Source organism: Triticum dicoccoides, chromosome 4B, assembly GCF_002162155.2.
Source record: "Triticum dicoccoides isolate Atlit2015 ecotype Zavitan chromosome 4B, WEW_v2.0, whole genome shotgun sequence".
Lineage (NCBI taxonomy): Eukaryota > Viridiplantae > Streptophyta > Magnoliopsida > Poales > Poaceae > Triticum > Triticum dicoccoides.
Genome location: NC_041387.1, coordinates 350,850,942 through 350,923,030, shown reverse-complemented (window position 1 = coordinate 350,923,030; position 72,089 = coordinate 350,850,942). Strand labels below are relative to the sequence as shown.

At 46.1% G+C, this 72,089-nt stretch overlaps 2 protein-coding genes across 3 annotated transcripts; one reads left to right on the top strand and one right to left on the bottom strand.

The window, feature by feature from the left end:
* Nucleotides 1-12,486: 12,486 nt before the first annotated feature.
* On the bottom strand, nucleotides 12,487-37,067 carry LOC119296135 (cell cycle checkpoint control protein RAD9B-like). Its single transcript, XM_037574527.1, has 10 exons — nucleotides 36,935-37,067; nucleotides 36,580-36,832; nucleotides 36,135-36,386; nucleotides 35,940-36,055; nucleotides 35,530-35,594; nucleotides 35,222-35,451; nucleotides 34,760-34,907; nucleotides 33,742-33,782; nucleotides 33,497-33,649; nucleotides 12,487-12,792 (listed from the first exon to the last, which is right to left on the bottom strand). Exons 1-9 carry the CDS (start codon nucleotides 37,037-37,039, stop codon nucleotides 33,525-33,527), a joined length of 1,335 nt encoding a protein of 444 aa, XP_037430424.1. The 5' UTR covers nucleotides 37,040-37,067; the 3' UTR covers nucleotides 12,487-12,792; nucleotides 33,497-33,524.
* Nucleotides 37,068-37,217: 150 nt separating this feature from the next.
* On the top strand, nucleotides 37,218-38,843 carry LOC119296134 (40S ribosomal protein S21-like). 2 transcript variants are annotated; one of them, XM_037574525.1, is made up of 4 exons: nucleotides 37,218-37,333; nucleotides 37,753-37,839; nucleotides 37,921-38,053; nucleotides 38,563-38,843. In XM_037574525.1, the coding sequence occupies exons 2-4, from the start codon at nucleotides 37,790-37,792 to the stop codon at nucleotides 38,626-38,628; spliced, it is 249 nt and encodes an 82-aa protein (XP_037430422.1). In that variant the 5' UTR covers nucleotides 37,218-37,333; nucleotides 37,753-37,789; the 3' UTR covers nucleotides 38,629-38,843. The 2 variants fall into 2 exon arrangements, with proteins under 2 accessions (XP_037430422.1, XP_037430423.1); XM_037574526.1 differs by having other exon boundaries at nucleotides 37,221-37,353.
* Nucleotides 38,844-72,089: the final 33,246 nt, after the last annotated feature.

Genomic DNA, 72,089 nt, shown 5'->3' with positions numbered 1-72,089 from the left:
GTGGGCCCATAACCCACAGTTCCACAGGATCGAAACCTGACTCTCCTGTACACCCCCGGTTTCCAAAGTTATTCCTCGAGCTTGACTTCTTATGTGACTCACGGGCCACCTGCCAAGTGATCTATTCGGGTATCAGACACAAAACTTATTCCCATTGCTCTAGACCCCTTTTACACTTTGTTTCAGGCATCGAACGATTGCCTACCCGCTTGAAACTTCTCATGGCACCTTCTTACTTTGCTCTCGATATCTTCTTAAGTTTCAATTCGAGAGATACTTATGCTTCTTCCCCTGAGCTAACCGTCTGATGCTCAATTTTGTTAGAATCCGTCCTTATAGAGTTTCCCCCCTCTTATCCTTTCGTAAGTACGGTAAAGATCCCGAAGGAAGAATGACAACTTCATCATGATGCATTGATGCATAGGAATGGAGACATCAACGCTATGGATTGACCTCTTCGAGAAGAGTAACCAAGACCAAGAGGACACGTTAGAATTTCGTAACCAGACCTTTCCCCCTTACTCCACCTCTTAAAATCTCGGGACGAGATTTCTTGTAGTGGAGGAGAATTGTGACGCCCGGATAATCAAGCTACAGTAACCTCTGCTAATGACGCCATGTCACCTCCGTTACTGTCGCTAATCTCGCGTTAGTTCAAAATGATTCGAATTCAAACTTGAATTTTTGGCAAACAAACAAAGTTTTCAAACTTTAAAACAAAAATGTTTGGACCGTGTCAAATATTGCATAGATAATTATGGTGAAGTAAACACATTTTTAGAAAATGCATAAATATTTTAAATTGAATAAAACAGAAAGGAAAATAAATAAAAAGAAACAAAACAAAACAAAACAAAAATAACAGACCCCCCCCGCTGGGCCAAGTGGCCTAGCTGGCCTCCGCCGCCCGAACGGGCCGGCCCAACCGCCCCACACCCCCACTCCCTATACCCCCTGGGGGCACCGAACCCTAGCCCCACGACCACCACTCCCCCACTCCCTCTCGTTAGCCCCCACCTCTCGATCCCATCTGGATCGGGAGGGGTTCGAACCCGGCGCCCTATCGCCGCTGCTCGGAGCTCCTCCGCCCCGTCCTCATCTCCTCTCCGTCTCCCCTCGCTCCGGCGAGTCGTGGAGCCATCGCCTCCGCCCAGCGACTCCTCCCTCCGTCCTTCGGCGACCGGCCCCGCCCCGAGTGGATCTGGATCGGGGCAACCGACGCCCCGACCCGTCGCGCGCCATCGCCCCACCACTCCCGACGCCGACGTCCCGGAGCGCTCCATCGCCGGCATGCCTCCTCCTACGTCGACGTCGTCCCCGTCCTCCTCCACAACGGACCTCCCCGACCTCCGTCGAGCTCGCTGCCCTGTCCCTACAAACCCCGGTGAGGACCCCGGTCCTCCTCTCTCCCTCGCCCCGCGACCATTGCCGCGCCCACCGTTGCTCTGCTCCGGCCGCGACCACGCCTCGCGCGCTCCGGCCCCGCGCTCACCGCGGTCGGGCCGCACCCTGGCCATGCATCGCGCCGTCCGGCTATGATGTTCGCCCCGCGGTCACCGTGCCACTGCCACCCGCGCTGTCCTCGCGGCCACCACGGCCTCGGCCACTCCCGCTTGACCCGTGGCCGCGTCGACCTCCCCCGCGCCCTCTTCCCCTGGCCACATCCACTCCGGCGCTGTCCTGCTACTCTCCCGCCGGCATCCCCCTCCGGTGACCGCCCGACCTCGATGGCCTCGTCCCGCCCTGCGGGCGAGCGCTCGCTCGGGTGCGCACGCACCCGCTAACGCCCGAACCCGATAGGCCCCTATGGCCCTATGACATGTGGGGTCCGCCCCAGAACATAATTAAGAATAAAAATAAAATTAATTAATTAATTAATTAAATTAATTAATTTGATTAATTAAATTAAACAACTAATTAAACTAATTACACATTAGTTACCTAATTAACCTGATATGTTAATTAGTTAATTAAGTAGTCAATGACAGTGGGGCCCATCCCTAATTGATACTAATTAGGTTAATTAAAATGTTTAATTAAAATGTGTCACTGACCAGTGGGACCCACTAGTCAGGTTGACCAGTCAACTCTGTTGACTGCTGACGTCAGCATGACATCGTGCTGATGTCATTATTCCATTTTCGAATTAATTTAAATAATTAATTAAATTCCAGAAATTAATAAAATCTTTAGAAAATCATAACTTTTAATCCATAACTCGGATTAAATTATTTTCAACATGAAAGTTGCTCAAAATGACGAGACGATTTCGGATACGCAACCCGTTCGTCCGCCACACCCCCCTAACCTATCGAACTCGCAACTTTCCTCCTCTGGTTCATTTGTCCGAAAACGTGAAACACCGGGAATACTTTCCCGGATGTTTCCCCCCTTCACCGGTATTACCTCATACCACGTTAGGGCACGCCTAGCATCACGCTTTGCTTTGTCATGCATCGTTATGCATCTGTTTGCATTGTATTCATTGTTTCTTCCCCCTCTTCTTCCGCTAGACACCGAGACCGACGCCGCTGCTACCTGGTACGACTACGGAGTTGACGACCCCTCCTTCTTGCCAGAGCAACCAGGCAAGCCCCCCCCCCTTGATCACCAGATATCGCCTATTCTTCTCTATACTGCTTGCATTAGAGTAGTGTAGCATGTTACTGTTCGGTTATTCCTATTCTGTTGCATAGCCTGTCATTATTGCTACAGTCATTGATACCCTACCCGCAATCCTAAATACTTAGTATAGGATGCTAGTTTATCATCATTGGCCATACATCCTTGTCAGTCTGCCTTACTGTACTATTGGGCCGTGATCACTCGGGAGGTGATCACGGGTATATACTATACATACATACATACTGTACAGATGGTGACTAAAGTCAGGTCAGCTCGATGAGTACCCGCAAGTGATTCTGATGAGGGGGCTGAAAGGACAGGTGGCTCCATCCCGATAGAGGTGGGCCTGGGTTCCCGACGGCCCCCGACTATTACTTTGTGGCGGAGCGACAGGGCAGGTTGAGACCACCTAGGAGACAGGTGGGCCTGGCCCTGTTCGGCGTTCGCGGATACTTAACATGCTTAACGAGATCTTGGTATTTGATCTGAGTCTGGCCATTTGGTCTATACGCACTAACCATCTACGCGGGAGTAGTTATGGGTATCCCGGCGTCGTGGTATCTGCCGAAGCCTTCTTGACGTCAGCAACTGAGTGGCGCACGCCGGGTTGGACTGCGTTAACGCAACTTCCTTTGTAATGGAGGTTGCTAGGTCTGCTCACCGGCCGCGTACGCAACATGCAGGTGTGCTAAGGGCGATGGGCCCAGACCCCTGTGCGCTTAGGTTTAGACCGGCGTGCTAACCTCTCTGTTGTGCCTAGGTGGGGCTGCGACGTGTTGATCTTCCGAGGCCGGGCATGACCCAGGAAAGTGTGTCCGGCCAAATGGGATCAAGCATGTTGGGTTATGTGGTGCACCCCTGCAGGGAAGTTAATCTATTCGAATAGCCGTGATCTTCGGTAACAGGACGACTTGGAGTTGTACCTTGACCTTATGACAACTAGAACCGGATACTTAATAAAACACACCCTTCCAAGTTCCACAGACAACCCGGTGATCACTTTTCCACAGGGCGACGAGGGGAGGATCGCCGGGTAGGATTATGCTATGCGATGCTACTGGAGATGCTGCTTGGAATTGCTACTTGGAGATGCTACTTGGAGGACTTCAATCTACTCTTTTCTACATGCTGCAAGACGGAGGCTGCCAGAAGCGTAGTCTTCGATAGGACTAGCTATCCCCCTCTTATTTTGGCATTCTGCAGTTCAGTCCACTGATATGGCCTCCTTACACATATACCCATGCATATGTAGTGTAGTTCCTTGCTTGCGAGTACTTTGGATGAGTACTCACGGTTGCTTTCTCCCCCCTTTTCCCCTCTTTCCTTTCTTTCTGGTTGTCGCAACCAGATGCTGGAGTCCAGGAGCCAGACGCCACCGTCGACGACGACCCCTACTACACCGGAGGTGCCTACTACTACGTGCAGCCCGCTGACGACGACCAGGAGTAGTTAGGAGGATCCCAGGCAGGAGGCCTGCGCCTCTTTCGATCTGTATCCCAGTTTGTGCTAGCCTTCTTAAGGCAAACTTGTTTAACTTATGTCTGTACTCAGATGTTGTTGCTTCCGCTGACTCGTCTATGATCGGGCACTTGTATTCGAGCCCTCGAGGCCCCTGGCTTGTATTATGATGCTTGTATGACTTATTTATGTTTTAGAGTTGTGTTGTGATATCTTCCCGTGAGTCCCTGATCTTGATCGTACACATTTGCGTGCATGATTAGTGTACGATTGAATCGGGGGCGTCACAGAGGTAGGACAAAAGATGTCATGCAAGTTGTTTCTATAAGCACGTATGACTATTTATGGAATACATGCCTACATTATATTGATGAACTAGAGCTAGTTTTGTATCGCCATAGGTTATAACTGTTATATGAGGAATATCATCTAATGAATTCACCGATCCAATGCCTACGAATTTCCTACATATTGCTATTGCTAAGTTACTACTGCTACTATTACTGTTTTACTTGCTACAAAATCATTGCTATCACTGTTACCGTTACTATTGCTATCACCATTACTATCAAAACTACCATACTACTTTGTTACTGATCACGTTGTTGCAGATATTTAATCCCCAGGTGCAGTTGAATTGACAACTCGGCTGCTAATACTTGCAAATATTCTTTGGCTCCCTTTGTGTCGAATCTATAAATTTGGGTTGAATACTCTACCCTCGAAAATTGTTGTGATCCCCTATACTTATGGGTTATCAAGACCTTTTTCTGGCGCCATTGCCGGGGAGCATAGCTATATTTTTTGAGTCATTTGGGACTATTATCTATTTATCACTATGAAGAATCTGAAGGATACCAAGACTAAGATATTTCCCTCTAAGACGAGGAGAGATAAGGAACTGTCATCTAGCTCTGCACTTGATTCACCTTCTATTTTGACTAAACTTGCAACACCACCACATGCTATTAATTCTGATATGTCGCAAGTTATTGATGATGCTACTTCTGCTATGGATAATGCTTATGATGATGCTAGTACCTTGCTTGATGATAATGTTCCACTAGGTGAATTTCTTGATGAACAACTTGCTAGAGCTAAAGATATTGAGAATGCTGAAATTGATGAAATCATTGAAACCGATGAAGTACTTGAAACACCTATTAGACCTAGCTCTCCTAGATATGAATTGCCTAAGATACCCGAAGGCTATGTTATGGATGAGGAGACAACTAGAGACTTTCTTGCTTGCAATGATAGGGATGATCTTAAGAAATTACCATGCAAACTGAAAGAAAAAAAATCTTTGAATGCTAGAATGAAATGTGATCCTAAGTTTGCTACTTCACCTATCTTTGTTACTGATAAGGATTATGAATTCTCTATCGACCCAGAGTTAATTACTTTGGTTCAATCTGATCCTTTCCATGTTTATGAAACTGAAACTGTTGTGGCACATCTTACTAAGTTAAATGATATAGCCACCCTATTTGTTCATGATGAGAAATTCGCTACTATTATATTCTCAAGCTACTTCCTTTCTCATTAAAGGGTGATGCTAAGATATGGTACAATACTCTTGCTCCTGGTTGTGTGCGCAGTCCCCATGATATGAATTACTACTTTGAAAAATATTTCCCTGCTCATAAGAAACAAGTTACCTTACCTGAAATATTTAATTTTGTGCAAATTGAAGAAGAGAGTCCCCCACAAGCTTGGGGGAGGCTTCTCCAACTGCTTAATGCTTTGTCTGATCATCCTCTTAAGAAAAATGTAATACTTAATACTCCCTCCGTTCCTTGATATAAGGTGTATAGATTTTTGAGAAAAAGTCCGAAATATAAGGTGTATTGTGTTGCATCACTCGTTTGGATAATTTTTTTAGGGATTTGATTACATTTTCTTATATTAGGCAAGCTCCTCTATTTTCTCATGTTAATTAGTCAGGTGTAATCTCGCCCAAAACTTGTGAAATTATCCCTCAATGTGCGTTCTTTAATAATCGTGCCAAAAACTATACACCCTATATATAGGAACAGAGGAAGTATCTTCTATAATGGACTAACTGATGCTTCTAGGGACTTCCTAGATAGTTGTGTTGGTTGTGTTTTGAGGGAACGAACTATTGAACAAGGTGAGGAATTATTGAATAACATATTGAAAAATTATGATGATTGGACTCTTCCTGAACCACCGCCTAAACCCACTCCAAAGAAGAGAGGTATCTTATATCTCAGTCCTGAAAATATGCAAGAGGCAAAGAAATGTATGAAGGAAAAATGTATTAAAGCCGAAGATGTCAAAAATTTACCTCCTATTGAAGAAATACATGAACTTGACACACCACCACCAAACATGGTAGAGGTAAACTCTTTAATGAAATTTGATGAAAGTGACATCCCTTACAATAAACATCCTAGTCAATGCCTTTATGAGTTTGATAACTACATTAGAAAACAAGATCACTTTAATGCAAATGTTATGAAACAATTGAAATACAATTCTGATATGATTGCTCGCTTGAGTAACTTGTTATTTAGAATTACTAATGATGTTAGAGGTGCAGGAAAACATGCCTCTATAGTTCATACCCAATTATAACAAGTTGCTAAATCTCAAAAAGAAGTGCTTGATGAAATGAACAATAATATGAATGACTTTGCTGTTAGAGTAACAACTAGAGGAGGTAAAATGACTCAGGAACCACTTTATCCTGAGGGACACCCTAAAAGAATTGAACAAGACTCTCAAAGAGTTAACACCGATGCACCTAGTCCTTCTAAAAAGAAAAGGAAAAAGAAAAATGATAGGACTTTGCATACCTCTAGTGAACCTGAAATAGAAAAACCTCCTGAAGCTAATAATGATGTTTCTATTTCTGATGCTGAAACTCAATCTGGTAATGAACATTAATTTAGTGATAATTAAAAAAATAATGATGATGTTCATGAAGACACTCAACTAGACAAAGATAAAGAACCAACTGTTGATCTTGATAACCCACAACCCAAAAATAAAAGATATGATAAAAGAGACTTTATTGCTCGAAAACATGGAAGAGAAAGAGAATGATGGGTTAAAAAACCCATGCCCTTTCCACCTAAATCAACTAAGAAAAAAGATGATGAAGAATTTGAACGCTTTGCTGAAATGATTGGGCCAGTCTTTTTTCGCACTCGCTTGACTGATATTTTAAAGATGGCCCCTTATGCTAAATAAATGAAAGACATCATCACTAATAAAAGGAAAATACCTGAGGTTGAAATCTCCACCATGATTGCTAATTATTCTTTTAAGGATGGAGTACCTAAAAAACTTGAAGATCTGGGAATACCAACTATACCTTGCTCCATCAAAAGAAACTATGTGAAAACTGCTTTGTGTGATTTAGGAGCCGGTGTTAGTGTTATGCCTTTCTCTTTATATAAAAGACTTCGACTTGAATAAACTCACACCTAATGAAATATCTTTGCAAATGGCTAACAAGTCAACAGCCATACCTATCAGTATTTGTGAGGATGTGCCCGTTGTTGTTGCAAATGTTACTATCTTAACTGACTTTGTTATACTTGAGATGCCCGAGGATGATAATATGTCGATTATCCTTGGTAGACCCTCTTTTGAATATTGAGGGGCTGTTATTGATTGCAATAAAAGTAAGATCACTTTTCATATAAATGGTAATGAGCATACAATGCACTTTCCGAAGAAACAATTCCAAGTGAATGGTAGTAATGTTATTGAAAAATCTCCGACACTCATTATTGGAAGATTTCAACTACCTTTATCTGCCGCCAAAAAGAAATATGATATACTTATTGTTGGGGACATGCATATTCTCGTTGAGGTAACCTAGTGTTTTACGAAAGTTCTTCGGTTTCATGGAAATCAAAGGTGGTTGTTAATAAGACTTGCCTTATTAATGGATCATTTTTTAGAGGTATGAAGTTGATGAATTTAGTAGGCACTACCTTATGTCCTTATATATTGTTCTCTGTTTTTCTTAGTTAAATAAAAAAAATGTCATGTTTATCCTGTTTTCTGGATTTCCCGTGCAATAAAAAATGACCCAAAAAACCCTCAAAATACCCTAAAAATTTAATACGATTTTTTTCCTGAATATTTCTGAATTTTTAGTGCAAATAACATCAGAGGGGGTGCACCAGGTAGGCACAACCCACCTGGGCACGCGCCACTCATGTTAACCCTTCCCGAATTTGCTGTGTGAAACACAAATGCATGAACCATTGATTGAATGAATATTTCGTTGGTCGGTTCCACATCAAAGTTTTTACTCCAGTTTTTGGCTGATTTACCATTGAATCCTATAGTACTCCACAGATTATTATGGAACAGTGGAAGGGTCATTTAAGGGCCAGAGGAAGTATCATCTAACGGCCTCTTTGGTTTCTAGGATCTAAAAATGCAGGAAAACACACACAGAAATAGAATATAATACATGCGCAAACCAGAGAATGGATTAGGTCAAAGTCAAACCACAGAAAAATGTATAGTTAGAATCTTATGATGCCATCAAGGATCTTAGTATCGTTCTTCATGCATATGAATTTTGATAAGAGCTCCAAATGTATGCTGGAATTCCTGCGTTTTTCTTTTGAAATTGAGACTAAAGGAATTTTTTCTCCATTTTTTCTTTACCCCAAACCTTTCAACCAAATGCATGAACAATAGTACCACAGGAAGACTTTCTGTTCCTACGTTTTCCCTCCATTTTTCCTCAGAACCAAAGAGGCCCTTACTACTGAATTTTATTGGATCGCCTACAACCTATACATGAAACAAATCATGAGGATTGAAATCCTCAAAAAATCTTTTGAATCTAAAATGCCCAAATCTACGCATTTTGTATGTTTGCCATCTTTATTCTTTTTTTTTCATTTAGCGACTTTCGAGAAGGGAGTTAGGGTCTCTTTGATTCAAATGATTTTTAGAGGATTCTAATATTGACAAATTATTCCTATGTGAGTTCTGGGCTGTGTGAATGGGTGATCTCTAGAACCTCAAACCATATGAACTTTTCCTAGGAGTAAATTAACACTATATGTCATAGAAAAATAATCATCCACTCCAACCTCTTTGGAAAGAACCCTACGCCTTCATGTTCACAATCAAACATCGTTTCAATCTCATAGCATTCAAGATGTGATGCGACCGTCGACAGAAAAACGACGGCACGAATAAATTCCCCAATCTTTCACGATACGGTGTCACCTGAAACGACGTGACGCTCACGATCTTGTAGATGCAATCACCAAAAAACAACACGCACACCCGATAAAAGAAGTACGTGGACGATCTTCAAAAGATCAGCAGCAAATTAGAAGTTGATGCCTCCAATCTCCTTGCCGGAACACACAAAGTATTCAACTCATCAACTAGTATTATGTGGTCAAGGAAAGATACCCCGACTTGACTCTGTCCATGAAAAACCAAAAACCAATCTAAAACCAACCTCCCCCCGTTACATGAAGAACGACCTCCTTATATTACGTGCACGCAGGCACGGGATGAAGGGATAAGCCCGACTCGCTCCTAAGTTTAAAACCGACTTGGACTCCAACATGCACTCACGTAACAAACAAGTACTTTGACCAAATAATAAGAAGGAAAAACAAAACAAAAGACTCTTCTTTATTTAACTAAACAAGACTTAACTAATTTAAATATCCGGTAAGCTGATCACAAACATCCAAAACTAGTTCTTCTCTTCTGTGCTCACTAGTTGTGCCTTTGCATGCTCGCGTAAATGTATTTGCATGCATGGCGTTTCGGCTGTAGCTCGATGTTGACGCCCTCTGATGCAACACGGTGAACAATGTCCAAGAGAAATACGGTTGACATCTTGCCATTGTGTAGAAATTTATCCCTCAATTCAACTCCCAGACTGTTGTTGCGACACACAACAATAGCTTTTTTCTCATTGCTGCTTGCAGGAATTACATACCTTTCAATACTTCTTTGGTTCGCCATATGGGGTCACATCAAGATGTCATTATACTCTAATCCTTCTGCCTTGATAATCTTGAGACGGTTTTAGTTGGTATGTGTATAGGTGCTCTTGTTTTGCCATGAAATACATGCACATTTGCCTCCAAATTGGACCGAACACGGAGACCAGCACAACAAAGTGCGCCACAAGTATTTTGATGTTCACCTCTGCCCACGAGTGACCCTAAGTTAGAAAGAGATTGCAAGTTTAGCCCCATTTATGTGATTTTTGAAGGATTTGAATCCTAAGTTCTTTTTTCCCTACGGTGTCTTTAGAAATAGACTTCAAATCTTTAGACATGTTTAAAGAAAAAACTTTTGACATGTACTTTATTTTGAAGAGAAAATTGCATCCACTCAATTTTCTCGCTATAGTTACTTTATGTTTTACACAGATGTGTTGAAAATCTTCATGCAACTTCGCATCGGACACCAACTGAACAAGCGACGATTCTAGCAGCCGGGAGGCAAATGTAAAGTTAACTGGAACCTTGTGTGCAAGTCCAAGATCTATGGGGGGCTGGGTGTGTTAGACCTGGAAAAGTTTGCTTCGGCTCTGCGTCTTCGTTGGCAAAAACTTGGGCTGGGATGGGTACGCCATGTACTGAAAGTGATAAAGATCTTTTCGTAGCGGCCACAAGGGTGTGCATTGGTGATGGTAAGACAACAAAATTCTGAGAATCCTCTTGGGTAGATGGTCTTAGGCCCAGAGACATAGCACCTAAGATTTTTGAGATATCAAAAAGGAAGGCATGTATGGTTAGTAAGGGGCTGGACAATCACTCTTGGATTCACCAGATTAACACCCAGCAAGGGCTCACCTTGACATATATCGAGCAGTTTGCTGAACTTTGGGAGATGATCGCTGGTGTTACTCTCAGAAATGATAGGTAGGACACTATATCATGGAAATTCACTAAAAATGGGGAGTACTCGGCGTCAACAACATATTTGGCATAATTTGCAGGCCTAACATACAGCACCAACAATGCCACGATTTGGAAGATGTGGGCCCCTCCAAACTGCAAATTCTTTGCCTGGTTAGTCCTTCAAAATTGTGTTTGGACAGCAGATCGACTGACGCGAAGGGGATAGCCTAACTGTGGCCTTTGCCCCCTCTGCAAACAAGTGCAAGAGTCTGCAGCCCACTTGTTTTTTCAGTGTCGATTCTCAGGTAGAGTCTGGAATGAGATCACCGTCTGGCTTGGCATTCACCACTACACACCACTTACTTGGCGGAGTGAGGATTCGGTTAGAGCTTGCTGGATCAAGGCTGTGGGCGCGGGAGACCAACACAGGAAGGCCCTTGCTTCGGTTATGATGCTGGTTTCATGGGAAATTTGGAAGGAACGAAATGCAAGAATTTTTCGCAACATGGCCGCTCCAACAACGATCGTCGTCAGCAGAATCAAGGAGGAAGCCCGCCTCTGGGCGCTTGCTGGAGCCAAGCATTTGAGCCTACTTATGTCGCGAACCTTCTTCTTAATTAATGAAAATGGTAAATCTTTTGCCTTGTTTCAAAAAAAAAAAGACGATTCTAGCAGCTGCACGAGTGGCGATGCCAGCACCAAAAAGCTATGGGTTCAAGTGCACTAATTTCTCCAGAATGTCCTAATTTATATTACACAAATATGAATAGAACTAGGGATGCAGGTTGACCTAGGAATCTTCGTCAATTTTCTTCTCATCTAACGTACGCTGGGTTGCGGTCACAAGCTTAGGTCCAGGGAAAGCCAGCGCAGTGACAAAGATCTGGAGTATACAGCAGCTGGCCAGTTCACTTAAAATTCGGTTGCTATTGACACACAAGTTCTTGCAGCATAGCGGCTCATAGATATCGAAGTGAGCTGTAAGGAGAAAAAACTGGGGAATTAGATGGATGAAAAGAAGGTACATACAAGGTACTCCAACGATACCAAGTGAGCTGGCAGGATGCAGCATACTCGGAAGAAGCAAAACCCCTAATAGTAAAAGGAAGCAGTTTCCATGGCGGATCTCAGTTTCGATTACCGTCTCCCAAGGCCAGGTAGTAAAAGTAAAAGTAAAAGCAAAAGCACCATGCCGTGCATCTTTGTTTTTAAACACAAAGGCTGCAGACATGGTAGTATTAGTAAACAAACCATAAGGCCATGCAAAGGTAACATCGTGCTCCCTCCGTTCCAAAATAGATGAAAGTCGAGTCATCTATTTTGGAACGGAGGGAGTAGTAGTAATCATGAAAAAGTACTGATGAAATTAAGACACGTGACTCATGAAATCACAAAAAGGAAGACATAATTTATGCAATGTAGGAGATCCACTCCAACAAATACATACACATATAGTTGCAGAAATACTAGTGACCCAGCACGACTCAACCAATAAAGTTAAATGAAAATTATCACAAGCAATTCCTCAAAAGGAATACTAGAAAAGTTAACTGTCACTAAATCGAGTCACCCAAAAAATACATGGAAATCATTTGGGAGCCGGTATCTTCAAAAAGATCCAGGATCTCAAATGGAAGACACCACAAGTTCTAAATTCTGAAGGTGTGATTGTCCTTACATACCTTGTGTGAATGAACATCAAAGAATTTTTGAAGAAAAAAAACATCTCCCATATCTAGCACACATTTTCTTTTTTGCTACAATAATTGTTTTCGCGCATCCTACTCCTGCCAGGAAACTCCATGAAGAAACATTCACATGATCTGTACACCTAAGCAAAAAAAGAGAAGTCATTCCTTTAATGCATTATTTTTTACAACTGCAGAGATGATATTTAAACAGACAGATGACTAACCAGCATTTATTAGGAAACATAAAACTTCAGGAAGCAAAAAACAATTTCAGGTCTATTCTGCAGTAGCTTGGCCAAAACTTCGCCATAAAAGGGTGGCATATTTTTGCTACACATCAGTCCATCCGTTCGATCATTTTCAGAAGTCATTTAGATTGTAACTTTACACAAGCATCCTATTAGCTAAAGCGTAAAGCCTACCTCCAGCAGGGCCCTACATGGATCCTATTTATGAAGTATAACTCAATTTCCCCGATGAATCAAGGTTAACTGCAGTGCAAAGGTGTGGACATAGTTCCTTTAGCCACCAATTTCATGAAAATGTCAGATAACACCAACGATAAATCAGTTAAATGAAAGACTATTCAGACGCCTAACAATGGGATTATGGGCCATAAGGCAGGACCAAAGTTATGCATTTGTTCAATCTAAAATTTCTCATCCTGAAAAGCAACATCTTGACCACCCCTGAAAGGAAGACAGCCATAGAAACAGGAGAATCTCAGAATGCTAAAGAACCTAGATGGAACAAAGTTCTTGTGAGCATGAAATAAACTCTATCTCAGTAGGGAAAACATAAAAAAAATGGCGCAATTAACTAGGACGAGAACATACATGGACTCACAAGTAGCTCTATAATTACCGTAACACATCCTCTGGCAGATCACATGATCAGGAATACTTGACAAATGTTGGAATGCAAATATAAGTATAACGATATAAGCAACAATAGTGGATTTTACTTTGAAGATGCACCCAGCAAACCACCAACAAAAACAACAAAAACAACAAAGCCTTTAGTCTCGAACTGAAACCTAACTGCTGCACATGTTCGAGACTACACTCATGGCTCTAGCACAACTAGAGATGAAACCCATAACATCTCGAAACCAACTCATGGCTCTAGCACATGGATAGCTAATTTCCACGTATCCCTATCAATGGCTAGTTCTTCGGTGATATTCGAGTCCTTTAGATCTCTCTTCACGACCAGCACCATGAGATATCTCTATATCCCTTGTGACCTCATCCATCACCAAAGCAAAAAAGATAAGGGCTCAAAGTGATACGGGCATGACACCACCAATTGTTGATGCTACTGAAACTGGGCCAGTTAAGAAATCAAGCGATGGAAAAGTTGCGGAAAAGAATGTCGTGCATGCAGTCAGATTTCATCGAGAAAACGATGGTTGCGTCCGTCAACTGTGTGGACTAGGAATCAATTTTGTAATTGGTAAACCAGAATCAAATTATGTGGTGCGTGCATTGGGTTCAAGAGATGTGACTGGCATGGTAATGCCCGTACGTATTGAATCTAGAGTTGAACGACCAAAATTGGTCCAAAGAAAAACAAGAAGCGGAAGAGGATCTGCATGTAGTAAGGCAAGAGATTTGGTCTGCTTCAATTTCACGCGACAGTTAAAATTTTACCAGCTAATAGATGTACGCCAAAGGAAGAAACAAGAGATAAAGAAAGATCACGTACGTGACAAGGTCTTGCCAAATTTTAGGATGCCTCCTACACATGTTTCGTAGGAGTCCATTGTTTCCAAATCAGTTAATATATTATTCCTTTGAAATATGTTGGTACAACTATAACCGTGGATGTGTTTGGTCGGTTTAAGTTGTTTTTCTTTTTCTAGTTCAATCCTTAGCCATGTATAGTTGCAAGAGTCGGCTATATACAAGCCAAGGGCATTGCCCATGTACGGCAGTTTTGAGTTTTATTTGGAATTATGAACAAGACAGTAAAACGTCCAGGTTTAGAACGACCATATCTTGTGTATCATCTGTATTTTCCCATCGTGAAGATTTGCTAGCGACGGAGGGTTGACCATCACATTGACGCCTACGCGCTGATCCAAGGGGATCATTATTTTTATTCGTGTATTTTCGTACGCGGGTGAAATTATTCTTGAAGGTTGCGAGGAGGAACAAGGGGACAAACTGTTGATCAAGCATCACCGTGAAAGATCGGACCGCAACTACAGGTCGGATCTCATCACGAGGTTCAGTCTATATCACAAAGCTAACCCTTGGTGCAGTCCTATTTTAATCGGGAATGTCACCATCACTTGTTCGAACACTTGTCACAACATTATCGTACATGTCCTTGATGAGGGTAATGTACTTTGTTAGGACCTTGGATCCCACCACATGACATTACATGATATCTTCTTGTAGGCTTTCTCCAAGTCAACAAACATCATATGCATGTCCTTTTTTTGCTCCTTATATCTCTCCATAAATTGTCGTACCACGAAAATTGCTTCCATGGTCGACCTCCCAGGCATGAAACCAAACTGATTTTTGGTCATACTTGTCATTCTTCTTAAGCAATGCTCAATGTCTCTCTCCCATAGCTTCATTGTATGGCACATCAGCTTAATTCCACGGTAATTAGTAGAACTTTGAACACACCCTTTGTTCTTGAAGATTGGTACTAATATACTTCGCCTCCATTCTTCCGACATCTTATTTTCCCAAAAAATGAGGTTGAAAAGCTTAGTTAGCCATACTATCGATGTGTTTCTGAGGCCTCCACACCTCAATGGGGATACAATCAAGGCCCATCGTCTTGCTTCCTTTCATCCTTTTTAAAGCCTCCCTGACATTAGAATAATGGATTCGCTGCACAAAACACCTGTTGATATCATCAAAGGAGTGATCCAGTTCAATGGTAGAGCTCTCATTCTCTCCATTGAATATCTTGTCAAAGTACTCCCACCATCTATGCTTAATCTCCTTGTCCTTCAACACGAGCTAATCTGCTCTGTCTTTGATGCATTTGACTTGGTCGACATCCCTCATCTTCCTCTCTCGGATCTTGGCCATCTTATAGATGTCCCTTTCGCCTTCCTTCGTATCTAAACACTGGTAGAGGTCTTCATTGTTAGAATAAATTCGAGGCATACCGTTGATCATCTGAGGACCAAGCAATCACACGAGCACGACACCGAGATTTGTTAACGAGGTTCACCGATATGGCTACATCCCCGGGGCCTGGCTATGGACGCTCCTCCCATGACACCGCTACAATACCGCACCCGGTCGCCCTGGACGCCGGCACATGCCGTCGGCTTCCCCTGCATTCCTCTGCTATTATGTTGGCATATCCCCGGCTATATATGAGAGGCCAAGGATACAAGTGTCCTACTTGGACACGACTCCATATCCTATCTAAACATAATACAACTCCAAGTCCAACTGTAACCTACCTTGTACACAATATTCGACACAATTCTAACAAACTCCACCTTGGCGAATATTCTTCACCACCTTGGATTCATCCATGCATCAAACTTCCATGTACATTGGACTTGAGCTTATCCCATGAGTACCACTGCTACTCCAAAGACTCCATATGACTCCACCTGCAACTTGTAGTCCCTTCTTTTCTTGACCACAGTCAACGCTCGAGCAAAACTAAGTTCCTTGTTACTCTAGTTTGAAAGAAAAAGGCTTTTCGCCCCGCTTTATATATATATATATATATATAAAGCACGATCTCAACAATCCAGTACAGACGCACGCCACCACAACACACACACCCAAGGCATGATACATAGGCGCTGAGCGCAGCAACACGACCCCTAGCACTATCACCGTGAAGAGATGAAGCCGCATACGACGAACCGTGGGCTCCAAGGCTTCAGGAAGGATACGACACCGGAGCGCCGCCACCGCCCAATCCAAGGATCAGAGTTTCCCCCGGAGCTGCACGACGGGCAATGAGAGCCGCGACGACGCCTTCAAGAAGGGAACGAGCTTCGCCGCCGCCGGTCCGTCCGCAGATAGAACAGGTTTTCACCCCGACCAAACTCACCGCCACCGAACGTCACACCCCGGCGACCATGCCGCCCACACGGCCATGGCTACCGGCAGCACCAAGCAACAACCTCCGCCCGAGAGAACCGCGCAACCACCACCAAGACCGCCGCCCCAGCATCCAAGACCTTGACACCACCTCATCCAAGACATGCCGCTAGCCCAACCAAAGAGACGAGCGGAAAGGTCCCACCTTTCGCACCCCTGGGTGACCCCCAGCGTCGAGACCAATAGGCCGGCCACCTGGCCTCCATCGACCCGTCCTGCAGCATTGGGCGGGAGGTGAGCTCGGTCCTGCAACACCGTGCGCGAGACGAGGTCAGTCCTACTGCACCGTGCGCGAGACGAGCTTAGTCCTGCGGCACTGTGCGCAAGACGAGCTCAGACCTGCGCACCGGGCGCGAGACGAGCGATGGACCGCAGCTGGGAGAAGGCCAGCCCTTCGCCGAACGTAGCGACCGGACAACAAGGAGGGGGGCCAAAGGTCGATAAAAGCCGCCTACGGACGAACCGACGCCAGGACGTGCCAGCCGTCGCCGAAGCCGACTTGCCAAGCCACCGTGGAGCCATACACGGCCAGAGCAGCGGCCACCACGGCCACACTGCCCAACCCACGCCGCCTAGCGAGCTCCCGGCGTCGGAGCCGCCGGGCACGCACCCGTGCATCTCGCCGCCCCCAAGCACCAACCCCCGAGAATCACCACAGCAGGCCAAGTGGCACCGACAGCCACCGTGGAGGCCAGATCTGGCGCCCCACCCGCTGGATCGACGCAGATGGGTAGAGGTGCCAGAGACGACGGGGGAGGGATCCACCGCCGCCCGATCCGCCAGTCCCAGCCACGCCTCACGACCCAGAGCCGCCCGGCCGCGCTGCTCCCAGCCCAGATCCACCACCGCCGCATCCCGCCCTGCACGAGCCACCACCAACCACACCGCCCGAAGCGCAGCCACCGTGCCAGCGCAGTCTCGAACGCCAGCCCGTCGCCGCGCCGCGGCGCCCGGCGCCCGCGACGCGCCCTTGCCGGAGAGACCGGCCCGCGCCACTCCCTTGCCCGCGGAGGAACGAGAAGCCCCGCCGTCGCCGGCTCCGGTCGGGCTTCCCGGCCGAGCCCCTGGCGGCGGCGCGGGAGAAGGGAGGAGGTTGGCTGGCGGTGGAGCTTGAGGTGCCCTCCCGGTCGCCTCGCGGGTGGCGGCGCGGGAGGGGATAAGGTGGAGCGGGCGTCGTGCGTTGATTTTTGTTTTTTAGGCTGCGTGTCTTACTCTAGTTTGTGCTCCCAACTTCCAGAGTATCCGTCCAACGCCATCACACGCTGATCACTGACCTGCGTGAAAGTGAACAACTCACATATTGGGTGTCACACACAAGAGTTACCTAAACTCAACATCACCGCTCCTTTCTTAACCATCTGTCTGAAACTTGAAGGAATTTCACCATTGCTTGTAGTCATCCCGAGTCAAATTCGCCGTTGTCTCATCACATGTATGACCACCAGAGCCCTAGCCCGCTCCATGCCCCGTTGAAAGGATCGATATAGTTGACTAGAGGGGGGGGGGGGTGAATAGGCAACTGACATTTAGCTTTTCTTTACCAATTTCAGCTTTGCATCAAAGTAGGTTGTCTAGATATGCAACTAGGTGAACAACCTATATGATGCGATAACAACAAGCACACAAGCAAGCAAGAGATGCAACACAATATAAGCTTGCACAAGTAAAGGTGAGAGATAACCAAAAGGGGAACCGATGGAGACAAGGATGTGTTACCGAAGTTCCTTCCTTTTGAGGGGAAGTACGTCTCCTTAGAGCGGTGTGGAGGCACAATGCTCCCCAAGAAGCCACTAGGGCCACCGTATTCTCCTCACGCTCACACACAATGCGAGATGTCGTGATTCCACTATTGGTGCCCTTGGAGGCGGCGACCGAACCTTTACAAACAAGGTTGGGGCAATCTCCACAACTTAATTGGAGGCTCCCAACGACACCATGAAGCTTCACCACAATGGACTATGGCTCCGCGGTGACCTCAACCGTCTAGGGTGCTCAAACACCCAAGAGTAACAAGATCCGCAAGGGATTAGTGGGGGGAATCAAATTTCTCTTGGTGGAAGTGTAGATCAGGGTCTTCCCAACCAATCCCGAGCAAATCAACAAGTTTGATTGGCTAGGGAGAGAGATCGGGCAAAAATGAAGCTTGGAGCAACAATGGAGCTTTGGGGGAAGAGGTAGGTCAACTTTGGAGAAAAAGACCTCCTTTTATAGAGGGGGGAACAATCCAACCGTTACCCCCCAAAACAGCCCCGCAGAAGGCGGTACTACCGCAGGGGCAACGGTACTACAGCTGGGCCCAGCGGTACTACAACTCCCCCTCGCGGTACTGCCGTGCAATCTAGGAGGGCTAGAACATGAGCAGGAATCAGACCCAGTGCGGTACTACCGCGGTGGTAGGGCGGTACTACCGCTCACGGGGCGGTACTACCGCTTCTACTCTGCTTAGTGCCGCACAATCCGACACGAGAGACGACCCCCTCGAGTCGAGGCGGTAGGAGCCCGGTACCGCAGCGGTACTACGACTGAGGACCCCCAAGCGGTACTACCGCTGCTGAGTGGTACTGCCGCCTGTGGCTCTTAAGCGGTACTACCGCTGGGCACGGCGGTACGACCGCTGAGACCAAAACATACTCATAGGAAAGAAAAGGAGGCTCCATCGAAGCGGGAAGGCTCAGTGGGTGCGAAGAGGATGTGTACGTGTTGATTCCACCCTAGCCTTACCAAAGCGGACCCCCTCTTGATAGTACGGTGACTCCTACGAAACAAGTCCACCAAAACAGAAACAAAAGAGCTACACCGTCTTTGATTAAAACTCCGAGGGGAAGGAATCGTCTCGTGCCAAAGGATGAATCTCTGAAATGCTCAAAGCACACGATTAGTCCCCAAGCGTGTTGTCATCAGTCACCAAAACTACATAGAGAGAGATATGCCTTAACAATCTCCCCCTTTTAGGTGGATTGATGGCAACCAAGGATTTGCACGAAGATAGGACATGAATGTAAAGATAAACTTAGAACTACAAAATATAGACGGGCTCCCCCTGAATGTGTGCACCTAATTAGTGGTGCCTTTGAAATGTAAGGCACACACATTAGGATCAACACTCCCCCTATATTTTATAGTCCAACAACCTAAGCAACAAGTAAAGAAACATAGCTTAAATGCAAAAGGATACGTGTGAGCAAGGTATATAACCGGATAAGCATGCAACTCACAAATTACCAAAGTACTTACATAGATAATAATGGATAAGGTAGCATACTTGATGGACATAGATAATAATGGATAAGGTAGCATATGTCTCACACCATATGAACGGGAACCAGGTCTCACAAGCACAAAACAAAACAAAGCAAACGACGAGAGAAAAGATTGCGAGATCAACAAGACACAACAAACTACAAACACACACTCGCAACTCGGCAACGACATAAATCCCTAGACTCTCTCCCCCTTTGGCATCGAGACACCAAAAAGGCAAAGAGCGTTGCTACGGCTCCATGTGATAGCAAACTAAGGATCTCGAGCATCATTGGTAGAAAACTGCCCGGTGTCTGAATCGGTCCACGGGCAGTGCTGCTGAACCCACTCCTCCTCATCAATGATCCTTCCCTTAGATCCGCTAGAAACTGTTGCACCCAAGTGACGCATGAGCTCCTTGTGACGGCTCCGGGCCTTCCTCTCAGAGACATGAGACATGTACTGGCCATGAGACTCCATGCAGAAGAGTTTCTTCATCTTGCGCTTAATCTTCTTTGCCCAAGAGGGCTCCACTCCGAAGGGCTCATAGTCCTCATCATCATCGGCCTCAGCCTCGCCCTCGGTCTCCATGTCAGCAGCTTTAGATGGACAACCAGACCTAGGAGCCGGGGTGCCCCAATTCTCCTTCCTCAGACGCTTAATCTCATGAGAAACCAACTCTCCAGTTTCCAGCACAACCCTAGGATAGACATGAGCCCAGGCCTTCTCAATAAGCAACATGATAAACAGACCATAGATCGGGCACTTGCGCTCAGAGACGGCAGAGAGAAGTTCGGACCACATGACATGGAAAATGTCCAGGGACTTGCCAGTGTTTGCTTCCTTCTCATGCTGGCGGAAGAGAAGCATGTCGACAAGAAAGGAGTGGACCATATCCAGGTTCCCAATACGAGGGAAGAGAGACTCGGAAGACGCGATGAAGGATGTCCAAAAAGGCAGGCAACTCATAGGTCTCCTTCTCAGTCACGGGGTGAATCTTCACAGTACAGTAGGGCCAGCGAGCTTGCTTGTGAGTAGAGGTTGCATTTCGGTGAGGGCGGAAGCCGACTGGGGTCTCAAGCCTGTGATCTTCCACCCCAAGTAACTCCATGAAGGCCTTCCACTTGATAGAAAGCAGCTTGCCATTTGTCATCCAAGTCAGAGTCCTTTCCTCATCAGTTCCAAGATGGACAGTGGCAAAGAACTGAGCCACCAAATCTGCATCAAAGTCCTTGTTGAACTGCATGATTCTGAGAATGTTCAGCTGAGAGCACATCTGAAGGGCTTCGCCAAAGTACTCAAGGTCCTTTTCCATAGCATCTGTGTCGATGGAACGCATATCAACAAAGAGATTTTTTTAGCCTTGATCACATCAAAGTAGATGGCAAACTGAAAGCGGTTCTAGAACGGGCGGTTGACCAAAGTGGGTTCTTGGTCTTCCGCATAGGGGTTGCGGCGACGCCTTTCCTAGAATTCCTTGGCAGTCATCTCTGTCACAGTCTTGCCCCTCGGCTTCGGCTTGTTGGCAGTCGACTTCTTGTGTTGAGACGGAGGTTGAGCACTTGAGGAAGCACCCTCTGTCTCAGAGGTGCGGTAGCGCTTTGACGTTGAACGTCTGGGGTTGACACGGCGGACTTGCTGCTCAGGATGTTCATCACCTGAAACCAAACACACGAGCAAAAGAAACAACACGAAATAAAGAGCATAAGCCTCCAAACAAAACAATATGGATCAAAAAATGGTAGGAAAATGATAGAATTGGGCATCCAATGGTAGTATCGCGAACCAAAAGCGGCAGTACCGCTTGAGCGGTAGTACCACGCCAGTTGAGCGGTAGTACTGCTCTAGACGGGGAATGGCGGTTCCCTACTGCCGTGGGCAGATCCGGCACTACCGGGATGCCAAATTCAAAAATAATCCTACCAAACATCAATCCAAAAGGTCTAGATGCCATCTCCATCCTACTCAAGCCTCGACTTAGCCAAAAATCAAGAAAAGCAATGCCTATTACCCCTAGCGACTAGATGTGAAATCTAGGCAAAGAGAGAACGGGAACGGGGGCAATACCAGCATCCATGGTAGGAGGACGCGGTGGGGATCGACTCCACCGGAGGAACTGGAGAGGGATGACACGAAGACGGCGGCCTGTCGACGCTCTCCTACGGCGAGACGTCGCTGGAGAGACGAAGAACACGAGCGGGTGGAGCGAATGTGTATGGGGGAGAAAGGCAACTCCCCCTGCCCCAACATTACCCCCCATCGCCCGCCCCGTAGCGGTAGTGCCGCTGGGGTGGGCGATAGTACCGCTTGATGATCATCAGTGGCAGTACCGCTCAGCCGCAAAAGGACTGGCCCAAAAGGCTTAGCTCAAGAAAAGAAGTCGACTAGAAACAAGAGCAAACACACAAGCAAAACAAACCAAAAAGAAGACGAGAAACACACTCCTCTCCAAGAAAGGGCGGTAGCCGAGGCCACCTATGTTTGAGTTCGGAGGTATGGCGCCACGAAGATTTTAACCTTGGGCCCATGACCAAAACTCATCTTTGAAGCACAAGTACCATCAAAAATGGCTAATGCGACAGAGTTTGATCAGTTTATGCATAATGGGGGGAGGAAAAGTTCATTGAGAGAACAACACTCCCCCTATGTCCATGCCTACACCTAGACAAGAAAGCATGATGAGTATGGTGGGGCGTGCAAGGGTTCAAACCACATTGCTCGAATCAATGATATTTAGCTCATGCCTTAACTCGCGAAATCTTGTTTCGTGAAAATATCTGCATGGTTATCATGAGTGTTGACATACTTGAGCTTGATCTCCCTTTGCCTAATGTGATCCAGGATGAAGTGATGCCGAATCTCAATATGCTTCGTCTTGAAGTGTTGCACCGGGTTGAGAGAGATCTTGATGGCACTTTCATTGTCACACCAAAGAGGCACTTCGTCACAAGTGACACCGTAATCCTTCAAAGTTTGCCTCATCCATAAGAGTTGAGCACAACAACTACCGGCAGCCACATACTCCGCTTCGGTGGACGAGAGAGATACACAACTTTGCTTCTTAGAAGACCAACTCACTAAAGAGCAACCAAGCAATTGGCACCCTCCGGAGGTGGACTTCCTATCCACTTTGTCTCCCGCCCAATCTGAATTTGTATAGCCCAAAAGATCAAAGTTGGCTCCTCTTGGGTACCATAAGCCAAAGTTTGGAGTATGAGCCAAATATCGAAAGATTCGCTTGACCGCCACAAAATGGCTTTCCTTAGGTGCGGCTTGAAACCGTGCACAAATTCCCACACTCAACATGATATCCGGTCTAGATGCACAAAGGTAAAGCAAGGATCCAATCATGCAGCGATATACCTTTTGATCCACCGCTTTACCATTGGGATCAATGTCAAGTTGGCATTTGACGGGCATTGAAGTGGAGGCCGGCTTGACATCACTTAGCTTGAATCTCTTGAGCATGTCTTGAGTGTATTTGGCTTGGTTGATGAAGATTCCTTCTCTTCTTTGCTTGATTTCGAACCCGAGAAAGAACTTCAACTCTCCCATCATAGATATCTTGAACTTCGAGGTCATGAGAGCGGCAAATTCTTCATTGAAAGCTTTGTTAGGGGAACCAAAAATAATATCATCAACATATAATTGGCATACAAACAACTCCCCTTTGACCTTCTTAGTAAAAAGAGTGGGGTCGATTTTCCCGATTTCGAACCCATGATCTTGTAACAACTCCATAAGATGCTCATACCACGCAAGTTGGGCTTGTTTAAGGCCATAGAGTGCTTTGTGGAGTTGATACACATGATCGGGAAAATAGGGATCCTCGAACCCCGGGGGTTGTTTGACATACACTAACTCATTAATGGGACCATTAAGAAAAGCACTCTTCACATCCATTTGTTGCAGCTTGAAATTATGATGAGAAGCATAAGCAATCAACAAACGAATAGATTCAAGGCGAGCAACGGGAGCAAAGGTTTCACCGTAGTCGATACCCTCGACTTGGGAGTAGCCTTGTGCCACCAAACGAGCCTTGTTGCGAATCCCATGAGCATCTTGCTTGTTCTTGAATATCCACTTGGTTCCAATGACATTATGATTCTCAGTCGGCCTTGGCACTAACTTCCATACTTGATCGTGTCGAAGTTGTTGAGTTCTTCATGCATGGCATTGTGCCAATCCGGATCCTCGAGCGCCTCATAAACCTTTTGGGGTTCGACACAAGAAACAAACGCGTGATGTTCACAATAGTTTGCTAATTGTCTATGAGTGCTTACCCCCTTTCTTAGGCTTCCAACCACATTTTCCATGAGATGACCTTTGGTAGTGAGCTTGGAAGCGATCTTCGCGGCACGACGCTCTAGTTCCTCCTCGGAAGTGAAAGGAGGTGGGGTAACTTGATCATCTTAAGCGCCGTCTTGAGCTTGTTCTTGATCTTGAGCTTGCTCTTGATCTTGAACTTGCTCGAAAGGGAGAACTTGACCTTGGGCATCACTTGGTGGTTCATTCCCATCTTGAGGTTGATCTTGCCCTTGATCTTGTTCAAGAGGTTGAGGGCCTTCACTTTGTTCTTCGGAAGTGTGTGGGTCTTGGGTTGGTGATGGCTCCACCTGAGTGGAGCATTGTCCTTCTCCTTCGGCCACAAGGGGTTCCTCAATGGGTAGGATATGACCAACACCCATTCTTCTTATGGGAGGAATTTCATCACCTACATCACAAGTACCACTTTGCTCCACTTGGGAGCCGTTATTCTCGTCAAACTCCACGTTACACGTCTCCTCAATGAGTCCGGTGGACTTGTTAAGGACACGGTAAACACAATACAACTCCAAGTCCAACTGCAACCTACCTTGTACACAATATTCGACACAATTCTAACACTCATACGCCTAACCCCTTGCTTCACCCACAACTCGCTTTGCGGTCTTCTTTGCCACCTTGTACTTCCATATGTTGTCTGCACTCCTATCCAGGTGTAGACGTCTGAAACAGTCTTTCTTCTCCTTAATAGCCTTCTAGACATCATCATTCCACCACCAAGTATCTTTAGCTTCGCTTCTACTTTCCATGGTCACTCCAAACTCCTCTGAAGCCACCTTATGAATGCAAGTCGTCATCTTCATCCACATATTATCTGCATCACCTCCTTCCCAAGGGCCCTCTTTGGACACAGATCCAAAAGCGGAATTCAGCCACCATAAGCTTATGTTGAGGGACAACAGTCTCTCTAGGTATCACCTTACAACTAGGCAAGCACGCTTGTCTTCTCTTCTCAAGTGGACGAAATCAATCTGACTACAGTGTTGACCACTACTAAAAGTCACTAGATGTGATTCTCTTTTTTTAAAGAGGGTGCTAGCTACAATCATGTCGTAGGCTAGATCGAAGCTTAAGACATCTTCTTGATTCATGATGCCATAGCCAAAGCCTCCTTGCACCCCTTCAAAACCTATGCTAGATGTACCCACGTGGCCATTGAGGTCTCCTCCTATGAAGAGCTTCTCGCCAATAGGTACACTCCTAACCATGTCCTCCAGGCCTTCCCAGAACCGCCTCTTGGTGTTCTTCTTGTGGCCTGCTTGTGGGGCATACAAACTAATAACATTAAGAACTAAGTCCCCAACTACCAGCTTGTCTAGGATAATCCGGTCTGCATGCCTCTTGACGTCTATCACTTCATATTTGAGGCTCTTGTCGATCAAGACCTTCTCCAATTATGATGAGGAACAGTAGATGAGGAACATGAAATATAATCATATGTCAAATCTGTTTGGCTACTTCTAGATACTTCTGTTGTGCTCTAGTATTTCTTTTTTTTTCTTTATCCTACCTACTGTTTTCTAGAGTCTTCTAGTTGTGAGTAGCTATGAGTAGAATGGTGAACCTTAAATAATGTTTCTACAGTATTCCAGCTATAAGTAGAAGTATGTGAAGGCTTCCCAAAGCCCTATAAATAGAGGTCCTCACCTTTACTTTGTACCCAGGCTATGTATCCCTACCTATAATAGAACTTGTTGTTCTTATCTAAGATCTTGGAGTAGATCTTGTGCCCTAGGAGTTCTGGATTGAACTCTTGCTGCCCTATCAGCCTACATTCGCCTCTAGAGCGATATCTAGCGCAGCACGTTGAAGCTGTTCCTTCAACACCTGTGTTGTACACATTGTAGCAGCAAGGTGGAGTTGCTCCTCCACAACCTTTGTGCTGCTTCAGGTGGTATCAGAGCCTCGTTGACCCATAATCGTTCTTGCTGTCCTCTTCGAGAGCAAGTTGCAGCAAGCAATGGAGCAATTGGAGAAGAGGGTGGATGCTGCTGAACAACAAATCAAAGAGCTGCGTGAAGATCTAAATAGAAGATTTGACCAGCTGGTTGAGATGATGGCCCTGTTTGGATCATGGGGTTAGAGCTAGTTTGGGTTAGTTGGGGGCTCAAATAAGCCAAAAGTATCCAAACAGGGAGGGTTAGAGTGGGTTAGTTCCATCTAACCCAACTATCCCGGTGGAGAGGTGCTTATTTGGGTTAGAGTGGGTTAGAAAATAACTCTAACTCTAACTGTGGTTAGAGTGGGTTAGAAAATAACTCTAACTCTAACTGTGTTAAAGTATCCAAACAGGGCTGATAAGAACGGGTGTCCCCCCTGCTACCAATGAAGGAGATTCATCTAAAGAAGAGGAAGATGTTCATCAAGGAAGAAGGAGAGGTAATCTTGGAGCAAGACCGCCACGACAACATGTTGTTCAACGTGCTTCAAGAAGGCCAATTTATGTTGAGGCTTTTGAAGGTGAAGAATATGATGATGCCCTTGAAGAACCAAATCTCTACGCATATCGGAGAGCACCCAACCCTACATATGCAAGAGATACATACAAGGTGAAAGCTAAGATCCCAAGTTTTAATGGAAATGTTGACATTGAAGGGTGCCTGGATTGGTTATATGAAGTGGAGACTTTCTTTGAGGTCATGGAGGTTCTGGAAGATCGTAGAGTTCCTTTGGTCGCATACAAGCTGAAAGGAGGAGCCGGTGCATGGTGGCATCGCGTTCAAGAGGAGCGCAGGCTGAGAGGAGAACCTCGTGTTAGAACTTGGCGACAAATGAAAGGCCTCTTGAAAGGGAGATTTTTGCCCGCTGATTATGACCAGATCCTATTTATCCAATTCAAAATTGTGCTCAAGGAAATAGGATTGTTTCAGATTACACGGAGGAGTTTCTAAGGCTACAAGTGAGGTGCAACCTTGCTGAAACTGAAGAGCAACAAGTTGCAAGGTACATCAATGGTCTCAATGATGCTATTCAAGATCGATTGATGATGCAACAAATCTGGTCCGTTGATCAAGCACAAGCTCTAGCCTTAAAGGCCGAGAGGTTTGTGAGGATGAGAAAGACAACTAGGCTCCATATCCTCCATATCCTCATACCGAAGGCTCATCTAGGAGCCAACCTAATAGAGTGGAAGAAAAGACCACTCCACCAAAGACAAAACAACCCATCCCGAAGCAAACTAGAGGCAAGGATAAGGCAAATGAAGGCCCAAAGTGCTATAAATGTGGTAAAGAGGGACACATATCCAGCGGTTGCCCACTAAGGAAATTTGTTAACACGACTATCCATGATGGTGAAAGCGATGATGAAGAATATGAATCTGAAGATGTAGACGGACAAGAGGTTTGTCAAGAAGAAGGTGAAGAGGTGGTATGTGTGATCCAGCGTGTCCTATGTTCCACACCACAACTCGATGACACACAACGGAAGAAAATATTTGAGAGCAAATGCACGGTGAATGGCAAGGTATGCAAACTAGTGATTGATAGTTGCCGCTGCGAGAATCTTATCTCCCAGAAGTTGGTGGACCATTTAAAGCTTGAAACCCATGATCATCCAAATCCCTACACTATTGGATGGATCAAGAAAGGAGTGAATATGAGGATCACCAAACAATGCAACCTGCCACTTTCTTTGGGTAAGCATTATCGCTCAAATGTGTTGTGTGATGTGGTTGACATGGATGCCAGCCATGTTCTTCTTGGGAGGCCTTGTCAATTTGATGTGGATACTACACACAAGGGCAAGGAAAATTCTTACTCTTTCATTTGGAACAAGAGAAGGATCATTATCTTACCAAACAAAACCAAAGGTAATACCTCTAAGGAGGAGGGGAAAACTATGTTAACTATCTCCCATACCTCTCATGAGTTTATGGAAGACTTGAAGGAGGCAGATTTGTGTGCAGCACTTGTTGTAAAGGGAGAAGAGCACCTGACTGTTGAAATTCCAGCAAAGGTACATGGTTTATTGGCAGAATTTCAGAACATACTTGGGGAGCCACATGGCTTGCCATCGATGAGAGGAATTCAACATAGAATTGACTTAATTCCGGGAGCAAGTCTTCCTAATCTTCCACACTCTCGAATGAGCCCAAAGGAGCATGATATATTGAAGGAGAAAGTGGAGGAATTGTTGCAAAAGGGGCACATTTGAGAAAGTATTAGCCCATGTGTTGTACCAGCCCTACTCGCGCCAAAGAAAGATGGATCTTGGCGCATGTGTACGAACAGTAGAGCCGTTAACAAGATCACCGTAAGGTATAGATTCCCTATTCCCCGTCTGGATGATATGTTGGATCAGCTTAGTGGAGCAAGAGTGTTCACAAAGCTAGATTTAAGAAGTGGATATCATCAAATCCGTATAAGACCCGGGGATGAATGGAAGACCGCCTTCAAGACAAAGGAAGGGTTGTTTGAATGGCTAGTCATGCCATTTGGACTCTCAAATGCACCAAGTACCTTTATGCACTTAATGAATCAAGTCCTTAGACCCTTCTTATCCCACTTTGTTGTGGTCTATTTCGATGACATCTTGATCTATAACAAGGATGAGGATGAACACTTTGATCACATTCGGAAGGTGCTAGAAGTACTAAGGAAAAATGAGCTCTACGTCAACCTGAAGATATGTGTTTTCCTGCAAACACAACTTCTTTTCCTAGGATTCGTCATAACATGTGACGGCATTCGTGTTGATGATTCTAAGGTTGAAGCAATCCGAGAATGGCCAACTCCTAAGATCATTTCTGAGGTAAGAAGCTTTCATGGCCTTGCAACTTTCTACAGGCGATTTGTTAAGAACTTCAGCACTATCATGGCACCAATTACCGAGTGTTTGAAGAAAGGAAAGTTCCAATGGGCAGAAGCAGCTGAAGCTAGCTTCAATGAGATTAACCAAAAGCTATCACAAGCTCCTGTCTTGGTACTACCTGATTTCAACAAGACTTTTGAGTTGGAGTGTGATGCAAGTGGAGTAGGCATTGGAGTTGTCCTATCTCAAGAAAGGAAGCCTATTGCTTTCTTTAGTGAGAAGTTAAGTGAAGCTAGACAGAAATGGAGTACCCATCAGCAAGAATTATACGCCGTTTTCAGAGCGTTGAAAACTTGGGAAGTCTATTTGCTGCCTAAAGAGTTCATTGTTTATAGGGACCATCAATCCTTGAAGCATTTTAGAAATCAAAGGCATGTTGACCGCATGCTAGCAAGATGGGCAGCATGTCTGGAGAGATTTAACTATCTCATCGTGCATAAATCTGGAATAACTAACAGAGTGGCCGATGCTTTGAGTCGTCATGCATGCCTCTTGACTTCTTTTGAAGCTGAACTTCCGGGCATGGATCAAATAAAGGAGTTGTATGAGGGTGACGAAGACTTTGGCCATGTTTGGGTAAAGCACACAAGGGGCCAACCATTAGGTGATGACTATTTGATGCAAGATGGATATCTCTTCAAAAATGATCGTTTGTGCATTCCAAGAAGTTCTCTACGTGACAAGCTGGTTAGAGAGCTCCATTCAAGTGATCTTAGTGGCCATGTTGGACGCGACAAGACTATCGCTAACCTGGAAGCTCGCTACTTTTGGCCACAACTAAAGAGAGATGCTGGAAAGTTCGTTCAACGGTGCCCCATATGTCAGACCTGCAAAGGCCAAGTCCAGAACACAGGGTTATACATGCCTTTGCATGTTCCTGTCGCTCCATGGGAAGACATTTCTATGGACTTCGTCTTGGGCTTGCCAAGAACAAGACGAGGAAGTGATGCTGTATTTGTGGTCGTGGATAGATTCTCTAAGATGGCTCATTTCATCCCATGCCGCAAAACAACGGATGCTCATCATGTGGCAAACCTATTCTTTCGAGAAGTGGTCAGACTTCATGGAGTACCAAGGTCCATCGTCTCAGACCGTGATAGCAAGTTTCTTGCTGCATTTTAGCTCACTTTGTGGAAGCAATTCAACACTGAATTGAAATTTTCTAGCAGTGCTCATCCACAAACAGATGGACAAACGGAAGTGGTGAACAAGTTTTTGGGTAATCCGATCTGTTGCATTTGTGAAGAAAGAAAGGGACAATGGGATTTGGCTTTATCTCTTGCAGAATTCTCCTACAATAACTCCAAGCATAGATCCACAGGAAGGAGCCCCTTTTCCATTGTCTACACTAAAGTTCCATCACATGTGGTGGACCTGGTGAAGCTACCAGCAAGGGGAACTCAAAATCAGCATTGTCCTTTGCTGATAATTACACCGAGTTATTTGAAGAGATTCGTGGTGCTTTGGAAGCACAAAATCAGAAATATAAACAACTTGCTGGTTGCAAAAGGAGGCTAAAATCATTCCAAACCGGTGATAAGGTGATGGTCTACCTTCGAAAAGAGAGGCTGCCTTTAGGTGTTAAAGGGAAACTTAGGCAGCGAAGGTATGGGCCCTTCTCTATCGTGAGAAGATAAATGATAATGCTTATGTGATTGATCTTCCAAGCGATATGGGTATCTCCAACACTTTCAATGTTGCGGACTTGACTCTCTACCATCCAGAAGAAGCGCTCTATGAAGATAACTCGAGGGCGAGTTCCAAACAAACAGGGGAGAATGATGAGAAACAGTAGATGAGGAACATAAAAATATAATCATATATCAAATCTGTTTGGCTACTTCTAAATACTTCTGTTGTGGTCTAGTATTTCTTTTTTTTTCTTTATCCTACCTACTGTTTTCTAGAGTCTTCTAGTTGTGAGTAGCCATGAGTAGAATGGTGAACCTTAAATAATGTTTCTAGAGTATTCCAACTATAAGTAGAAGTATGTGAAGGCTTCCCAAAGCCCTATAAATAGAGGTCCTCACCTTTACTTTGTACCCAGGCTATGTATCCCTACCTATAATAGAACTTGTTGTTCTTATCTAAGATCTTGGAGTAGATCTTGTGCCCTAGGAGTTCTGGAGTGAACTCTTGCTGCCCTATCAGCCTACATTCGCCTCTAGAGCGATATCTAGCGCAGCACGTTGAAGTTGTTCCTTCAACACTTGTGCTGTACACATTGTAGCAGCAAGGTGGAGTTGCTCCTCCACAACCTTTGTGCTGCTTCAAATTATGTTTGCAATTGTTCCCATGTACCACAACATGAAGCTTGTATCCTCCACCTCTTTCACCTTCTGTCCCCTCCATTTGGTTTCTTGGACGCAAAGGATATCAACAACTCTCCTCACCATGAGCTCCCGTAGCTTACCTGCCAGGGACCCTACCATCCAGCTACCTAAGCGGATCCTACTAGGCTTGGCTAGCTTCCTTACCCTTTGTACTTATCGAGTCAAATGTGAAGACCGTTGCTCATTTTTCACTACACCCGGGCATCGATGTAGCGCGCCACTAAGGATGCAACAACCCAATCCTTGCTTGTCATCGTATCCAAATCAAGATACGACACGCCACCAAGGGGGTGACGGCCCAGCCCTTGCCCATTGGACACCACACTCGGGTTCCGATATGGCGCGTCGTTAAGAGGGTTACTCCCCAACATGATACAAAATGCAAAATTTCAAAGATATCAATTTTTAGAATCTGATTTTACTTCCGTAGTTAAGAAGGAATACGATAACACAGACATGCTCAATAAGCACACAAGATGATGAGCATGATCGCAAAAGAAACGCAAATACTAATATGCAAGGTTTTTGAGTCGCCGACTAATCGCCAAGTCGTTCGGAGCGAGGTTGGCTTGCGCAGACTTGGCTAGAGGAGCGAGTCCCGCGGCTGGTAGGCTAGTCGACGATTAGTCCACGACTAGTCAGACGACTAGGACCTCAAAGTAGGGCGGCTTGCTTCAGCAAGGCCAAGGGAGGGAAGACCGGGAAGGTGAGGAGGCCTGATTCCAAGGCGAGGGAGGAGGAGACGAAGCTGGAGAGTGCGCCGCCTATACGAGGAGAAGCACGGAAGAGATGAAGGAGAAAGGCACATGGAAGAGCAGATGCACGGTCCAGATTAGAGCATATGGACGGTTTGGATTTTATTTGGAAGCTAGGGTTACATAATGGGCCTATTGGGCCAGCTCTCTAGCACGAAACAGAGGAGCAAGACGCGTGCTCCCATCCCAGATCAGAATCGCCGCCTCCATTGCTCCTACAGGCTGCTGCTGCCTTCTCCGAGCTGAAGTATCCTCCAAGCAGCTGCCTACCCCCTCCTCCGCCTGCAACAGCACCTCTTCCCCCTCCTCCTCCTCCTCTTAACACCTGGGGCGACTTGGGGCGATTAATCACAACGAGTCGCAGACTAATCGCAGCGAGCCACTAGTCGGAGGCATGGCGACTCGACTTGGCTAGGCGACTCAAAAACCTTGCTAATATGACTCGATACCCTTCTATTCTCTTGGTCCTCACCCTGGAGGCTTCTCCCGATGCTGCTATGTAGCTTCCAATATCATAGAATGGTACATGTCGGCGCGGCCTTGATCTCCATACTGACGCCAGCTTCACTATCCCCTGGTTAAACCCATGTCAGCTTCTCCCTCACCTGACGGTACCATCAATTCAATGCTGAGTCTCGACCATCTTACTCTTGACCCAGCTCTACCCTCTCTCATCCTATAGAAGGATTTGGGACTAGGGAATTCCATGGCCTCATCCTTCAATGCTGCCTCTCGCCACCTCACACATGGCAGCAATTAATACTTCTTTAGTGTTAGTAACAAGTCGAAGCAACTATCTATTCGAGACCTTTTAATTTGCACAAAATGGTTCGTTCTCTCTCTTCCTAGTAACAAGCTAAGTAATAGCTTGTGAAGATGCTCTTGGTGTGCAACTAAACCTAAATTTGCAAGGGAAATTGCAAACCTTCTAGTTAAGGTTGGATGGATAATTTGGATTCTGCAAACTCATGCTTTTATAGTAGTAAAGAGGTATAGATACAGAAAATAAAAACAGAGACCATGTTGCTCATATTGATGCAAATACAAGTTCTTTCTCTTGCAAATAAATAAATAATAGAGAAGGCCACATATGCAAAGAACAAGTCACATTAATGTTCTCTCCATTATGCAACAACGAAATAGCCACACCTGAATACAAACTAGGTGCTGGGTAAACAATGTTCTTGTATTGTTAGCTTCAGGCCTACACGAACTAAGAGCAATCAAAAGGCACTTCGACTAATTTCTAGCTCATCCACTATGCAGTTGGCTGGAATGTACCTGCAATATTCAGAATCAGCATCGGTCCTTAGTCCATGTAGTGAGGTGTTGTTTGGACAAAAAGCTCCTCATCTTCTTCATCATCATCGTCTTCGTCGGCACCTACCCAGTTGCTTGGGTGATGCTGCGAACGAGGGTTATCAACCACAACTTCTGTACCAAACAAAAAGCCAGTCAGCTGAAAATTCAGTGCCAACACAAACGTATGCATTTGATTTCTATGGGTGTTTGCTGAGATAGTTAACCAGGAGGCTCTTCCAAGTGATCCATTTGCACAGGCTGCTCTCTGTAGTATAAACTAGTTAAGGAAACAAGTTACCAGAAGTAGGATAGCAGAAATAACTCACGACTCAGATCTTACAACTCCCCAGTTATGACTCACAACAAATGAAAAATCTGCATTACCATCAAATATGTTGACATGATTTGCCAGTTACTTCTAGGAATTAATAAATGGTCGGTATATGATTCTTTTAGTGGAGTTGATATATGAACTAATTGCAGTAACCAGATGTATTTCTTTTTGGACTCGACATCTTATATCAGAAGTCACCATCTCTCAAATTGGAACACTATTTATCAGCGTATCTCCTACAAATAGAGTATATTACTATGGCTGTAATTTCACTCCTAACACAAGTTCAAATTACCTAAAAACATGTTATGGTTTGAACTAGCAGAAATGGAGTAGATACCCCAAAACTCTGAGGAAGATAGGTTAGTGAAGCGAGGGTTTGTCTGTGTAGTTCTACAACATGTGGTGAAAGATTCCATGTTGAGGGATGCTGGTATAGTGGTACTTCCTCCGTCCCAAAATATAGTGTGTATTATAATTTTTTCCGAGTCAAAACTTGTAGACTTTGACCAAGTTTAGAGGAAAAATATCAACATCTAAAACGCCAAATCAATATCATTAGATTCATCATAAAATATATGTTCACATGGACTAGTTGGTATTGTAGATATGGATAATTTTCTAAATAAACTTGGTCAAAAGTTTGTGAACATTGACTTACGCAAAAACCAATGTGCACTATATTATGGGACGGAGGGTGTATTACAATCCCAACTAAAGCATATCTCAACTATACTAGCTCAAATACCTAGAAAGGACAGGGAAATGACTTCTGTTATTGTGCCTGATTAGCTAATTTGATAGCTGCAAGGAGATATGCCAGATATATAGCTGGAAGTCCTGATTTTTGCGGTACCAAATTATATCACTCAAATAAATAATAATAAGTAAAGCGACTCAATAGATACACATAGTTTGCGTTATCTGTCACTCGTAGCTTGCAGGGAGCATTGGTAGTGGGAAGCACTGATGTGTCATTCAGTACGTTAGCTCTTCCATTTCTCTCCTTTTGGGCACGATTTTCTGCGTTAGCTTCAAAGCTTTTGGGAGTAACACCTGTTTAAGAAAGTTTGCTTATTTTAGATAGCTTTGATGATAGATGAACAGGACAGTGCTAGGATTAAAAGATCAAAGGAACTTTCTAGCACCAGCAGGTTTGTTTACACCCAGGCATGTGAAAGTCCATGCACTGTGATCTGACATTGACCTCACAAAAGTGGTCAACTGGTCATGATGTTTCATACAGGCGCTTTGGCCGCGTCTCATCTCAATCAGATCACAATAATGGTGCATAGTTCAGTGTAGAAATGCATGCCTGGAGTGTGACCATATCGATGGCTAACAAGACCTTTTGCCAAAATGATACACACCTGAAAGCTCTGACCATATTCTTGTATGGTTTGAGACATTTTCTGGAACTGGCGATGGTGCAGCAGCGGCAGCCCTTGGTTCTTCTGCATGATGTGCTGACGTAGGTGGCTGCTGAGGAACACTGCCATCATTTAGTTGTGATACAAGCATAGTGGCTAGAACTAGAGTTACATCGAAATTAGAACTTGATCCATCATCGAATCCAAATCTTGGAGCCAACAGGACAGGTCTGCAATTCAAACGAAGCCTCATGGGTCATGGGGACCAGTCAGAAAACATAACCAAATTCATCAACTAAACTACTTACTCGCCAGCCTTCTGATAGAATAGGAGAATATCAACCTCACATCCTTCACAAAATGTTAAAAATGCCTAGATTGAAAGAACAGAAAATATATCTGTCAGATTTGTGCAGTCACAGGTACCAGACCAGAAGACAGAGCCATCAATTGCCAAACCCTTCTTGTGTTGTTTTAGAAAGCAGAACTGAAGATAGTATTTCCTATTCTGAGCTCGACTACAAGTGAGGACACAAACATACAGTTATTCGCTGAAACCATTTCTACTTTTGCAAAGATCTATTCCTTGACTTGGTTAAAGGCAAATAAGTTCCAATTAATTTCCCATTTCAAAGGAGACATTACCTTATTTCTTTTAAATAAAGTTGACGATCTAAATCTTTTGCCATGAAGAGAGAAGAACAAATTACAGAATCACCTTCAATTCTTTCACCCCAAATGTGACATCTACGGGATCACCAGCATGCTCATACTCCAAGAACTCCTCTGCTGGATCGATCCACAGTTGTGTGTGCAGCCTACAGTCGTAGTCATCTGCAATTCCCAAACCACGTCACAGTTGACAGCCCCATAGAAATGTCACCACCACGCTATTTTTTGCACACCAAATTACCTTTGGTCGGGTCGATGTAGCTTAGGAGCTCGACTGCCTTCCCCCCAGCGCCATCACCGACGCCAGGCAACCGTGCAGCAGGCTCGGTGGCAATAACGGTGAGCTCCTGCAGCGAGGACTGGAAATTGGAGAGCAGGCGCGTGAGGTCCCGTGGCCGTATGGCGAGGCGGCTGGGGAAGCCGTTGCGGTCGAGCGCCAGAGTCTGCACGTCGGACTCCGCGCTGCACGAGATCCGGTGCGTCTTCTTACGCCCTTGACAAGACAAGACGCGGGAAGGCACATGATCAGCTCAGAGCGGCAAAATTTGGGAAAGAGCCGAAACGGCAAAAATTGGCGGGAAAACAGGGAAAATGCGCGGCGATGTTGACAAAAATGCGGAAATTTTGAGCACGTCAATGGCAAAACCCTAGAGGGAGGGAGGGAGGGATGGGCTGGGAACATGTACCGCTGACGCAGTGGATGACGAACTCGAGCTTGGACGCTTGGGAGTTTGGGAGCGAAGCGTTGAGGCGGTCGATCGCGGAGGTGGGCGTGCGGAGCACAGCGAGGACGGACTTGAGGAGGACGCTGCACTGGAGCGGCGTGGAGGACGGCGCGGCGTCGGCGTCGGCGGGGAGGTGGAAGTGGTCGAAGAAGTCGCGCATGAGGGAGACGGACGCGAACGCCGACCGCGAGCTGTTGAGCGTGTGCAGCTCCAGCTGTAAGTCGAAGGCGAAAACATGAGATTAGAAATCGTGAGAAGCGCCCGCCGCGCTCCGGTGAGGAATGGCATGTGTGGGCAGCGAGGGGAGACGGCGCACCTTGTCGGGGTAGGCCTGGAAGACGAGGTCGGAGCCGATGCGGGCGAGGCAGGTGACGCAGCGGGAGAAGGTCCGCAGCGCGCCGCCGCTCATCGACAGCTCCATGGCCTGTCGCGTTTGGGGGTTTCGGGGGTTTGGGGAGAAAGAGGAGGAGCGGGAGGGAAGAAAACAGGACGTGGGCTTTGGAGTATTGGGCTGGGGCCCAGCCCAATAACAGTACGCCACGGCCCTTCTGTCTCGCTGCCGGTGGGTCCACGACAGGACCCTCTAGGGTTTACGAGCCCTCCCTCTGGCCGCTCCTGCTATAAATTCCCGGCCCTCACACACCCTTGCGCCGCCGCCGCACCAGCTTCTCTTCGTCCTCCCGCAGCGCCTCCTCCTTTCTGCCACCTCCTTTCGGTAATCTGTTGCTCGATCTTGTATGTCCACCATCCTGCGTGTTGGTCGATTCGATCCCATCCTACGTCTTGACGTCTTCTTCTTATCACCAAGTATAAAGTATATTGTTGCTAGCGCCGTAGTGCTTGGTCAGGATCTATGACTAGCCTAGTATGCGATGCTTTGCGTAGTTTCGTCCCTGTAACCGCAAGATGGAGCAACTATGCTCCTGGATTCGTGGTTAATCGCGCGTTTGCGACCCAGATCCTGTTACTATTTTCGTAATTAAGTAGCAATCGATTCCTGCCATTTGTTAGGGTTGATAAGAATATTTCTGTTGAATGATGTCGCTAGATTCTTGGACACAAGGTTGTGGCTGGCTAACCATGACCTTCCCTCTTGTGCTTAGTTTGTGCCTCAACTGTTTCTGCCATTTGCAGTCGCTGTTGCTGTGCCACTCCCCCACCAGCCGCCACCATGCAGAACGAGGTGGGTGACATGGTGGACCTCTACATCCCCAGGAAGTGGTATGCACACCCTCTTTAGTCTGATGGTGTGTGTTTTGCACTGGTGGACGCCTGCTAATCATTTTCTTCTGCTTCTTGCAGCTCGGCCACCAACAGGATCATCACGGCCAAGGACCACGCCTCTGTCCAGATCAACATTGGTCACGTTGATGAGAATGGCCTCTATGATGGCCGCTTCACCACCTTTGCTCTCTCTGGGTTTGTCCGTGCTCAGGTAATCATCTTTCTTGTGTATTGATTGAACTATGTGTGTGGTCACAAGTTTACTCTCATCAAATTTCTATTTTCAGTGATCATGTTACTCTAAGCTCAGTCGTATCTTAAAAGGAAATGGAACACTTGTTGGATATTTTCTATTGGTGGTGCATACTTTTGCTTATGTTATAACCTGATAATCTTGACCTGACTCGGTGAACATGTATTTTCATCTCTACTTTGTCTTATCCTTCCACTGAAGTCATTGTTTGAAGACTTGTCTGGCTTTTAGTTCTGAGAGTTCTAGTTATCTCACTCAAATGGGTGCTCAGTATCATCATGTTATCTGATTCAAATCGATGCTCAGTACTATCATGTTATCTACTTTGGTTATTGATAATTTGAATTCAAAGTGTCGATTACACACTTAACTAAAAATTCTTGTAACTGTTTTGATAATTGTTGGGTGCATTCATGTCTTGTATCATATACATTGCTGGGCGCTTACTGCTCGTTATGCTTTGCCAGGGTGATGCTGATGGCTCCCTGGACAGGCTGTGGCAGAAGAGGAAGGCTGAGATCAAGCAGCTCTAGATGTTGCTACTAGTTTTACCTGGAACTTGTTTCCTTCCCATGTCTACCTAGCTCTTGGATGTCTGTGGTTAGTTTCAGTTGCTACTATGGAAGCTAAGACTTGATGTCACTAGGCCTGGTTTCTTGTGAACATGTTTTGAGTTTAATCTGTGTTGAATGCTTGATATGTGTACCTTATCTCGTTGCTTAATGTCATACTGATGATTTGGCCCTTACTTTACTAGCAAATTATGGCCATACTGATGATTTGGCCCTTACTTTACTAGCAAATTATGGCCATACTGATGATTTGGCCCTTACTTTACTAGCAACTTTATTCGTACTTCAAAATGCATGTACTCTGCAGCACAAGTAAGCGCACATTTTGCTATGCAAAAGACATCAGACGCTGCACTTAGGCCTATCTTATTCCATCACACTATTTCTATTATTCTGGCTGACGATTAATGCTGCAATTATTAATACGGATACGGGCTTAGTTAATTTGCTGGTAAACGGCTTGCGAAGAAACTCTCGTGCTATCTTGCCGTTTGCTCCTTCCGGGTAGAAGCCACCAGGGATCATGCTCGTTGCCGGTGAGGTAGAGGATCCTGAGCAACTCGGCCGGTGTCCGGGCGTAGGAGAGGGTGTCGCTGTCGGCGGAGAGCACGTAGGTGCAGATCTTGCCCTCTGCGCTGAGCTCGGGCGGCACGGTGAGCCCCTCGTCCTTGAGGATCTTTGGCCTAGGGAAAACCCACCCACCGTGTTCTGGATGGCCCTGCAACCAAAGTGAAGCTAGATTGAGAGCAGGTGAAAACGGCAGTGTGGCTTCGTAATTTCCCCCCGGAAATTGCTGCCATGAACTTTGATTGTATCTCTATTTTGTTAGCTAATATAAATACTCTTTCCCCGCAAAAAAAAAAGTGAAGGGCAACATATGGATTTTCAGTACCAACTTGCTTCCATCTAAGTGGATTTTCAACGTAATAATAATCAGGTAGAGTAATAACGGTAAAATGCTGTGATGGTTGCACGCATAGCAGACCTCAGGTGTCCGACCTGTTAGAAGGGCAAACTCCGTGGCGATGCGCCATGTCGCCCTTTGCCGAACGCCGCTTGGAGGAAGAACACCGGGACCGGAACGTGTGTGGAGCCGGTGGCTGGCAATGAGGCCCGCCGCAGTCCGAGGCCTGCACTGCCACCGCTGACGCCTTGGCAGGAGGGCAGGTAGGTGTCACAGCGGTGTTGCACACCACCGTGTGACAACCAGTTGGCATGGCCAGTTGTCCAAGTGTAGCGTGCGTGGGGCGTGGGGTCCACCTGTAAGCCACTAGGGCCAGGAGCCAGCAGGCGTGCGTGTGTACTTAAGCCTTAGAGATGGGCGTGTTTCGTCAAGCTTGAAGAAGTAAACTGATTCCCCTCACCGCTCATCCCCTTCTTCAAGTTTCTCTCATCCCCTTCTCCAGATCCACCTCTGGCCTATTCTGGTCGCCCTGCGATCCAGATCAGGGCGTTACAATTGGTAATCAGAGCCTTAGATCCTGTCCCAAATTTTTTTCCGCTGCGGCCTCCTGAATTGGATCGGTAACATCCACCGCCTCGAGTGTGACTTGCTCCGGCGAGATCACGCAAAATTCCCGGCGGGGTTCGATCTAGCAGGGGTGCGAGACGGCACCAGCCAAGCCCTCCGTCCAGACCCGACAGTTGCTGGCGGCCATGGACGACAACACCACCAGCCTCAAGGCCATGATGGAGACGATCCTTGCACGCCTCGACGAGCAGAAGGTCGACAACGATAAGTGGCTCGAGGCGCAGATCGCCTTCAACACCCAGGTCTCGCAAGATCTGCGCTCCCTCGCCAAGCAAGTCGATCTCACGCAGGCGGATGTCGACGAAACTCGCAAGGCGCTGGAGCGATCGCCCTCATCGTCGGAATCGCACTCCCCGACCGTGATCCATCCACCACCACCGCCTCCGCGCCCCCAAGCCCCGGCGCCACAGCAACCACACGGGCCGCCGCCGTCTCCGCGCCTCTCGGACCAGCGGCCACCCCTGTTGGCCACGGCGCCACAAACCGGAGTCCAATTTCCGCACCAACCGTACCACCAGTCCGGCGAGGCGCATCACCAGCAGCAGCACCATGGCGACCACTACGTCAAGCCGCCGAAGCACGACTTCCCACGCTTCGACGGCAGCGCGCCTTACCTCTGGCTCGACTGCTGCCGAGCGTATTTCGACCTCTACCACGTGCCGCCGTCGAGCTGGGTGACCACGGCGACACTATACATCGAAGGGCAAGCGGCTCACTGGCTTCAGGCATTTCGCCAAACACATGGCGGCCTCGGATGGGACGCGTTCTGCACGGCGATTACAGAGGAGTTCGGCGTCGATGAATTTGAGATGGAGATGCACAAACTGCTGCAACTCCGTCAGATCGGCACGGTCAGCGAGTGTCGCAAGGAGTTCGATACATATATGTATCATCTCCTAGCGCTCGAGCCGTCCCTCTTCATCACCCAGTTCTTGTTGGGCCTCAAGGACGAGTTGCGCGCAGCAGTTCGGCTGCAGGCGCCCAACAACATCACGCGTGCGTCAATTCTCGCTCGCATCCAAGAGGAGGAGTTGAACACGCCCAGGGCGCGCCCACGACCGCAGCCGCAGGGTCGTCCACCTCCCGAGCCCGCCCGCCCGCCAGCCGACAACAGCCCGATGACTACGCCCGCGAGCGACAACTCAAGGAGTTCCTGCGCGCCAACGGACTCTGCTTCAAGTGAGGAGATCGGTACACTCGTGATCACCGCTGCAACATGCAGGCCCCGCTGCTCACCATTCAAGTTGGTGCATACGGGGAGCTGCTCACCGACGACACCGTGCACGCGCTTGATCTGCTCGACGCCCCGCAACAAGAAGCACTTCCTCCAGAGTGTTGCACGATATCAGCGCACGCGCTGGATGGCTCGGAGGCGCCCAGCACCATTCGTCTCCGCGCGCTTGTGGGCAACCAAGTCATGTTGCTTCTGCTGGACTCTGGGAGCACCCACAGCTTCGTCAACAAGTCGTTCATCGAGCGCGTTGGGGCGACAACACAAGAGATTGCCACCTTGGATGTGCGGGTGGCCAACGGCGACCGGCTCACCTGTTCGCGCCAAGTTCCAGAGCTCCAGTGGTGGATGCAGGGCCACACGTTCTCGACGCCGATGTACGAGCTCGACACAGGCGCCTACGATGGAATCCTGGGCATGGACTGGTTGGAGAAGAACAACCCAATGACTTGCCACTGGAAGGAGAAGTTCATCTCCTTCCTGCACGAGGGCGAGACCGTCACGCTACAAGGTGTTCGACCGAAGTCGACACCCACTCTCGCAGCGGTGCAGCCGGCAGAACTATGCAAGTTGATCGCCGGCAATGATATCTGGGCAATGGCCATGGTCGAGATGCAGCCTCCCAAACCCAGGCCACGCAAGCCCTCGCAGACGCCCATCAGCGATCTCCTGGAAGAATTCGAAGACGTGTTCGCCGCGCCCACCGGCCTGCCTCCTCACAGGCAGTATGATCACGCGATCACACTGGAGGATGAAGCCCAGCCAACAAACACACGGCCCTACCGCTACTCTCCATTGCAAAAGGATGAGATTGAGCGGCAGGTGAAAGAAATGCTCGACGCCGACGTGATCACCCACTCGGTCAGTCCGTATGCCGCACCAGTGCTCCTGGTAAAGAAGAAGGACGGCACATGGCACTTCTGCGTGGATTACCGGCGTCTCAATGAAGTAACCGTGAAGAACAAGTTCCCGTTGCCCGTCGTCGACGAGTTGCTCGACGAGCTGGCTGGTGCGGCGTACTTCTCCAAGCTCGATTTGCGCGCAGGCTACCACCAAATCCGAATGCGCGAGTAAGATGAGCACAAGACGGCGTTCAAAACACATCACGGCCATTTTCAATTCAGGGTGATGCCATTCGGATTGACGAACGCCCCGACAACGTTTCAATGCCTGATGAATGCTATCTTCGCCAAATACACCCGTAAGTTTGTCATCATCTTTCTGGACGACATTCTCGTTTTCAGTGAGACCCTGGAGGAACACATCGAGCATCTTCGCCTCGTCCTCAACCTGCTCCGCGAGCATCAGCTTTACGCCAAGATGTCCAAGTGCTCGTTCGCCTAAGATCACATCGATTATCTGGGCCATGTCATCTCCAAGCAGGGCGTTGCAACAGACACAGAGAAGACTGACGCCATGGCGCAGTGGCCTACTCCAACTAATGCAACTGAACTTCGCGGCTTCCTCGGGCTCACCGGATAATACCGCAAATTTGTGCCTCATTATGGAATCATCGCCAAGCCCCTCACGCAATAGCTCACCAAGAAGGGGTTCGAGTGGCCCGAGTCGGCGCAGCGCGCGTTCGACACGCTCAAGCAGGCGATGGTCACCACGCCGGTGCTCGCTCTCCCTGACTTCGCCAAGCCTTTCTCCATCGAGACCGACGCCTGCGACACCGGCATTGGCGCGGTTCTTGTACAGGAGGGCCACCCCATCGCCTACTACAGCAAAGCCCTGGGCGTCAAGAATCAGAAGCTGTCAACTTATGAGAAAGAGTTTCTGGCCGTGATGATGGCTGTGGATAAATGGCGCTCCTATCTCCAGCGCGGGCCATTCACCATTGTCACCGACCATAAGAGCTTGTGCACTCTGGGAGATCAACAATTGGTGACTGATGGTCAGCGCCGCGCCATGTCAAAGCTTGTCGGCTTCCAATTCAAATTCCAGTATAAGCGTGGCAGCGAAAACGGTGCCGCGGACGCTCTCTCTCGCGTGGGCAGCCACTTCAGTGCCAATGCGCTGTCGCTAGCCGGCATGGATTCAGGAGGTGGCTAACTCCTACACCACGAACCCGGACGCCCAGGAACGACTGCAACAGCTTGCTCTGCACAGCCCGGATGACGAAGGGTATGAGCTGTATCGCGGCGTCATTCGTCGTCAAGGGCGGTTGTGGATTGGTGCTAACACTGCGCTGCGCACGAAGCTGATCAGTGCTATGAACGACAGTGCGGTGGGAGGCCACTCTGGTTCGACAGCAACCTATCAGCGCATCAAGAAACTTTTCGCGTGGAAGGGCCTGAAGCAGGAAGTTGATGACTACGTGAAGCAGTGTCAGGTTTGCCAACAGTCCAAGCATGAGCTGCGCAAACCAACAGGCAAACTGGCACCATTGCCCATCCCAACAGCTCCATGGCAGGATCTGACGATGGATTTCGTCGAGGGCTTGCCCAAGTCTGAGGGATAGACACCATCATGGTGGTGGTCGATCGCTTCACCAAGCTCGCACATTTCGGGCCATTGCGCCATCCGTTCACGGCCACTCAGGTGGCAAGGGCGTTTTGGGACAACATAGTCAAACTACACGGCATTCCTTCATCCATTGTGTCAGACCGGGACAAGGTGTTCACCAGTACACTTTGGCGCGAGCTGCTCGCCGGCGCTGGCACCAAGCTTCTGTACTCCACGGCGTACCACCCACAGACTGACGAACAGAGTGAGCGTGTGAATCAATGTATGGAGATGTATCTGCGCTGTGCCGTCCACGACACTCCGCGTCAATGGGGTCGCTGGCTGCCATCGGCTAAATTCTGGTATAACTCCTCCTTCCACTCGTCGTTGGGTTGCTCTCCCTTCAAAGCACTGTACGGGGTGGAGGCGAATGAGGGGAGCATGGCCACCTGGCCGGCAACTCAAGCTACCTTGCCGGATGGTGAACAGTGGGACTGGGCAGTGCATAAGGAAAACCTACAAGCACAGTTGACTCGAGCGCAGAAGAAGTACAAGAAGTTTGCAGACAGAAACCGCACAGAGCGTGTTTTTCAGGTTGGGGAACAAGTGCTGCTAAAACTCCAACCATATGTGCAGAAATCTGTGGCCAGCCGCCCGTGCGCCAAGTTGGCATTCAAGTTCTTCGGTCCTTTCATAATCAGCGCCAAGATTGGTCCCTCGACTTACAAGTTGGAGTTGCCGCCTAGCAGTCGCATTCATCCTGTGTTCCATGTGTCCCAACTGAAGCCTTTCACACCAAATTATACTCCAGTGTTCTCTGAACTGCCTGCCATGGACTTATCAGCTATGGACTCTCAAACAGTCAAGATTTTGGACCGGAGAATGATGAAGAAAGGAGACACACCAGTGGTTCAAGTTCATGTGGCATGGAACACAACTCCACCGTCGACAACCTGGGAAGACTATGAGGTTCTTCGTCGGCGCTACCCACAGGCAACAATCTGGGAAGAAAGCAACTTAGAAGATAGGGCCGCTTCTCAAGGCGGGGAGAATGTCACAGCGGTGTTGCACACCATCGTGTGACAACCAGTTGGCATGGCCAGTTGGCATGTCCAAGTGTAGCGTGCGTGGGGTCCACCTGTAAGCCACTAGGGCCAGGAGCCAGTAAGCGTGCATGTGTACTTAAGCCCTGGAGATGGGCGTGTTTCGTCAAGCCTGAAGAAGTAAACTGATTCCCCTCACCTGTTCTCTCCTCTGCTCATCCCCTTCTCCAAGTTTCTCTCATCCCCTTCCCCAGATCCACCTCTAGCCTACTCTGGTCGCCCTGCGATCCAGATCGGGGCGTTACAGTAGGGTCGACCTCGACCGCATGGCCGGATGATGCCCTGCATGAACAGGCTAAGGCTAGGGCTAGGAGGAACAGGAGCAGGAGAGGAGTGTAGGTGCGAGATGATGCCATTGCCATCCTAGCTAACTCGAGGTTTAACCATCCGATCCGAGGATGCTGGGCTGAAGGTGTATGGTGACATCTCTGCTAAATTTATAGCACGTCCAACAATCTGGAAGCTGCCTTTCTGAAACAAACAAGCAGCTAACCACCGTTCTTTGACCGTGATTGTTGCCGAGGTTATCTCCTGCTGTAAGGTAAACATTGTGCGTGAGAAATCTAGATGGCTGACGCTTGGAGGTATCTGGAAATATCACTTTCTACAGAGTCCAGATGCTTCACTTCAAATTGGATTGCCATGGTCCCAAAGCATCGTCTTAATTGTTACTTGTTACGAATTTTCTTGATATCGAACTATATGTCACGATTGTTCTACAACATTTGCAGAGAATACCCAGCTAAATATCGCCTATTAATTTCTTCTGCTCCTCGTCGGGTTCAACACTCACTGGTACAACGAGGTGTTACACAAATGGTTTTTAACCCCTTTCCGTGACAGCATTTGGAACTGTCGCCTAGTGAGTGACTGCGATAGGGGGGTCTTTCCCACATGACCCAGAAACCGTCGGGGATAGGGAGCCTTGATGCATACAGTTGTCCCTATATAATCGTTTCCGGTATCTCGAATATCCCAAACGCTTCATCATGGCTACTCGTTTGTGCTCGCATTGCCATCGTAGTGGAGTTTTGTGGTTTTACCTAAAATCAGGCAGATTCCAGGCACGGGAGTTTTCCAGCCATGTACCAAACTGGCTCTACGTTTATGTGCCTTGCACATCACAAACAGTTATGATTATAAACCGTGTACTATAGGTAGACAATCACACACATTTAGTTTTCCTGCACTGTATGTGATAGTGTATGACATCACACATGTTTTGCAAACAGCAACTGTGTGCATTGTTACACACGTTTTCTCTCTGTGAACCGTGTTGGATTATGATGTATATCGCACATGTTGTGCTTTATTGACCGTGTGCGCTGTAATGACCTGCACACCATAATTTTACCCTAAGTTAATTGATGTTATTTAAAATTGTACCTAATTTGAACTTGAAAGTACGCTATAGCTTTATTCATATCCATTAGGTTCAAACAACCAATGCATTATTCGATTCACATGTATATATGTTTAAGAATTACATAAGCACCAAATAAAGAATGATGAACCAGGGTTCTATACTTGTACTATTATAGATGTTAAAGAAAGAGGCGAAAGACATTCTGGTTGCTGAACAAGGTGAAGTGGAATGGCCCTATTGTGCTCTCATGGATGCAGAAGGCACACACGACTCTAGTCCAACCCCCTGTGATGGCCGGCCGCCAATCATGTAGTTTGAGAGGTAATCTTGAATAAACTGCTTCAGGATCCACTACAAAGGAAAAAAAGATTCAGACATTGTCATCTAACACAACTCGTTACGGGCAGTAAAAAGAAGGCTACAAGGTTCTTACTTACCATCCTGCTTTTCACTGTTGTCTTGCATAAAGTGTAAACAAATAGTTCGATTGACATCTTTTGACCCATTTTAATAACAATCTTTATCACTTTCCCCACTTGATGCTGGTTCATGAATATCTCATTGCTCCATACACAGAAAGGGTTGAAGTGTGGATCTTTGGCAATGACATATGTACCTAAAAGCACCAAGTTAATATTAGAAGCTAAACAACAATTGCAAAATTATGTAGTACAACACTCCCCCATCCCATTATATAAGATTTTATTACATGTATATCTAGACATCATCAGAACATTAAGGTAACACTCTTCCTTTGAGAGGCTTGTTCGGGGTATCTTCACCTCCGACGGAACTGGTAAGAGTTGGGCCTCCACCTATTGAAAATATTTGTTATGAAATCAATTTTGCTATATTTGAAATATTACAAGATAATCCCTATGAAAGAGACGGAACAATATCCTGATATGCACTTAATCTATATGGATGAACTGTGTGGATTGTTTAAGTTTGCAGGTTTATCAAGGGATTAAGTTAAAAATAAATTATTCCCTTTATATTTGGAGGGAAATGCATTAGCATGGTATAGGCTATTGGATGATCCTGAAGCATGGGACTGGAACTGACTGAAGCTGGAATTCCATCAAATAATTATCCGATGCACACTACTGCAGGATGGTCCAAACGTGACAGTCAAATGAGAGACCCTTCGATGAAACTATGTGTGATGCATCAATCACAAATGGTGATGTAATAAAATCGTCAAAAAGATGCAAAACGTTTGCAATGACGGTGACATCAAACGCGGTTCATATTGGAGTTGCTTGTGCGATGCGTGGCAACCGGTTAATCCAGTAGAATTGTTGGCGATGAGGCAGAACAACATAAATGGGCAACCAGATGAGGGTGTGTGCGATATATGGTGTACAGTTCACTAGGATGAACTGTGTGTGATTAGGCAACACAATACAAATGGTTCAACTGAACAAGATGTGTGTAATACGTGGCAAACGGGTCCGTAACGAGAAATGTGTCTGAAGACCAATAATAACATAGACTATTGCTGCTAATAAGCCGTGTGATTTGCTGTGTCTACAAAAGAATAACACACACACACACACACACACACACACACACACACACACACACACACACATATATATATATATATATATATATATATATATATATATATAAACTGAAATAAATATCCAATTACATAAGTGACTATACACATCATTCACACACACCTCAATAAACAATTGTATGCATTCTAAACTAGGAGAAATGATCGTCTAGTCATCTACTTCTTGTGACGCTCCCGCCACTGCTCTGTGGCTCGATCCATCGTCTCGGGCAGGAAGAAGACACTCCCTCATGTCAACGATCTGCGTGTACATCTCGTAGCTTGTGTATGCGTCCTTGGCCGCGTACTTGACGTGTTGTTCATCCAGTCTCTCATGCCAGACACTGTGCCAAGCGTTCATGTCCTTCTTGCTCTCATCCTTCATCTTCAGGTAGTAGGGGTCGATGATGGCTGAGGTGAGGTCAACCAGGGAGTTCTGTTTGTTGTTGTCGCTGCTGAAAGGATAGATATGAATGACAAGAGGGGGGACAATAGGCAACTACCAATTTTTAGCTTTTCTTCACAAATTAGGTTTAGCAACAAATAATTTGTCTAGATGTGCAACTAGGTGAACAACCTATATGATACAAACAACCACAACAACAAGTGCAAGCAAATGATACAACACAATATAAACTTGCACAAAGTAGAGGGAAGAGATAACCACAAATGGAGCCAGTGGAGATGAGGATGTGTTACCGAAGTTCCTTCCCTTTGGGGGGAAGTACGTCTCCGTTGGAGCGGTGTGGAGGCACAATGCTCCCCAAGTAGCCACTAGGGCCACCGTATTCTCCTCGTGCCCTCACACAATGTGAGATGTCGTGATTCCACTAGTGGTGCCCTTGAAGGCGGCGATCGAACCTTTACAAACAAGGTTGGGGCAATCTCTACAACTTGATTGAATGCTCCCAACGATACCACGGAGCTTCACCACAATGGAATGTGGCTCCGAGGTGACCTCAACCGTCTAGGGTGCTCAAACACCCAAGAGTAACAAGATCTGCAAGGGATTAGTGAGGGGAATCAAATTTCTCTTGGTCGAAGTGTAGATCTGGGCCTTCTCAACATATCCCTAGAAAATCAACAAGTTTGATTGGCTAGGGAGAGAGATCAGGCGAAAATGAGCTTTGGAGCAACAATGGATCTTGGGGAAAAGAGGTAGGTCAACTTGGAGAAGAAGACATCCTTTTATAGTGGGGGAACCAATCCAACCATTACCCCCTCTTCAGCCCACACAGAGCGGTACCACTGCTCAGTGGAGTGGTACTACTGCTGGTAGCAGCGGTACTGCCACGACCACCAGTGGTACTACCATGGAGACTGAGAGCAGAGGCATAAGAGGGAGAATGAGAGAGAGAAAGAGGGTTTGGGCGGCACTAGTAGCGGTGGGAGCCGCGGTACTACCGCTCACAGGCGGTACTACCGCTGCTACTACCGCTACTTCTGCCGCACAACCCGACATGAGAAGAGACGTCCTTGAATCGAGGCGGTAGCGGTGCCAAACCAGGACGGTACTGCCACCGATGCACCCAAGTAGTACTACCGCTGTAGGATAGGGGTACTACCTCCTGAGGACCATGGGCGGTAATACCGCACTGGCAGCGGTACTACCGCTATCTCCTCACAATCTCCACTTCCATCGAAAAGACAAACTCCAAGGAGAGGAAAGGAGCTGGGGTGCAAAAAATAAGTGTACGTGTTGATTCCACCCTAGCCTTTCCATTGCGGACCCCTCTTGATAGTACGGTGTCTCCTACGACTCAAGTCCACCAAAACCGAAACGAAAGAGACTACACCATCTTCACTTAAAGCTCAGAGGGGAAAGAATCATCGCATGCTAATGAATGAATCTCTGGAAAACTCAACGCACATGATTAGTCCGCAAAAGCATTGTCATCAATCACCAAAACTACTTAGAGAGAGACATGCCCTAACGATCTCCCCCTTTTTGGTGGACTGATGACAACACGGGATTTGCGAATCCCAAAGACTAAAAAATATAGACGGGGCTCCCCCTAGATGTGTGCACTTAATTAGAGGTGCCTTTGGATTGAGAAGTACACACATTAGGATCAACACTCCCCCTATATTTTATAGTCTGACAACATTTGCATCAAAGAAGAGACATATATGAGCTAGGATGCAATAGAGTAGCAAGTGAGCAAAGTAGACATGAGATAAGCATGACCTCAAAAACTGCTAAAGTACTCGACATACAAAGATAATAATAGGATAGGGTAGCATATGTCTCACACCATATGATAGGGTACCAGGTCTCACGAGCACAAGCCAAACCAAAGCAAAAGACGAGAAAAGAGAACGCGAGAGAGAAAGACAAGGGCAAATAAGACACACTCGCAACTCGACAAATCCCTAAACTCTCTCCCCCTTTGGCACCGAGACACCAAAAGGGCAAAGAGTGCTGCTATGGCCACAAGTGATAGCATAACCGATGATCTCCATCATCACATCCCCACGTGATTGTCAACTCCTCCGTCATCGGCAGGGGGTTGCTCGGTGTCTGAGTCTGTCCAAGGGCAGTGCTGCTAAACCCACTCCTCCTAATCGGTGATCTTGCCCTCAGATCCACTGGCAACTATCGCACCAAACTGACGCATGAGCTCCTTGTGGCAGCTCATGGCCTTCTTCTCAGACACATGAGCCATATACTGTCCATGAGACTCCATGCAGAAAAGTTTCTTCATCTTGCGCTTGAGCTTCTTTGCCCATGAGGGCTCTGCTCCAAAGGGCACATAGTGCTCATCATCGTCAGCATCAGCCTCAGCCTCAACCTCGTCAGCTCCTGACGGAATCCCAGACTTCAGAACCGAAGTGCCCCAGTTCTCCTTCTTCCTCATACGCTTAATCTCATGATGGGCCAACTTGCCAGTCTCCAGCATGACACCAGGATAAGTGTGCTCCCAAGCCTTCTCAATAAGCAACATGAGAAAATGAGCATAGATGGGGCACTTGCGCTCAGAGATAGCGGAGACAAGCTCAGACCACATGACATGAGAGATATCCAAGGAATCTCCAGTGTTTTCTTCCTTCTCATGCTGACAAAAAATAACATGTCCATGAGAAACGAGTGAACCATATCCACGTTCCCAATGCGAGGGAAAAGAGTCTCCCTAAAGATGCGATGAAGGATGTCCAGAAAGGCAAGCAGCTTGTAAGTATCCTTCTGCGTCCCGGGGTTAATCTTCAAGGTGTAGTAAGGCCAGAGAGATTGCTTGTGAGTAGACGTTGCATTGCGGTGACGACGAAAGCCAACCGGATTCTCAAGCCCTTGATCTTCAATCCCAAACAGTTCCATGAACGCCTTCCATTTGACGGATAGAAGTTTGCCATTTGTCATCCAAGTCAAGGTATTTTCTGCATCAGTGCCAAGATGGACCGTGACATAAAACTAAGCCACCAAATCCACATCAAAGTCCTTGTTGAACTCCATGATCCTGAGAATGTTCAACTGAGTGCACATCTGCAGAGCTTCACCAAAGTAGGAAAGATCCTTCTTCATATAAGCAATGTTGATGGAGCGGACATCAACATAGAAGTTTTTCTTTGCTTTGATCACATCAAAGAAGATAGCATACTAAAAATGGTTCCAGAATGGGCGGTTGACCAGAGTGGGTTCTTGATCTTCCGCATACGGGTTGTGCCGACGCCTTTCCCGAAACTCCTTGGCAGTCATCTCTGTCACATACTTGGCCCTAGGCTTGGGCTTGTTCGCAACAGTCTTCTTGGGCTGAGGAGGAGGAGGAACACTTGAGGAAGCAGCCCCTGACTCAGAAGGGCGATAGCGCTTTGAACTAGTACGCCCGGGTTGACACGATGGACAGGTTGCTCTGAAAGGCCATCACCTGGAACCAAACACATTAACACAAGAAACAACACGAGAGAGCAAGCATAAGCCACCAGAAAAAGAAGCAACAAGGATCAACATTTGGTACGAGTATGGTGGAAGTTGACATCCAGCGGCAGTACCATGCTCTGGAAGCGGTAGTACCGTCCAAGAGGTAGTACCGCTCCAGAGGAGAAGTATTATCGCTCCAGGCGGGGGATGGCGGTTTCCTACTGCCGCGGCCAAATCTGGTACTGTCGGGATGCCAAACTCAAAAATAAACCTACCAAACATCAATCCAAACAGACTAGTAGCCTTCACCATCCTACTCAAGCCTCGATTTGGCAAAAAAATGATGAATGCAAAGCCTATTGCCCCTAAAGACTAGATCTGAAACCTAGAAGCAAAGAGAAAGAGTTCAGGGGCAATACCAACATCCATGGCTAGAGGAAGGGGTGGGGATTGATCCCACCGGAGGAAAAGGTGAAAGACGGCCCGGAGGAGGCGGCGCACCAGCGCCCTCCCGCAGCGAGTTCGTTGCTGGCGCACGAAGGAGACAAGAGGGTCGAGTGAATGGGTATGGGGGAGAAAGAAACTCCCCTGCCCTAACATACCCCCTAGTCCCGCCCCGCAGCGGTAGTGCCACTCGGGCCGGCCGTAGTACTGCTTGATGTCCATCAGCGGTAGTACCGCACGCCACCAGCGGTAGTACCGCCCAACCAACAACTTGAAGACTAGACAAAAAAAGGCTTAGCTCAAGCAAGGAGAACACACGAAGAGGCGAGGGGGCAAACACAAAGGCAGAAAAACACCCATGAGAGGACAATAAACAAAAACCACACAACTCTCAAAGAGAGGACGGTGGCCGAGGCCACCTATGTTTGAGTACTGCGAATATTTTAACCTTGGGACCATGACCAAAACTCATCTTTGAAACACAAGTACCATAAAAATGGCTAATGTGAAAGACGTGATCAATTTATGCATAATGGGGGGAGAGTTCATTGAGAGAACAATACTCCCCCTATGTCCATGCCTACATCTAAAACAAGATATAATGATGAGTGCGGTGGGGTGTGCCTAGATTCAAGCCACAATGCTCGAATCAGTGATATTTAGCTCATGCCTTAACTCACAAAATCTTGCTTCATCTAGAGGATTCATGAAAATATCTGCTAGTTGCTCTTGAGTGTTTATGTAGATGATATCGATATCTCCATGCTTGATGTGATCTCGAATAAAATGGTGGTGAATCTCAATATGCTTCGTCTTGCTATGTTGCACCAGATTGTGAGAAATCTTGATTGCACTTTCATTATCACATAGAAGAGGCACTTTGTCACAAGTGACACCGTAATCCTTTAAAGTTTGCCTCATCCATAGCAATTGTGCACAACAACTTGCGGTGGCTACATACTCGACCTCGGTGGATGAGAGAGATATACAATTTTGCTTCTTTGAAGACCAACTCCCAAAGAGCGACCAAGGAATTGGCACCCTCCGGAAGTTGACTTCCTATCCACACAATCTCCCGCCCAATCCGAATATGAGTAACCAATGAGATCAAAGCTTGCTCCTTTGGGGTACCATAAGCCAAAGTTTGGGGTATAAGCCAAATATCGAAAGATTCACTTGACCGCCACATAGTGGCTTTCCTTAGGTGTGGCTTGAAACCGTGCACAAATTCCCGCACTCAACATGATACCCGGTCTAGATGCACAAAGGTAAAGTAAGGATCCAATCATGGAATGATATACCTTTTGATCCACCACTTTACCATTGGGATCACTGTCAAGCTTGCATTTGGTGGGCATTGGAAACTTGACCGGTTTGACAGCATCTAGCTTGAATTTCTTGAGCATGTCTTGGGTGTACTTGGCTTGGTTGATGAAAGTTCCTTCTCTTCTTTGCTTGATTTCGAACCCGAGAAAGAACTTCAACTCTCCCATCATAGACATCTTAAACTTCTCGGTCATTAGTGCAGCAAAATCATCATTGAAAGATTTGTTAGGAGAACCAAAGATAATATCATCAACATATAGTTGGCATATGAACAAATCCCCTTTGACCCTCTTAGTAAAAAGAGTGGGATCAATTTTCCCAATTTCAAACCCACAATCTTGCAACAACTCAGTAAGGTGCTCATACCACGTACGTGGGGCTTGTTTAAGGCCATAGAGCGCCTTTTTGAGTTTGTATACATAAGTGGGGAATTTGGGATCCTCAAAACCCGGAGGTTGTTTGACATATACCAGCTCATTCAAAGGACCATTAAGAAATGCACTTTTCACATCCATTTGTTGCAATTTAAAGTCATGATGAGAAGCATAAGCAATCAACATGCGAATGGATTCAAGACGAGCAACAGGGGCAAAGGTTTCACCGTAGCCAATACCCTCGACTTGGGAGTAGCCTTGTGCCACCAACCTTGCCTTGTTTCGAACAACCACACCATTTGCATCTTGCTTGTTCTTGAAGACCCGTTTAGTTCCAATGACATTATGTTCCTCCGATGGCCTTGGTACTAAGTCCCAAACTTGATTGTGCTCGAAGTCGTTGAGTTCATCATGCATTGCTTCAAGCTAATCCTCATCATCAGGTGCCTCATGTAACTTTTGGGGTTCAACGCAATGAAACAAATGTGTGATGCTCACAAAAGTTTGACAATTGTTTGCGAGAAGTTACCCCTTTTCTCAAGCTTCCATGCACATTCTCCATGACATGTTGTTGATGCTTTAGCGTGGAAGCCACTTTAGCGGCACTGCGCTCCAAAAGTTCCTCAATGGGAATTTGAGGATCATCTTGCACATCTTGACCACCGTCTTGAGTTTGCTCTTGATCTTGAGAATCATCTTGAGCTTGATCTTGACCTTGAGTTGGTTCTTGATCTTGCACATTTTGAGCACTGTCTTGAGCTTGCTCTTGACCTTGAGCGCGCTCGGAAGCATGAACTTGATCTTGGGCATCATTTGGCACATCACCACCTCCATGGGGTTGATCTTGCCCTTGATCTTTTTCATTGGGTTGAGGTCCTTCATTTTGTTCTTCGGAAGCGTGTGGGCCTAGTGTAGGTGATGGATCCACTTGAGTAGAGAATTGTCCTTCTCCTTCGGCCACAAGGGGTTCCTCAATGGGGAGTATTTGACCAATCCCCATTCTTCTTATGACTTGAGGAGGAATTTCATCACCTACATCACAAAGACCACTTTGCTCCACTTGGGAGCTGTTATTCTCATCAAACTCTACGTTACACGTCTCCTCATTGAGTCTGGTGGACTTGTTAAGGACACGGTAAGCATGAGAGTTTGTAGCATAACCAACAAATATGCCCTCTTGAGCTCTAGGTTCAAATTTAGACAAACGAGCACCTTTCTTGAGAATGAAACACTTACAACTGAACACCCGGAAGTACTTGAGATTGGGCTTGTTGCCGGTAAGTATCTCATATGGAGTCTTATCCAAGCCTTTGCGAAGGTAGAGCCTATTGGATGCATGGCACACGGTGTTGATGGCTTCGTCTCAAAAGTTGTACGGAGACTTGAATTATGCCATCATGGTCCTTGCCGCATCCATCAACACCCGGTTCTTCCTCTTTGCCACACCATTTTGTTGAGGGGTATATGGTGCGGCATATTGGTGCTTGATTCCCTCGTCACTAGGAAACTCATCCAAGGTGTAGTTCTTGAACTCGGTGCCGTTTTCACTTCTAATCATTGAGATCTTAGGATTGTGTTGACGTTGAGCTTCATTTGCAAAGTTGATGATGGCTTGTTGAGTCTCACTCTTCCTCTTGAAGAAGTATACCCATGTATATCTTGAATAGTCATCCACAATCACCAAGCAATACTTTCTTCCACCAAGACTATCAAAGGATGGAGGTCTAAAGAGATCCATGATAGTTGTGGGACGGTGAGCCGTTTCATGAAGCTTTCCTTCAATACGAGCACGATCTTTGCCAAAACTCACATTTTTAGTCCACGGACGTGATCCCCTTTGAGGAGACTTTGCAGATATCTCATATTGACATGGGCTAGTCGGTGATGCGAAAGCCAACCCACGTCAACTTTAGCCATTAGGCAAGTCGCGGTCTTAGTGTGACGCTCCGAAAAGTTCACCACATAGAGACCGTTCTCGACATGCCCAACAAAGGCTACTTTAAAAGTCTTGCTCCGCAAAAGGGCCATAATATCAAGAACAAAGAATGTTGCAAAGCCCATAAGTGCAAGTTGACAAACGGAAAGTAAATTGTATGCAAGGAACTCAACAAGCATGACTTTCTCAATAGTTAAATCTTGAGAGATGACCACCTTGCGAAGTCCCAATACCTTAGAAGTTGAGGCATCACCAAATTGGACATGGGTGGGCATAGATGGAATTGGATGCACATCCACCACCAAGTTCTTGCTCCCGGTCATATGATTTGTTGCTCCACTATCAAGGAACCATGACACTCCATCGGAAGTAAACTCCTATAAGAGATCAATGCTTGGATTTAGGTACCCATTCTTGAATGGGTCCTTTGAGGTTAGTGACAAGGGTCTTAGGAACCCAAATAGACAATTCAATGTAGTCATAATAAGAACCAACAAATTTAGCATATACATGTCCATCATGAGCACGACATAAAACATAAGAGGCGTTAAAGTCGCCGGCTTTGTTGGTTGGAGTGGTTTTGCCATTCTTGGCTCCACTATCCACTTCCTTGTTCTTCTTCTTCTCATGAATACCCTCACTCGCCTTGACAAATGTCTTCTTGAGCGGAGAAGGTTGTTTGGTCTTGTTGTTGTTCTTCTTCTTCTTTGACTTGGGTACAAAACCAAGTCCTTCTTTTCCTACAACTTCCTTTTGATTGCTCAAAAGGTCATTAAGATTCTTTTCACCTTGTATGCAAGATACACGGCCTTTCTCAAGTTGCTCTTTCTACTTAGCATGTTCCTCCACAATATGCACATGCTCACAACAAGGGTTAGTAGCATGGACATTATCAATTAGAACAAAAGGAGGACAAGTGTAAATCTCCTTGGTTAGCTTGACTTGGAGTTGATCACGAGACTCTTTGAGAGAGGCATTAACACCTTTCAAGACTTGTGAGCGTTGGCAAGTGTATCAAACTCTTCCTTGAGTCTAGCATGGCCAACCCCAAGTTCGGCTTTCTCGGATTTAAGCACACGAGTAAGAACAATAGCATGATCAAAATCTTTCTGCAATTTAGCATGACCAATGTTGTGTGACTCCTCAAGAGTCAAACGAAGATCTTGCTCTTCCTTTAGAGCAAAGAAAGATTAGCAATTTCATCAGCATAGTGTCACACCCTGATTTTCATGCCACAACACTTAAGTTAATAAATCATGACAAAATGTGGTTTGACAAAAACTTTTGAGTGTTTTGGACTTTGCTTTGATTGGATTTTTGTCTCTTGTTTGTAAGTGCTCTAAAAATCAAATAAATCCTCCAACTCTTATACTCCCTCTCCTTGATCCAAAATGTTACCCAATGATCATGCCACGTGTATAGCATAGCAAAGTACTTTCTTTCAAAAATAATTTGGACAAAAAGTATTTTCTAAATTAGGTTTTCCAAAAACCCCTGAGTTAAGGCTTGAACTACAAGTACTTAATCTGGGATGTGAAAAATCTTTCAAAAATTATATTTGAATCCTATTAGATATAGGACTCCCTAAAACCACAATAACTTATTTTCCTATTTTATTTAAAGGATTTTTCTTAAATCCAGAAATGGTCTTTAATAGGTTAAAATTATTTTAATGTGTCAAAAATATTTGAGAAAATTTAGGGGAACTCAGTGGACATATATTGTCCATATATGCGAGTTTAAACACATGGTCATGCTCAATATGTTGGACAAAACCCTCCAAAACCATTTCTGTTCATTTTAGGTATTTGAAATATTTCTATAAGAAATATTTTCAAATAAATCCAGGAAATTCCTAACAAGTCACATATGCATAATGTCATGATCTTGCAAAGTTTCATCTCAATCAAAATCAGTTTGGTTCACAAGAGTGCCCCAAAACCTTCTCTGTCCGGATCCAAACATGAACGACTTTACATTGCCAACTGCCTCCTTTTGATCCTAATTTTTGTGGACATGTTCAAATCCTGAAATGATGAGAATACACCAAGTGGTGCATCAAGGAGAAAATATTTGCATGGCTAAATCATGGAAAATCCATTTCTGTTGATTTCTAGGTTTTGCCAAAGTTACATCGGCAACTTTCTTCAAATGAGCTCAAACTTGGTGACCAACCTCATTTCCATATTACATCTGATCCTGTTAATTCTCATGTCAAGTGGAATTCATTTGCTTGCCCAAAACTCTATCAAACACCTTCTGCCATTTTACCAAAACCACTGTTTTTACCCCTTTCACTATTCTTCATCAGCTCAATTTTTACCACAGCTTATGCTAACCCTATTCTACCTCCAGTAAGTCTTGCCAACTCTCAGACCAGTCTTGGAGCGGGGTAGAACCCCACTTTCTCTCTGTGGACAACACTATTTTCCCTCTCTCACTCCGGTGGTCCTCCAGAGCATCCAATGCCACATACACTTTGCTTACTCACCTCCAAAACCCCTACACACTAGTGGACATGCCCATGGCTCATGAACAATGCCATGGCGTGCAGAGCTTGCGCTTTGGAGCGCGCTACAACGCACCACCGCACTGTAGCTTGCCCATTCCAAGGCACCCGTCGACCTTGGGCATCGGGACCATGTCCCCCGAGACCGCGTCGACGTCCTCAACACGCCACACGGTGGGGCCCCTCCTTCCTCGCCCTCCTTCTCCATCCGCGAGCTCGCCAGAGCGCGTCCGTGGACACCGCCCACGATGCACCGTGGCCACACCCATTTAAACAACCCCGACTCTCTATCTCTCCTCGGTCCAAACCTCCTCTCTCCTGTGCACCTCTCGGACACACCCTCTCTCCCTCTCGTGCCCTCATGGTCGCCATCGGCCTGCACCCGGCTCTGGCAAACCAGAGCTTCTCTTCCTCTCCTTTGACCACCAGGGGAAGCACCGCAGACCAGTGGAGCCCTCCCACTCCTTCTTCCCCTACCCTAAAGCCCCATGGCGTCGTGCCCATCCTCTCCCGAAGCCGCTTGCTGGCATCAGGGTCGTCGTTGCTCCGGCTCCTCCCAGCCTGCATGAGACCCCGAGATGGACATGGCTCGGCCTCCTGAGTCCGTCGGTGCGTCGGACGCCACTCGGGACGGCCGGAGTTGCTAGGGGTGTGCGCCAGCGCGTGCTCTGCCTCGCCTACTCTGCTTCGAGCGGAGGAAGACGACGGCGCCACGTCGGCCAGCGGGCCTCGCTTGTCAACGGCTCGGCGCTGGGCCTGAGCCACCGATGGATGGGCCCGTCTAGTTTAAGTGGAGACGGATCAACCTCCGAGCCGCCTCCCATGCGGGAAGGCGTACTGCGCAAGTACGCCTTCGACGTCACCCGAGCCTCGCACGCAGCTGAGTTGCTGGGCCGGCCTAGTGGCTATCCTACGCCTAGTGCGTAATATTAGGTATACCTTTATCTTTTTCTTTTTGTTTTTCCTGAGAATTGTAAAATCTCCCAAATTTTCATATTAGCTCCAAATTTGATGATTCAAATTTCTAGTAGCTCCTAAATTCATGATCTATCACACGGTGCTATTTGCACATTTTGTAGAAACATTTCCTTCACAAATATTTATGAAATCCCATTTTTTCCATTTCTGTGATAAACTTTAGAAAATGACAAAGAGCCCATTTCCGATTCAAATGTCATGAATCAAATTCCTAGATACGTATAAGTTCAATACTTAGTTTTTGAACATTTTTCCCAATGCTTTCTATGCCACATGAAATATAGGTCCATTTCTCCATATATTGACAACTTTGCAAATTCATAGGAAAATCATTTGAACTCCAAATCCAGTAAAATCAAATCCTAGATGCTTCTAAAATCATCCTTTGTTAAATGGGTGCCTTTTCTCATTTTTCAAAAATATGTTTCTGTACACTTCTTGCAAATCCATAAATCCCTTGATTTCATCATATTTAAATGTTCAAAAATATCCATTGATCCAATTCCAATGAAACCACTTTGGTTATTTTCCATATAACAGGGGATGTCCTAGAAAAGTCAAATTCCTATTTTTTGGGCACTTTTATTTTGCCTTGTTGTGTTGCTTATTGTGATTGTGTCCGACATTAGTTGACGAAGTAGAAGGGATACTCAGAGAAGGACCAGAAGATTTGAAGACTCTGATGAACCAGGCAAGCATCCCTACCATGTCTCTGAAACCCTTTTTATGCATGTCATATAGCACTTTATTATTGTTGCATCAAAATCATGATGAGATGGTAACCACTTTGGTGGGTTGCCTTCGTTACTTCCTTGTTGATACTTGCATTGTGCATGACCCTACCTTCCTATGAGGGTTATGCCGGTGGGAGTAGATAGGATGCTAAAGTATTTGCTAAGCAAAAAGGGAAGGGTGTATGCATGGTGATGGAGAGAAAAATATTTTCCAAAGACTTTTCAAAAAACCCATCGGGTGCCACTAATGCCCGAGGGAGATGCTGAGCCAAGTAACGACTTGATGACAAAGTGGTGTACCGAGGCAAGTGAGTGTGTTTTTTTCGAAAATGGATTGGTTTAAGTTGCGACGTTACTCCAACCTTACATGCGCAACCACTCTACCCTTATATGGGAAAGGGTATTATTGATTACCTAGTCCGCGCTAGCATGGAGGACGCATTACTTGTGACGGGAGTAGCATGGTCACTCTCTGGACAGGGTCGTGCCAGGTAGGGCGGCCATGACTGTTTTCACAGGGCACCGGACACACCGTTGGTACCCCCATGCTTGTGCTATGTGTTGAATATGGGACCGTGGCTCCACCAAATTAAACATGTGCGCACGATTGTGGCACAGGGGTTTGATATCAATCGAGTGGACTCCATGTTGGTGGCGTCTAGGGAAAGGTAGTGATCGGGTGCTTACCCCGGGTACTTGAGGTACCGCGGGTCGTGGATGACACGAAGGCTTCTCGGATCTTGTGGGTAAAGTGCGCAACCTCTGCAGAGTGTAAAACTATTCGAATAGCCATGTCCATGGTCAAGGACAGTTGGGTAACCGCTCTTGGGCTACGTCCACATGTTTACAAAACCTGATGAGTGTGTATGGATAAGTGGTAAGAACTACCTGGGGTCACGTCAAAAGACTTGACATGATGATTAAGTTGGATTGTTTCCAACTCTATTTATGTGGATATCTGTAACCTGTTCTCATGGTTACTTGAATTCTCATGATGCATGTCTTACAAGTTGTTGAACATACCATAGCACTCAAAACTAGCTTTCTTCAAAAAAATTATCTTTATCATGCATTATTGTACCTTGAACCGAAACATGGGTTGCTTGCGAGTACATTGAAAGTACTCACTGGCTTGCCACTGGTTATTTTAGTGGCCAGGCATGAAAGAACAGGAGTAAGATGAAGATTTCTTTGGTGACAAACATGCGAGCTAGGACGCTTCCTAGTCAGAATGCCTGTAGGGTTAAGGAAGCTGGCATGGGACAAAGATGTCAACGAAGATTTCCGCGGCGATGATATACTCAAGACTTGACAATAATGGTCCTACTTGTGTAATACGGTATGTATGGATGTAAGACTCTTGTTATTCAGCTTCTATGTGTTCAATGAGCATTGATCTCTGGGATCACCATACACGTGCATTTGGTGATCACGACTTATGAGTCGGGGTCCCCATAGAGCTGGTATCAGAGCCATCCTGATTGTAGGAAGCCTTAGTTAGCATGGCCGTTAGTTAGGGTAAAACTGCTTTCAAAACTATCACTAATTTTCAAAAACTATCTATACTTCTCTTCACTTCCGAGTTTTTCCAAAAACTAAGGTATATTTTCCTTATTGATCTCTTCCCCTTCAAAACTTTTTCCAATATTCACTAGTACCCTTATGCCCCTGACCACATGATTACTTGTAATCCTTGTGGATAATCTAGAAGGAAGACGCCTTGCCAAACATTCACCCACATCTTCTGAACACAAGTTTGGCGACACCACGACAAGACAGAAGACACCTTCTCAAGGATTGGGGAAACCAAGACTCGGAAGATGGTGACATCCTTGACACGGCCCCAGGATGATGCAACCTTGTCTTGCAATGAGCAGGGCATAAGAGATGCAAGGTCGTGATATACATCGCTGATAGAGCAACCCTATCCTTACCATTGTTGTTTCGGCAACCACCGGTGGATGAGAACCTCGCCATTTGGTCCGCCTCACTATAGTGAGCAGGAAAACGGTTCTCTTCATCCCCGCTCTTGGTGTCGATGTTGTCATCAACGTAACCGACAGGTTGGACCTCTATTATGCCTTGTTAATGTCATTGCATAAAGGATTGCCTACCTGGTACCCTCGATGCCTAAGAAGGCAAAAGGGATCCTCATGATTAAGAAGACAACAGGAGACCGAGTCAATGCCAGCTACGAGGAACCACCTTCACCCCGTCAGCTCATCAGGCAAGAAATTGTTGAAGATTCTTTAGGCCCAACCCGGATCATTTCATTGAACGACTACAAGAGACGCCGTGACACCCGAGGAAAACCCAGAAGACTGCACGAGACACGAAGCAAGCACGACTACTGAGTCTGAGAACCCCAAGGATAGGATGAGTCGTGTGCCCCCTATGCGCAATCGAGTTCGTATGATGGTCCGAATAGAACCATGATTGTGTGTTGCTTGTTTTTATTTTGTTTGTATTTTGATATCACTCGCCCTTTTGCCCTTTTGCCCTAGGCAACAAATACGTGACTATATCACCTTCCTTATATTAATGCTGGTGTTTGGCCCTTTCAACACTTGTTTGTTTGCACTTGCACTATAGAACCCCCTTTAAGCATTCCCCTCCTCTATGCTACTTTTCCCTCTCATCTCTCTCCATCAACGGAAGACCAGCAAGACAAGATGCACCAAGGATTCCACCTCGGCAACCAACTAGCACTGAAGACTTTTTGCTATTGCCTCCTTGACCAAGTGCAACCCCCTAGAGTTATGTTTACCCCTCAAGACTAGAAAACCATCCCTAGACCCTTCGAGACTTCACGAGAGAACCCAACTCGAATCCTTAACCATGAGCTTAACCTAAAAAATTGCAAGAGAACCAGTTAAGCTTTAGTAAACTTTGCTCATCCCTGGGTTCATTATGGAACTAGTGGACATAGTGGACTAGCACATTATCATCCTAAGATAGCACCAGAACTGACGATGCCATAGGGAAGACCAATTTGAGGGCAAATGACTTGATGAGGCTATACTAGTAACCTTGTGGAATTATCTGAGACTCTTTGGTGGATTATGAGGCTTTCATGTTGATATATGAACTTGGTGGGATCATATTAATAGGATAGCTTAGCTTTCATCACCCTGAAGTAAATTAGAGTTCGTAGGACAATTATGATCGCCAGCTGAAATTCTTGGAGGTGTAAGGATTTGGTTTAACCAGGGGATATTTATAGGAGATAGCTGATATCACGATAATGACTTGGGGGGACATGTAGGAATTCTCATTAGACATGAGATTTGGATTAAATAGGTGATGTTGAGTAAGTCTACATGGTTCAGAGTAAATAGGATTTAGACTGATGACCTCAATCATGATACCATATTTCTCGGTGGATAATAAACTACGGATATTGGGTTGTTGTCAGATTTAATTCAAGAATCTATATGCACCTAACCTTGGAGTTTACTTGACCATGATAATGGAAATTGGTGGACTTACTATAAAGATAACCCCTTCAAGTACTTGGGGATTATAGGACATTAGAAGATCGTGCGGAACACCATAGACATTGGATTTGTAGAATTAATGGATTATGTACTGATTAATGGAAATTAATGGGCTGTTGGAGTTGATTCATAGGAAGGAAACAAGATCTTGGAGTGGCATACAACGTGTTTCCTTAGGATAGAAATGCACTATCTTGGACCTTGGAAGGATAAGCTGAGTACTTGGATTGTGATGTTTAATTCAAGCTTAGCAGCTTGTATGTTCTACCCATGGATTTTTGCATAGATATGAGTTTGGGGGTAGTTGACATTTGTGATTTTGTTAGACCTCCTCTCGGGAGCCATGAGGTTACGGATAGCATGAGTGGTGATTGGAGTTGACCTATACGAGATGATTCTTTCGGTAATATGATGTGATTTGTTTGAAGGACTAGGTAGAACTATTGGCATTTCAGAAACCGTGCTTAAGGATAAGATAGTAAACGTTCACCCACACACTAGAATCCTTGAAACCCTTAAGCCCTATCAAGACACAACATGGCCGGATCATGACCACGGACTTTGGCTCTAGATCGAGAAGACCTTGGCCAACACTCGACCGTGACCACCATCAATGCCCAATCGACCTTATGTACCCCATGAATGGAGACTTAAGAGAGTACTTGGATTGGTGACCTACTTGTCTACCCGAAGACAGAAGAAGAGCCGTTCAGCTGGTTAGGGAACATTTGAAGACCGCCATGTCAAGGAGGATAACTACACAAACCGCCATCGTCAATAAGCAAACTTCCGTGTCGAAGACCATGTTATAGACAAGCCAGTCCTCTCAAAAGAACCAAGCATTTCCATGTCATAGGAAAGCTCACACCAAGCCTTATCGACCCCCTCCAAGATCACTTCAAGACGAAGAGTAGACGGCTACCAGCTAGAGTTACCACCTGAGTTACCCACTGTGCACAATGTTTTCCACGCGTCACAACCCCGGAAGTGTTTTCAACTTCCTAACTAGCCCGATCTCTACAAGGACATCGATCACCAAGCTATCGACCTCCAGCCGGACCTGACCTATCCGAGAGACCATTAGCAACCTGGATCGAGAAGAACGTCATACACGAAGCCGCGTCATTCAGTACTTCAAGGTTCAATGGAGCACCATACGGAAGTAGAAGAAGTATGAGGACGTGAAGACTACCCCACATCTAAGTTTATGTATTCCTTTCCGCGCCTAGTTTGGGAATCTCGGGGACGAGATTCTTGTAAGGGGTAGGTCTGTCACACCCTGATTTTCATGCCACAACACTTAAGCTAATAATTCATGACAAAATGTGGTTTGACAAAAAAATTGAGTGTTTTGGACTTTGCTTTGATTGGATTTTTGTCTCTTGTTTGCAAGTGCTCTAAAAATCAAATAAATCCTCCAACTCTTATACTCCCTCTCCTTGATCCAAAACTTTTCCCAATGATCATGCCATGTGTATAGGACAGCATAGTATTTTCTTTCAAAAATAATTTGGCCAAAAAATATTTTCTAAATTAGGTTTTCCAAAAAACCCTGAGTTAAGGCTTGAACTACAAGTACTTAATCTGGGATATGAAAAATCTTTCAAAAATTATATTTGAATCCTATTAGATATAGGACTCCCTAAAACCACAAAAATATTATTTCAAAATTTATTTTCCTATTTTATTTAAAGGATTTTTCTAGAAATGGTCTTTAATAGGTTAAAATTGTTTTAGTGTTTCAAAAATATTTGAGAAAATTTAGGGGAACTCAGTGGACATATATTGTCCATATTTGTGAGTTTAAACACACGATCATGTTCAAAATGTTGGACAAAACCCTCCAAAACCATTTCTTTTCATTTCAAGTATTCCAAATATTTCTATATGACTATTTTCAAATAAATCCAGGAGAATTCTAGCTAGCCACATATGCATAATGTCATGATCTTGCAAAGTTTCATCTCAATCAAAATCAGTTTGGTTCATAAAAGTGCCCCAAAACCCTCTCTGTCCAGGTCCAAACTGCCAACTGCCTCCTTTTGATCCTAATTTTTGTGGGCATGTTCAAATCCTGAAATAATGAGACTAGACCAAGTGGTGCATCAAGGAGAAAAGATTTGCATGGCTAAATCTTGGAAAATCCATTTCTGTTGGTTTCTAGGTTTTGCTAAAGTTACATTGGCAACTTTCTTCAAATGAGCTCAAACTTGGTGACCAACCTCATTTCCATATTACATATGATCCTGTTAATTCTCATGTCAAGTGGAATTCATTTGCTTACCCAAAAATCTATCAAACACCTTCTGCCATTTTACCAAAACCATTGTTTTGACCCCTTTCACTATTCTTCATCAGCTCAATTCTTTACAACAGCTTATGCTAACCCTATTCTACCTCCAGTAAGTCTTGCTAGCTCTCAGATCAATCATGGAGTAGGGTAGAACCCCACTTTCTCTCTCTGGACAACATTGTTTTCTCTCTCTCTCTACCCCTCTCCCACTCCGGTGGTCCTCCGGAGCATCCAATGCCACATACACTTTGTTTACTCACCTCCAAAACCCCTAGACACTAGTGGACACGCCCATGGCTCATAAACAATTGCATGGCATGCAGAGCTTGCGCTCTGGAGCGTGCTATAGTGCACCACCGCGCTGTAGCTTGCCTATTCCAAGGCACCGCCGACCTTGGGCGCCGGGATCGTGTCCCCCGAGACCGCCTCGACGTGCTCAACACGCCACACGGTGGGGCCCCTCCTCCCTCGCCCTCCTTCTCCATCCGCAAGCTCGCCCGAGCGCGTCTGTGGACACAGTCCACGGTGCACCGTGACCATGCACATTTAAACCACCCCGACTCTCTCTCTCTTGCCTCAGTCCAAACCTCCTCTCTCTCATGCACCTCTCGGACACCCCCTCTCTCCCCCTCGTGCCCTCCTGCCCTTTCCATGGCCGCCATGGTCGCTGTCGGCCTCCACCCGGCTCCGGCAAACCAGAGCCTCTCCTCCTCTCCTTTAACCACCAGGGGAAGCACCGCAGACCAGTGGAGCCCTCCCACTCCTTCCCCTACCCTAGAGCCCCATGGCGGTGCCACCCATCCTCTCTCGAAACCGCCCGCCGACGTCAGGGTCACCGTCGCTCCGGCTCCTCCCAGCCCGCGTGAGGCCCCGAGATGGACGTGGCTCGGCCTCCTGAGTCCGTCGGTGCGTCGGACGCCACCGGGGACGCCCGGAGTCGCTGGGGGTGTGCGCCGGCGCGTGCACTGACTCACCTCCTCTTCTTAGAGCAGAGGAAGATGACGGTGCCACGTAGTCCAGCGGGCCTCGCCTGTCAACGGCTCGGCGCTGGGCCTGAGCCACCGATGGGCGGGCCCATCCAATTTAAGTGGAGATGGATCAACCTCCGAGTCACCTCCCATGCGTGAAGGCATACTGCGCAAGTACGCCTTCGGCGTCACCCGAGCCTCGCGCGCAACTGAGCTGCTGTGCCGGCCCAGCAGCTATCCTATGCCCAGTGTGTAACATTAGGTATACTCTTATCTTTTTCTTTTTGTTTTTCCAGAGAATTGTAAAATCTACCAAATTTTCATATTAGCTCCAAATTTGATGATTCAAATTTCTAGTAGCTCCTAAATTCATGATCTATCACATGGTGCTATTTGCACATTTTTCCAAAAACATTTCGTTCATAGATATTTATGAAATCCCTTTTTTCCATTTCTATGATAAACTTTAGAAAATGACAGAGAGCCCATTTGCGATCCAAATGCCATGAATCAAATTCCTAGATACTTATAAGTTCAAACTTAGTTTTTGAACATTTTTCCCAATACTTTCTATGCGACATGAAATATTGGTCCATTTCTCCATATATTTCCAACTTTGCAAATTCATAGGAAGATCACTTGAACTCCAAATCCAGTAAAATCAAATCCTAGATGCTTCTAAAATCATCCTTTGTTAAATGGGTGCCTTTTCTCATTTTTCAAAAATATTTTTTTGTACACTTCTTGCAAATCCATAAATCCCTTGATTTCATCATATTGAAATGTTCAAACATATCCATTGATCCAATTCCAATGAAACCACTCTGATTATTTTCCATATAACCAGGGATGTCCTAGAAAAGTCAAATTCCTATATTTAGGGCACTTTTTTTTTGCCTTGTTGTGTTGCTTATTGTGATTGTTTCCGACATTAGTTGACGAAGTAGATGGGATACTCGGAGAAAGACCAGAAGATTTGAAGACTCTGATGAACTAGGCAAGTAGCCCTTTGACCATGTCTCCGAAACCCTTTTTATGCATGTCATATATCACTTTATTATTGTTGCATCGGAATCATGATGAGATGGTAACCACTTTGGTGGGTTGCCTCGTTACTTCCTTGTTGATACTTGTATTGTGCATGACCCTACCTTCCTATCAGGGTTATGACGGTGGGTGTAGATAGGATGCTAAAGTAGTTGCTACACAAAAAGGGACGGGTGTATGCATGGTGATTGAGACAAAAATATTTTTCAAAGATTTTTCAAAAACCCCATCAGGTGCCACTAATGCCCGAGGGAAATGCTGAGCTAAGTAACCACTTGATGACAAAGTGGTGTACTGAGGCAAGTGAGTGTGTTGTTTTCGAAAACAGATTGGTTTAAGTTGCGACCGTTACTCCAACCTTACATGCACAACCACTCAACCCTTATATGGGAAAGGGCATTATTGATTACCTAGTCTGCGCTAGCATGGAGGACACATTACTAATGACGGGAGTGGTGTGGTCACTCTCGGGACGGGGTCGTTCCAGGTAGGGCGGCCATGACTATTTTTACATGGCACCGGACACACCGTTGGTACCCCCGTGCTTGTGCTATGTGTTGAATATGGGACCATGGCTCCACCAAATGAAACATGTGAGCACGATTGTGGCACATGGGGTTGATATCAATTGAGTGGATTCCATGTTGGTGGCGTCTAGGGAAAGGTAGTGATCGTGTGCTTACCCCGGGTACTTGAGGTACCGCGGGTCGTGGATGACATGAAGGCTTCCCGGATCTTGTGGGTAAAGTGCGAAACCTCTATAGAGTGTAAAACTATTCGAATAACCGTGTCCATGGTCAAGGACGATTGGGTAACCACTCTTGGGCTACGTCCACATGTTTACAAAACCTGGTGAGTGCGTATGGATAAGTGGTAAGAACTACCTGGGTCACGTCAAAAGACTTGACATGATGATTAAGTTGGATTGTTTCCAACTCTATTTATGTTGATATATGTAACCTGTTCTCATGGTTACTTGAATTCTCATGATGCATGTCTTACAAGTTGTTTAACATGTCATAGCACTCAAGACTGTCTTTCTGCAAAATAATTACCTATATCATGCATTGTTGTACCTTAAACCGAAACATGGGTTGCTTGCGAGTACATTCGAAGTACTCATTGGCTTGCCACTGGTTATTTTATTGGCCAAGCATGAAAGAACAAGAGTAAGATGAAGATTTGTTCGGTGAAGAACATGCGAGCTAGGATGCTTCCCAGTCAGAATGCTTGTAGGGTTAAGGCAGATGGCATGGGTCCAAGATGTCAACGAAGATTTCCTCTACGATGATGTACTCAAGACTTGACCATAATGGTCCTAGTTTTGTAATACAGTATGTATGGATGTAAGACTCTTGTTTTTCAGCTTTTGTTTGTTCAGTGAGCATTGATCTCTGGGATCACTGTACACGTGCATTCGTGATCATGACTTATGGGTCGGGGTCCCCACACATAGTCACGGCTATGCTCCTCCAACTTGGAGATAGTATCATCATGAGATTCTATGATACCATTGGCCTCACCAAATTGTTCCAAGAGATCAACAAAGTGCTTCTTGGACTGACCCTTGAGCTTGCTCACAAACTTGGTGAACTCATTCTCATGAACTTTCTCCACCTCACTATCATCAACACAATCTAACAAACTTGGTGGTTGTTTTGATGTTAGGAGTTACCTTGTTGATACCTTCGGCCATGAGACACTTGGCAGTGGTGTTTTCGTTGGGGGCACCGAAGAGAGACACCTTGGAGGGGGAAGATGTAGCAATAGCAATGGTTGCCGTTGCCATTCCTTCTCCACTTGCATCTTAATCATCATCATCGGAGGCGTACTCTTCTTGTGCCACCAAGACCTTTGGAGGAGGCTTCTTAGTGAAGTTGTTATTGCTAGGGAAAGACTTGGCTTTATCCTTCCGAATGAATTTGCCACCATTGTCTTCCCTCTTCCCGTAAGGGCAATCCACCACAAAGTGACTCACATTGCCACAATTGTAACAAGTTCTTACACGTTGCTTGCTCTTTGACCCACTTGAGTTGTTATTGGTCAAGTTGGGCCTTGAGTTCCTCTTGTTGCTCCAAAATTTCCTTGACACAAGAGCCATGTACTCATGGTAAGCATACTTGGTGTCCTCGGGGCCACACTCTTCTTCTTCTTCCTCTTATTCTTCCTAGATTGCCTTGGCCTTCAAAGCAAGGGACGTAGTGCTTTTATTTGACCGAACCCGAGCAAGAGCATTGTCAACGGTCTTGTTCATGATGTTCATGGCAATAAACTCATCCAATACTTCACTTGAGGTTAAGGAGTGAAATTCCGGCCTTTGACGAATCACAGAGACATGAGCTTGTTGAAGGGCATGATGGCCCTGAGGAACTTGCGCTTGATCCAAGTTTCATCTGTATCCTTTCTTCCATGGTCTTGGAGGGCAACACAAGAGTAGTCACGCTTCGGTATAGATCATGCAGATCCTCATCTTCAAGCATCTCAAATTCATCGGCCTCATCAAGGACCACTTTAAAGTTGGACTGTTGAATGCTTGAGCTCCCCTTGTACATTGAAACAATGTGCTCCCAACAATCCTTTGCATGAGTGAATGGCGTAGGTGTGCTAGGTCTTTGGGAGGGACCGCTTCTTGAAGGATGAACAATGCAGAGTAATTATATTGATTGTCCACTTCTTCTGTTGGGGTGAAGTTGTTTGGATCGTGAGGGTAGAAACCTTTCTCAATAATTCTCCAAAGGTTAGTTGAGCAATGATTCAAATGATACTTAATGCGAAAGATCCAATTAGAAAAATCACTCTTAACAAGCTTGGGAGGAGGTACATGAATATTAATGCAAGCGGTAGGGACCGGTCCTCCATAGACCGGGGGAGGGGGAACCGAGGCAAAGGTTTCCGTCCCATTCTTGTCACGAGGGGAAGGAACATGAGTACTTTTAGCCGTTTCCTTGGCGGAATTGACCTCCAACTCCGATGCCGTGGGATTAACCACAAGCAAGGGATCGGGAGTGGATTTCCTCCCCTCAAGTAATTCTTTAGGCATGGATTTGACTTCAACCGTCATAGATGTCTTAAGTGAAGCCATAGCTTCATTTAGGTCGTCTTGAGTGATCGAAGCCAACTCCATGGCCTCGAGCACTTCCTCCTTGGTGTCAACCATACTCTTCAGGTGGTGAAACCCTTAATAAAGAGTCAAGGCTCCGATACCAATTGAAAGGATCGATATGATTGACTAGAGGGGGGGGGGTGAATAGGCAACTACCAATTTTTAGCTTTTCTTCACAAATTAGGTTTAGCAACAGAAAAGTTGTCTAGATGTGCAACTAGGTGAACAACATATATGATGCAAACAACCACAACAACAAGTGCAAGCAAATGATACAACACAATATAAACGTGCACAAAGTAAAGGGAAGAGATAACCACAAGTGGAGCCGGTGGAGACAAGGATGTGTTACCGAAGTTCCTTCCCTTTGGGGGGAAGTATGTCTTTGTTGGATCAGTGTGGAGGCACAATGCTCCCCAAGAAGCCACTAGGGCCACCGTATTCTCCTAACGCCCTCACACGATGCGAGATGTCGTGATTCCACTAGTGGCGCCCTTGAAGGCAGCGACTGAACATTTACAAACAAGGTTGGGGCAATCTCCACAACTTGATTGGAGGCTCCCAACGATACCACGGAGCTTCACCACAATGAAATGTAGCTCCAAGGTGACCTAAACCGTCTAGGTGCTCAAACACCCAAGATTAACAAGATCCACAAGGGATTAGTGGGTGGAATCAAATTTCTCTTGGTGGAAGTGTAGATCCAGGCCTTCTCAACCAATCCCTAGAAAATCAACAAGTTTGATTGGCTAGGGAGAGAGATCGGGCGAAAATGAGCTTTGGAGCAACAATGGAGCTTGGGGAAAAAAGGTAGGTCAACTTGGAGAAGAAGACCTCCTTTTATAATGGGGGAACCAATCCAACCGTTACCGCATCTTCAGCCCGCACAGAGCGGTACTACTGCTCAATGGAGTGGATACTGCTGGTAGCAGCGGTACTACCACGACCACCAGTGGTACTACCATGGAGACTGAGAGTAGAGGCATAAGAGGGAGAACGGGAGAGAGAAAGAGGGTTTGGGCAGCACTAGTAGCGGTGGTAGCCGCGGTACTACCGCTCACGGGCGGTACTACCGCTGCTACTACTGCCACACAACCCGACACGAGAAGAGACG

What these genes read in the sequence shown, in the direction of transcription:
- LOC119296135 (XM_037574527.1), bottom strand. Translation starts at nt 37,039, where the DNA reads ATGGAGCTGTCGATGAGCGGCGGCGCGCTGCGGACCTTCTCCCGCTGC. An exon ending in TCCAGGCCTACCCCGACAAG is followed by an intron (nt 36,833 to 36,934) that starts GTGCGCCGTCTC and finishes TTCGACTTACAG; the next exon opens with CTGGAGCTGCACACGCTCAA. An exon ending in ACAGATAACGCAAACTATGT is followed by an intron (nt 33,783 to 34,759) that starts GTATCTATTGAG and finishes TTTATACTACAG; the next exon opens with AGAGCAGCCTGTGCAAATGG.
- LOC119296134 (XM_037574525.1), top strand. Translation starts at nt 37,790, where the DNA reads ATGCAGAACGAGGTGGGTGACATGGTGGACCTCTACATCCCCAGGAAG. An exon ending in CTCTACATCCCCAGGAAGTG is followed by an intron (nt 37,840 to 37,920) that starts GTATGCACACCC and finishes TGCTTCTTGCAG; the next exon opens with CTCGGCCACCAACAGGATCA. An exon ending in CTGGGTTTGTCCGTGCTCAG is followed by an intron (nt 38,054 to 38,562) that starts GTAATCATCTTT and finishes ATGCTTTGCCAG; the next exon opens with GGTGATGCTGATGGCTCCCT.